General features: G+C 45.8%; 2 protein-coding genes across 4 annotated transcripts in view; both read left to right on the top strand.

Annotated features, from left to right (window-relative positions):
* The first annotated feature begins 10,435 nt into the window (after window positions 1–10,435).
* On the top strand, window positions 10,436–52,163 carry CPNE7 (copine 7). Of its 3 annotated transcripts, XM_042438461.1 has the most exons (17): window positions 10,445–10,494; window positions 11,549–11,605; window positions 14,466–15,432; window positions 31,463–31,645; window positions 33,939–34,013; window positions 34,149–34,223; window positions 34,698–34,781; window positions 35,875–35,964; window positions 36,158–36,256; window positions 36,466–36,552; window positions 37,697–37,756; window positions 40,779–40,912; window positions 42,131–42,185; window positions 44,724–44,775; window positions 45,309–45,442; window positions 47,921–48,157; window positions 50,458–52,163. In XM_042438461.1, exons 3-17 carry the CDS (start codon window positions 15,259–15,261, stop codon window positions 50,596–50,598), a joined length of 1,680 nt encoding a protein of 559 aa, XP_042294395.1. In that variant the 5' UTR covers window positions 10,445–10,494; window positions 11,549–11,605; window positions 14,466–15,258; the 3' UTR covers window positions 50,599–52,163. The 3 variants fall into 3 exon arrangements, with proteins under 3 accessions (XP_042294397.1, XP_042294395.1, XP_042294398.1); XM_042438463.1 differs by lacking the exon at window positions 11,549–11,605 and having other exon boundaries at window positions 10,436–10,494; XM_042438464.1 differs by lacking the exons at window positions 10,445–10,494; window positions 11,549–11,605 and adding an exon at window positions 14,063–14,325.
* A 16,620-nt stretch (window positions 52,164–68,783) lies between these two features.
* The window catches only part of LOC121914401 (probable G-protein coupled receptor 21), a 2,573-nt gene continuing 1,136 nt past the window's right edge, over window positions 68,784–70,220 (top strand). The window contains exon 1 of the mRNA XM_042437791.1: window positions 68,784–69,783. Coding sequence (XP_042293725.1) covers window positions 68,784–69,783 — 1,000 coding nt within the window. The remainder of the gene's footprint in view (window positions 69,784–70,220) is intronic.

Below are 70,220 nucleotides of genomic sequence, written 5' to 3'. Positions count from 1 at the left end.
AGATAACAAAGTAGTCAGTGCTCCAGGGACATGTTATGCTCTTGCCATTTGCCGGGGGATGGCTCATTTTTAAATAAGAGTTAAAGTAGAGTAACTACATAGACCCATGGATAAGTCAACTCAGGGTTTTTGGGTCAAGTTTTAACTAAAACTTCTAGCTGTATACCTGAGTATCTACAGCAGGTGGGTGTCGTGCGGAGGTACTTTGGAGGACGCGGTTTTTGCCTCCACAATAACCTTGATATGCTGGGAAGAGCAAACATGGAATCACAGACAGACCCACTTCACATCACATTTCTTCTTTTATGAATATGCATTTAAGAGAAAAAGAAAAAGCTTAGTAGCCTGGATGGGCAATAAACACAAAAGTGGAGGAGAATGAGTGAAGCAAGGCAGCGGAGTGAGTCATCCGTGATTTGTGGCTGCTCCAGAGATAAATACTCGGGGATGAGCAGCTGACATTTGTGCGATCGGTCTGTCAATTCAAAAGCGGGTTCCAAAAATTAACAGAATTTGATGTTGCTGTTTTTGAAAATCCAATCTACCCACCGTTCACTCGGTGCCAAAGCCAGGGGCCTTTGAGAGTGTCGAGTTGGTTAGGATCAATAATTATTACGGCCACAGACTGTCATAAAAACAACAAAATACAGTATACTACACACACACACACACACACACACTATATATATATATATATATATACACACACACACACACACACACACCCCTCCCTACCTACTGCAAAGAAATACTGTTTGGAAATGACAAAAACTAGACTTAGCTCAAACTTAGCCTAACAAGGCTGCTTTCACTATTTCCAAATCTAATAATGTTAGTATTATATATATAGTGATGTTATAATTAAGATAGCAGTTAATAGAAGTGGATATAATATTAAAAAAATCAATCACAAAAGCAAATGTGACCCTTGGGTAAAGTCACACTCTCTCAGTCGCAGAGGGAAGCAAAGGCGGACCCTCTCTGGACAAACCTTGCCAAGAAAACCCCATGATTTATCATCTGCCGTATGGTTGCCATCAGTTGCAAATGACCTGAAGGCACACAACAGCAACTACAACAGTGTGGTGCTGCGTAAACCAAACCAGCCTTCTCCAAAGTGCTGAAAATATAAGAAGCCAAGGGGAAGGTGATCCATCCTCCATTGATTTGTCCTTTGGCTAATGGCTGCCATTTGTTCCCATTAACCGGCCAGAGATGGCTCTCTGGGGAGCAAGGGATGCAGCTCTGCCTTGGGCCTGGCTAGAGGAAAGTGGCTTCTCAGCACTATGCCTTGTTGTTGTGCGTATGTGCAAATTGTGTAACCCCTCTACGCATACCCACAAAGTATGTAGAGAGCTCTTGGGGCACCTTTGGAACTCACTGAAAGAAGGAAGTTGGCAGCATGGGTTTTCATAAAGTAAAGTGTGCTTTACACTATGATTGATAAATGGATGGATGGCTAGATAGAACAGTATGTAGAGAGATCTTGTAGCACCTTTGGGACTAACTGAAAAGAAAGAAATAGGCAGCATGAGCTTTTCTAGACTTCAGTCCACTTCCTCAGATGCATTTAGATGCAATAATAATAATAATAAGTAGAGAGATCTTGCAGCACCTTTGGGACTCACTGGAAGAAAGACATTGGCAGCTGGAGCATTCCTAAACTTCAGTCTACTTCCTCAGATGCATCTGAAGAAGTAGATTCTAAATCTAGGACCATTCCTGCTGCCAATGTTGGTGTTAATGATGGCTGTAGTGCTCAGTGGGAAGAGCTCCTGCTTTCCAGGAGGAATTCCAAAATGTCCTCCATTTGGAGCATGACTCAGAAGCATGAAGATATATTTCTGTGAGTGTGTTTTGCTTGGCCATGTCCTCCATTTTTCTTCTCCATTTTGCAGCCTCTTGTATACAATTTGTAGGTATACAATTTGTGGTTAGGACATCTGGTCCCCCTGTCTTGGCTAGATGTTAAGAGGGTTGACTGCATCTCCCAAAACCCCGCTAGCCAATAGGGCTGTGGCTTCTGGGAGTTGTAGTAGGTTGCTAGAAAGGAATCAGAAGCAGCTCTGGATGCATCAACCTAGAAATTATCATCTAATAATAATAATAATAAATGTTATTTATATCCCACCCTTCCATGGATATGATCAGGGCGGCGTACAAAAATTTAAAATACATTACAATACAAAGATAAAATCCAATAATCAGTTAAAAACATTACTACAAAACAGGAACAGGAAAACAATAAAATAGAAAAATCACATGGCAGGGGCAGAAAGAAATGAAAATAAACATCAATCCAGGGTCAAAAGAGAAAAGAGGGGAAAGGGGGCAGGAAAATAAATGAACAAATTAAGGTGGGAAGGCCAGCCGGAATAGGTATGTTTTCAACTGTTTTTTAAAAACAGCTCATGAGGCGTCGGAGCGAAGCTCTACAGGGAGCTTATTCCAGAGGGGAGGGGCAGCAGTAGTAAAAGCCCTCTGTGAGGTCCGCACATGATTGGACCTAGGGACCTCCAACAGTAAGTTCTGAGTGTGCGAGGCGATTATATGGGGAGAGGCGGTCCTCCAAGTGTACCCTGGGCCCAAGCCATGTTAGGGCTTATAGGTCAAAACCAAACACCTTGTATTGAGCTCGGAAGCGAATAGGCAGCCAGTGAAATCTTTTAGAATAGGTGTTACATGGTCCGACCTGGAGCTACCAGCGACCAATCTGGCTGCCATATTCTGCACCAATTGCAGCTTCCGGGTTTGGTACAAGGGTTGCCCCATGTAGAGCGCGTTGCAGAAATCCAGCCGAGAGGTTACCAAAGCATGTACAACAGTTTCTAGGTCCTTTCGGTCCAGGTAGGGACGCAGCTGGCGTATCAGCCGAAGCTGATAACAAGCACTCCTGACCGTCGCATCCACCTGAAAAGTCAGCTGGAGCGACGAGTCAAGGAGCACTCCCAAGCTGCGCACCGAGTCCTTCAGGGGGAGCGTGACCCCGTTCAGGACCGGGCGACAGATCTCACCACCAGAAACCGGGGAACCTATCACCAGTACTTCCGTTTTCCCTGGATTCACACTGAGTTTGTTCTCCCTCATCCAGCCCATTACCGACGCCAAGCAGGCATCTAGAGGAGAGATGCCATCCTTAGTTACTGCATCAGTCGGAGACATAGAGAAAATTATCTGGGTGTCATCAGCGTACTGATAACACCGCGCCCCATGTCTCCGGATGATCTCTCCCAGCGGCTTCATGTAAATATTGAATAGCATAGGGGACAAAATCGCTCCCTGAGGGACACCAGATGTCAGGGCCCTCCTATCGGAGCGACAGTCCCCCAGCTCCACCATCTGGGACCTGCCTGAGAGGTAGGAACGGAACCACTGCAAGGCAGTGCCCCCAATTCCCAACTCCCTCAGGCGTCCCAGAAGGATACCGTGGTCAATGGTATCGAAGGCCGCTGAGATGTCCAAAAGCACTAACAGGGACACGCTCCCCCTGTCCATGCCCAGATGGAGATCATCAACTAAGGCCAACAATACATTTCCCAAGCTTTGGCCTTGAACTCCGACTGAGGCCACTGCTGCTAATGCTAGAGACTTCAAGAACTGTTGTTTGGTGTGGGTTTTTTCCCCTGGGAAGCAGCCTTGAATTTTGAAAGGGAAGAAAAAGCCTTGAGATGCTGTTTTATAACACAAAATAAACACATCTTTCCAAGGACCGCAACACTTCAACATGGTAAAGAGCAAGACAAGCACAGATGCGGCAGAAAACACTGAAGACCTAGAGCAACTTACTGAGCAAGGTCAACGGAGAAAATGTCTTACTGTTGAGCTTAAAGAAAACAGAAACAATGGCCTCGGAGGATCTTCGCAAGACGATGAGGACATAGAAGTAGTAAAAGAGTCCTTGGATCAAACATTGATCGGAGCTGGGGCTGCAGTCAAGAAATCAGAAGAAGACTAAGAATGGGGAAAGCAGCTATGAAAGAACTAGAAACGCTCCTAAAGAGCAAAGATATGCAACTAAGCACCAAAATCAGAATCATACAAGCCATTATGTTTCCCACCACAATCTATGGATGCAAGAACTGGACGGCTAAGAAAAATGGACGATAAGAGAATGAATTCATTAGAGATGTGGTGCTGGAGAAGAGTGCTGAGGATCCCATGGATGACCAACAAGACCCACAAATGGGTCCTAGAGCAGACCAAGTCTGAAATTTTCCTGGAGGCTCAGGCGATGAAATTGTGGTTGTTGTCGTACTTTGGCCACATCATGAGAATGAACATTTTGTTGGAAAAGACAATAATTCTTGGAAAGGGGAAGTAGAAAGAGAGGAGGACCACAATCCAGATGGATGATGGAATCTTATGAAGGATGCCGCAGGTATGTACCTGCAAGGACTTAGAAAAACAGTGGAGAATAAGGTAAGCCTTGGAGATGTCTCAACCACAGGGTCGCCATGAGCCAAGATAGACTTCAGGGTGGTTAACAACAACAACAACAACAACAACAACAAAGCATTTCTAAAAGGCCGGCAGTCCTGTTTTGGGTGGATAGATGGCTTGCTTTCTGATCATCAGCCTTGGCCCTTCCATTGAGTCTGGTCTAGAAGAGGGTCAGCTAACCTCCGTCCTTCAACAGCTCAGTTTCATAGTGTCCTTGGATGCAGCTACAACATGTGAGATGGGGATGCTTTGATTTGGATTTCCTGCATGGCAGGGGTTTGGACTGGATGGCCCGTGCGGTCTCTTCCAACTCTATGATTCTATGTTGGCAGGAACTGCAGTAGCAAATGCGCAGGGATGGGCGCATTACATTACAAGCTCTTGCAAGGGCTCTGCAAGTGCATGCCCATTCCCATGCATACTCTAGTTGTGCATGCACAACGAATGGGAGCAAAGAAGCAGCACGGAGAATCAGATCCGAAGCACAAAAGTTTGCACTCAATGGGAAGAACAGAGGAGGAGGAGGAGGAGGAGGAGGAAGCAGAATCTTGCCCTTCCCAGTAGACTCAAGCAAAAGCAAACAGCTGCAGAGTCTCCCAGTTTGTGTGCTGTTTCTCATTAGTAACTTTTTCCATCTTGGCCCCACTTTGATGTTGCTTGGCCACCTGGGTCTTGTCTTCCATCTGTGAGTATGAATTCAGGGTGGGATCGTAGCAAAACCGAGCGCCCAAAGCCGCAATTACTGTATATTATATTAACTCTGGCTGTAAACAAACGGTAGTTTTTTTGAGCATCAAGACCAGGAGCTAGTGACCCTTGATGCCCTTTGGAGAGGCAATAAGATTTATTCTGCTTAAGGCAGATGGTGTTGCGATGAAACTTGATCAGAAGAATGGCGATGGAGGGGGGGAGATGCTTCTTCTTCCATGCCATCCGCTTGGACCTTGTTGTGCGAACGTCAACACAGATGCACAAGACAGAGATGAGCCAAGGCAGTGCTGACTAATCCCGAGCCTTGCGCATGAATGCAGTTTGGAAGGGAGAAAAGGTTTTTGCAGAGATACAAATACACACATGCAAAAGCATAAAGAGGTTTTTCAAGATGGGGAGAGTTCTGGAATAATGTGGCTCCATCTGAGATTGAAGGAGCTGTTGCTTGGATTGAGGGGAAGGGAGTTAGGCTCAGACAGAAAGCACTTTGCAGGAGGAGAATCCCAGGTTTAAATAACAATAACAACAACAATAATTTATTTCTATTCTGCCTTTTCCCCACGGAATCAAAGCAGATTACAAGAACATTAGGTACAAAAAAAATCATACAGAAAACATAAACCAGAATACAGAACATAAATCTAATGTCTAAAGCAAGGGGAATATATATAGAAAAATACAAAGAACAAAATCCACAGTATCAACATAATAAATTAAAATATACCCTAACATAGTTAATCTAACTAACAAATATCAGCTTTCTCCTAGCAGTAAAAAATACAGTTCAATACAAATACTAAGACAATAATAATACAATAGCAGCAGGAGACCAAAGTCCCATATACTCCCAAAACATTACCTAATAATACCTCTTTCCCCTAGCAGCAAAAAAGACTGTTCAATACAAATAGCAAAATAAGAGTCAAAATAAACTCTTCCTCCTGTTTTAAGACCCTGGTGCAGATCTTACAAGTGTTAAACACATTTTGCAATGGAAGGCTTTGCAAAATCAACTCTTCTTAGTTGCTAATAAAGCAAAACATAATGAAGAAGATGCAGAGAGCCAGCATGGCACAGAGGTTTGGATGCTGGACTATGACTCTGGAGACCAGGGTTGAAATCCTGGCTCTGCCATGACTTTGAACAAGCCACATTCTCTCAGCCTCAGAGGATGGCAATGGCAAACCTCCTTGGAAGGAAACCCAGGCCTTAGCGTCACCATAAGTCAGAAATGACTTGAAGGTGCACAGGGAGAGCTCTTGCGCTTCACCAAACTACTAATCCCAGGATTCTGTAGGAAAGAGTCGTGGCAGTTAAAGTGGGGTCAAACTGCTTTAATTGAATGCTGTGTATACAGCCATGGTTTGAATGGGAAGGGAGCTGTCCAAGGTCTTACATCCCATTTTGGAGTAAGGAGGGATATAAATTTCTGTTCTCCTTCAGAGGTTTTGAATGGAGTTGGGATGGCCACCTCTCAGGAATGTTTTTACTGCATGTCAAGGGGTTGGAATAGATGACCCTTGGAGTCCCTTCCAAAGCTAGGATGCTATGAGAGGCTCAGCTTCATGGAGGCTGAGAGGAGGCATCCATCCAAGATCCTTCCTCACCCGTCCAGCTTTGCCTGGCCAAGGATGGATTGAGGCAATAAGAGAGGAAGAAGGCTAATGAAAAGCATCCATCTGCTGGCAGCTGCCCCTGGGGCTGAGTGCGGAGGGGGCACTGCCGGCCACTGGCCAGAGTGGCCTGGCGTCTGGCCTCAACATCCCCAAAGTGTTTATCTTGATGCCGCTTGTGCCGCTGCCTCTTCTCAGCTCCAACAAGACTCAACACAACCCAGAAAGTGAAGGGGATGGTGAAGTGCCATGGTTCTCAAACTTTGCTCCTTTAGATGTTGCGCTTGTTAACTGCCATCAGGTCAACTTTGACTTAAGGTGACTCCAGGAAGGAGAGACCTCCAGGTCATGCTGCCATCAACAGCCCTGTTCAGGTCTTGCAGGCTAAGGATAGTAGAGTCTCACCATTGCAATGCCAGATGTTTGGGGACTAAAGGAAAAGCTCATGTGGAGGGACAGAATGGTTTTTGGTGGGCAATGCTCTCATTTATCCCCCACTGAACACTACACTTTGGTAGGCAGGTGGCTTGCGCGCTTGCTCTTGGATAGAGGAGACCGGCTGCCCATGGATGCACTTAGGTGGCAGATTGCGCACACAAGGGGCCATGAGTTGGTGCCAGGGTCTCTCTGGGAAGATGTTCCTTCTCCCCTGCTCTCTCTCTTTCCCCCTTTCCCCTCACTGCCCACTGTGGCATATGCTGTGTGCATCCTTCTGGAAATGCATAACAAGATGTCTATGTCGCCTCCGCTCTCTAGCAATCTCTCTCTCTCTTCCCCGCTCTCCCTTCTTAGGTTTTGCATTCAGATGTTGACTCAGAGGATGAATGAACCAAGAGGGAAGGGTTCCTTCTCTCCAAAGCAGGATTATCAATGGTGCAAGTGGGGGGGGGAATGCTCCAGTGCCCTCAGGGGCTAGGGCCCCCTGGCCACAAGTGGTGCTGCACACATGCTCCTTGGTATTATTGGGCTGCCAAAACAGAAAAGGGAGGCAGCAGGTGTCCCTCTCTTTGCCTTTTCCACAGGTTGGAAGCATTTTCCACCAACCTTGGACATATTTCCCAGCTGCGGTGCAGATGAACAGACAGGGGTCATGTAATTTGGGACACAGTCCATGGGGGATTACAGTCGGATCAGTTACACTAGAACCCCATTTGTCCCAATTTCAACCTCTATTGCATTGCTTACTGCAAATATGCCACCGCAACCCAACACCAAACATCAGTGTTTCTCCAATCTTCCTTCACCATCCCCCTAAAGCCAATTTCTGCTAGACAGAGAATGAGAAGGACATAAAGAATTTGCAAAAGGGGGTTTCTGTGTCAGAGGCATTATTAACTGCAGATGTTTGTATTGCAATATTTAGGACCCACAAAATGCTGTCAAAATAATCCACGCAGTGAAAGAAGCCATTCTTTTAAAGGAGTAAAGAAAGTAACTTGGGACATCCATAACAGGCTGGCAAAGAGCTGCCCTCCAAATGTGGGTGAACTACAACTCGTAGTTTTCTTCACCGTTGGCTAAACTTTGACACCTAAATTCTACTATGGAAGCTGATGGATATTTTTGTCCAATGCTGAACATCTAGAATAGTTCAAAGTAGCCAGAGAGGAGCTGCACATGTGTCACCATTATGGATGGATGCACCTGTGCATTGCATACAGTTTCACATGGGTGCAATTAACATTGTGCATTGATGTGCACCTGCATTTGGTTGCATGATGTCACGGTTCACCGAGGAGACAGAGGCACATAGTCACTGTTTAACTCAGTGGCCCAGATTCTGCATCACTTCAACTTTGTGTAAATATCCATCAGTGGAGTTACACTGCACAAGCCCTTTGCCAGCATAGTGCAATGCTTGCGGAGCAGTGGTTAATGTGCCAGGCTGACAACCATGGTAATTGCAGTGCACAAAGTCATGGTGTATTACTGCATGTGTCACAGTACCACATGCGCAACTCCACTTAGGCAACCACCAGCTGACTATGGCCATGGCACATTGTCCAAAAAATTCATTCTGGAACCCATTGTATAATTTATGCCTTGCGTATGTCATTAATAGGATGCTGATCAGTGAGTGTAAAGTTATGCTCCCTTTCTCTTATGTGGGATCTCAAAACCCTGTCTTGTTTTCTGACAAAAGCGCATCATCCTGAGTCCCCTTTCCAGTGCATTTATCCAAAGCCTTTTGGAAAATGCGAAGCCAATGGAAGAGCACACACTTCCTTTCTTGGCCTTGTTCCCACTTTTTACCTGCTCCATTAAGTAACCTATTTATTATATATATATATATTGTTTACTTTTTTTATATGCCACTTTTCTCTTTCGCCCCACACTTCCAGTTTTGTGCAAAGAGAGCAATGAACCCCATGGTGGAAATGCCCCTCTCTGCAAAAACCATGCCACCCTTTATGGGCCAAATGCGATGAAGAAGAAGAAGACACCGCTGTCCTATTTCTGCCAGCGAGGAGGGGATTAGCTCCCACCGTGCCCTACATTAAACATGCTCATCCGGCACATTTGCATTGCAAATACCTTGGAAATATTGGCTAATTCTGTCCTTTCGCAGATCCAACAAATCAGGAGTTTGTGCCCTTCCCGATGGTGGCACATGTCAGAATGCATGTGTTTGTGTGTTTCTGAAAGTGAATGCAGGATTGGCATGCCCATTTCGATGCAGCAGGTTGCCACAGTGCGCTAGTTTGTGTTGTTGTTGTTGTTGTTGTGTGCTTTAAAGTAATTTCCGACTTATGGTGACCCGAAGGTGAACCTATCCTGGGGTTTTCTTGGCAAGATTGGTTCAGAGGATGTTTGCCATTGCCTTCCCCTGAAGCTGAGAGAGTGTGACTTGCTGGGCTCACCTAGAAATTGCTGCCAACTTCTTTCTTCCAGTGAGTCTCAAAGGGGCTGCAAGATCTGTTTACATATTATTATTGTTATTATTGCACTTAAATGCATCTGAGGAAGTAGAGTTTAGAGAAGCCCCTGTTGCCAACTTCTTTCTTTCAGTCTCAAAGGTGCTACAAGATCTATCTGCATATTATTATTATTATTATTATTATCATCATTAATTAAGTCTAGGAAAGCTCATCTGCCAACTTTCTTTCAGTTAGTCTCAAAGGTGCTACAAGATCTCTCTACACATTATTATTATTATTATTACTATTATTATTATTATTGCATCTAAATGCATGAGGAAGTAGACTTAAATCTAGGAAACCTCCTGCTGCGGATTTCTTTCTTTCAGTGGGTCTCAAAGGAGCTGCAGGATCCCTCTACATATTATTATTATTGCATCTAAATGCACCTGAAGAAGTAGCCTGAAGTCTAGGAAAGCAGCTGCTGCTGCTGCCAACTTCTTTCTTCCAGTGAGCCTCAAAGGGTCTGCATGACCTCTCTCTCTCTGTACTGATTCCTCAGCCTCCCAGGGCTCTCTCTCTCTCTCTCTCTCTCTCTTTGAGGGCCACCTGTTTCTGTTTGCCAAGGGCTTGCAGGTGTGAAAGCAAAGGTGGGGGAAGCCCTGGGGGTCTCCAGGAGGGCTTTTGCAAGGCACCCTCCCTTCCCTCTCCCCCAGTTGCCCCTGGAGCAGCCTGGCACCGAAGCAGTTAAGCCTTCCTCCTCCTCCTCCATCTCCATCTGTTGGGAGGCTGCTGCTCCTCTTGCCTTTCTCTCCAGTCTTTGCAGAGCGGAGGCAGCAGCAGCAGCAGAAAGAGAAGGACCTGCAGAGCAGGTAAGACCCGGGGCAACCGCTGGGGGGCGCCCTCCTGCTGCCCTCCATCTCCAAGGAATGGGCTGCAAGGGTCTCTATAGAAGGATGCTAAAGGGGTCTCTTCAGCCTAAGGAAGGGGCTCAGGATCTGCCCCAGGAGACACGTGTCAGGGTTCCAGGGACCCTTTGCACGCGGGAATGGGCTCCCTGGGCCCTGGGAGGGAAAAGGGCAGTCGGGCAGAGCAGGCAGAGCAAGCCCCTCTTGCACCCCACTTTAAGAATGAATGGGGCTGGACTCTTAGGAAAGTCTTCTTTGGGTCCCTAGGGCTTGTGGTCTAATGACTATCTTAGAGGTATCAGAATCTGGTCTGGGTTTGCAAGCTAAGCAGGGTCCACCCTGGTTAGGACTTGGAGGGGAGACCGCCAAGGGATAGAGAGAGGGGATATGGCAGAGGAAGTTGCAAAAGCACCTCTGAGGGCCCTTTGTCCAGAAAAATTCAAGGTCCCTTGCCCAAGTGACAAAGAAACCCATGGGGTCTACATAAGTTGATAGGCAGCTTGAAGGCGCATCCTCACAGACCTGGTTTGATCTTGGCTGCTAAGCAGGGTCTGCCCTGGTTAGGACTTGGAGGAGAGTGAGAGAGAGAGAGGTGCTGTGAGGCAATATTGCAAAGGAAGGTGCTGGCAAAAGCATATTTGAGGGTACCTTGCCTCAGGAAAAGAAAACTCTCAGAAATGTAGAGGGTCACCGTAAGTTGACAGGCAGCTTAAAGGCACATGCGAATGCATACAAATGCATGGCTTGGTGTTGGAAGGTAAGCAGGGTTAGCTCTGGTTAGGACTTGGAGGCGAGACCGCCAAGGGATCCCTAGGTGCCGGAGGTGACATTTCAAAGGAAGGAGTTGGCAAAAGCATCGCTGCAGGTTCCTTGCCTAAGCAAACCCTAAGAAACGAAAGAAGTTGCCTTAAACTGATAGGAGACTGGAAGACACAGACATTCACAGTTAGATTGCATTTTAAATGTGGTTCTTTTAAACATGGCTGTATCTTATCTGTGTCTTTAAATCAATATACAGGACCATCTCTGTGCATTTGCACCGACAGATTAGACTCGAGCAAACATCAAGCCACAGGTGACTGTTTTTCTTTCTCAGTGAGTGAGTAAACCCTCATCTAGAAGATGCTTTAGGTGTGAGTTCTACTTAAAAAGTGGCACCAAGGAAGGTCCAACCTGTGTGTGAACAAATGGCAGTGCACTAGAAAGCATGAGCCACGATCCTTGTATTGAGCACAAGAAAATAAGCTGTGGATTGCGCTGTTCATCACCAAAGATGTGGGAAACAATTTGTGGAGAATGGTGTGATATAAACCCGATGGGTGACCTAAGGCAAGTCACAGTCTCTCAGCCTCAGGGGAAGGTAATGGCAAACCTCCTCTGGACAAATCTTGCCAAGAAAACCCCATAGGGTCACCATAAGTCAGAAACGACTTGAAGGTGTACAACACACACAACCATGTGCTTACATACAGCTGTTGGCTCATCATTTTGGATGGATCTGAGAGAGAGAGAGGGAGAGAGAATGGGGGAAGGTATTTGGAAAAGAGATGTGTAACTGTAAGCATATGGTTGTGTGTGTTGTGCATTGGGTATAAACCCATTTATATCACATCATTCCCTACAAATTGTTTCCCACATCTTTGGTGATGAACAGCGCAATCCATGACCTGTTTGATGCCTATTTGACTTCGCAAGTTGCTTTGCTTTTAATACCCATAATCTCATAAATGTATTCTTTTTCCCTCTCTTTCTTACCATCTCAGATGCACCGCTAACAAGCAGAATAACCAAGGAAATGTGGGGAGATTGACCCCGCTGTGCATGCATGTTCTAGGGGCTTTGCACAGGTGCTACATGGGGGGGGGGGCTGTACCAATGGGTCTGGATGTTGTGTACAAGCGTGTATCTTTGTGTCCTGCCAGATGTGTCTCTTGCGCATCAGAGAGAGAGATGTGGAAACCCAAAGCGCTCCTGTCAATCAAAACCAGGCAGCAGCTGTGGCCAATTAATGGCTTGGGGAGGAAGATGCCCGCCTTCGCCCACATGGGCACTGCCACTCCAAATGGGGGACCCCTCTTGCTCCCCAACAGTTGCCATTCAAGGATCCAAAACTACTGGTAGCCCCTAAACTGCCAGTTCTGTCCAAGTAAGTTCTGAATGGTTCTGTGTAACAGAAACCAAAGGAACCCAGAGCCTTAAGAGCCTTAAGTTCATGTGGATCCAGCAGGAGCCTTTCTTGGGATTTTAACCCTCCTTCAAAGTGAATTTTTGGGGAGTCATGAGGCCATTCCCCACCATCTTTCTTCCCCTTAATTTTGTGATGAAGTACTTGAAACTATCTTCCTTCCCTGTTTCCTTCTTTCCTGCCTTTGTCCTTCTTTTCCCTCTTCCTTTTTTCTCCTTTCTCCTTTCTTCCTTCCTCCCTTTTTTCTTTCTCCTTCCCTTTGCTCCCTTTCCTTCCTTCCCTCCCTCCCTTTTTTTCTTTCCTCTTGCTTATTTTTCTTCTTTTTCCTTCCCTCCCTTTCCTTCCCTTTCTGCCTTTGCTCCTTCCTCTCTTCCTTCCTCTGTCCTTCTCTTCCCTTCTTTTTCTCTTTTACCCTCCCTCCCTCCTTTCCTCCTCCACTCCCTTTCTACCTTCCCCTCCCTCCCTCCCTCCTTCCTTCCTTCCTTCCCCTGTCCTTCTTTTACCTCCCTCCCTCCCTCCCTTCTTTCTTTCCTTCCTTCCCCCCCTTTTTCCTCTTCTCCTTTTCCCCTCTTCTTCCTTTCTTCCTTCCTCTGGGAAGGAACTATTTCCTTTTCAGGGCCAGTCACCCCCTGATAAAGTCCTCTTTTTCCTCCAAGAGTTTGTTTGGGAATTGCCCTTTGGAGCCCACCTTAACCTTATGTTCCTCAAGTGGCAGTGAGTTCTGTGGGCCAGTTGTTCGTTGTGTGAAGAACAAAGCCTGGAAACAGGATTCGTGAGACGTAGCCATGTTAGTCTGGAAAACCAGTCTGCAAAGGGATTTGTAGCACCTTTGAGCGAAAGAAGTTGCAGTGGCATAAGCTTATAAAGACTTGCTCTCCTTCCTCAGATGCATGGAGTGAACACTTGTTGGAAATATTAAAATTAATCTCCCTATTTTTTTAAATCAGAGATGGGTTTTTAATTTATTGCTTTAATGGTCAAACACCAACGGCATTATTTCAGCGTTTCTTCTCACTTCGACTCCTCACCCTTCATTTCTAGCAAGCTTTAGTTTTTTTTTTAATTTCACAGTTAACCTCTTAGCAGCGGCACCAACATTTCCAAGCTCTAGAAAAGCTCACTTTTGTTATGTTTAACTGGTTTCCCATTAGTGGCTGCTGCCAACTAAGCCAGTTGGATGAGCCAAAACTGGCCCATCACAGCCACCAACATAGGTACAGAGTTCAAGATCCTGCTGTTTTGACGTTCTTAGCCAAAGAGCCAGAGCCCCGTGTGATGTCCCACTGCACTTTTTGAAAGGGTTGCAGGAGAGCACTTGGGCTGCAGCGACTCACAACATTCCCAACACACTCCCATGCAATGACTGCACCATCTTTGACGCAGCCTTGGCTCTTAGACATAAAATCGGAGCTTAGAAAAGTTCCCTTTTTGGAATACAACTCTCCAAATGTCCACCTGCTAAGGTCTGGAAAGGGGTGTAGCCCCCAAAAAACTGACCTTCCCATTACAGTCTGCAGGGTTTTCTGGTGGAGTCTATTCTTTGTTTCTAAGTAGAAGACAGGTAGCCATCTCTTGGGAGTGAATTAGCTGTGGATCTTCCATGGCATTAGGTGAGCCCAGTAGGCACAATCCATGGTTCTAGATTGGGTAACCCCTCCTCATCTTAACCTTGTAGGATATTTTTGCCATTTTCTGAACAGTGAAGATGCAAAGCTGTCTGCTCACCTTTGTTTCTTTTTCTGACCCACAGGATGCCGCCTGAGTGACCTGGCTACCTCTCCATGGCAAGGTAGCCCTCTCAGTCCTACTCCATGCCCCTTGCACCAAGAGACCAGTTGGTGCCTTGTGGCTGTGCATTGGCCTTTCTCCTTCCATCTTAGCAGAGAAGCGGAGAACCAAGGCTTCCCGAGGTAGAGATGGCACCGTCTGAAATCTGAAATCAGCTCTTTCTACCCAGAATCCAAGAATCTAGGAGACGGCTGTGAGATTTCATTTCCAAAAAAGACTCAGCTCTCTTCCCTGACAACGCTCCCCCTCCAAAAAAAGCAGTTTCCTCCTGAATTGCCAAAGGGATTGGGAGAAGCCAGGAGACGGAGAGCCCCCTCTCTGCCTTTCCTCTCCGGTTCCTCCAGCGAGAGCCAGGAGACATCTGCACCCGGGTTCAGTCTGTGCCAAATGCCAAGGGAGACAGTGCAGGATCTGGCATCCAGGAGGAGGAGGACATCCACAGACTGCCGCCTCTTTTTAATTTGCAAGCAGGAAAAAAAATAGGAAAACCTCCTCTTAATTCGCTTCCCTTGGCAACTCACGAAACAAGTGGCGGCACTTCCAACAAGGCTGGCACAAGGGGCAATTAAATGGAGGATTGTGACCAAGAGCTGGCTGAAGCCTAACCAGACTCTCCAAGTCCACCAAACGGTCCCCCGCACCTGCCTTTGTTGCCAGCCAATGCCCGCCAGTCCCTGCGTCTATCACCAGTGAGTGCTTCCCTGCCTCTGCCACCTGCTCAGGCCTTTGAGTTTGGACCTTCTTCGCCAGTGAGGATGAATGACCTCTTGGACCCAGGCTCCCAGGCCAACCTCGGGGTGGTCTCAGCCACCTGCGTCTCCAAGGTGGAGCTCCGGGTCAGCTGCAAGCACCTCCTCGACCGCGACACCCTCAACAAGTCGGACCCTTGCGTGGTGCTCCTCATGCAGTCCCAAGGGCAATGGGTGGAGGTAGGTAAAAGGCACCGGGCAGGAAAGTGGGCATCACTTTTGACAGTGGGGGCTGGGGAGGAAGATTGGAGGATACATTGCCCAGGTGCCACCTACTCCCCTGCCATTGTGGTCAGCAGGCGCAAGAAATGGTCTTGAGGAGGGGAAATGGTCTACCAGGACCACCTGGTGCTGGGTCTCCCATGTTGTTACTCCTGGAGCAGCAGATAACAAGCTTGCTCCATCCTCAGTGTGACATCCCTTCAAGCAGAATCCAAAGATCTAACCATGTTAGTCTGGACAATCAGTGCGCAAAGCGGTCTTGTAGCACCTTGGAGACTTTAGAGATATAGCCGTGTTAGTATGTAGCCCATTTGAGAGTAACTGAAAGAAAGACATTGGCAGCATGAGCTTTCCTAGACTTAAGTCTGCATCCTCAGATGCATTTGGAAACTGGTAAAACTTGGTAGCATGAGCTTTTATTAGACATGAGCCCATGTTTTCAGATGCATGGGGTGGAGTGGAGACTCCAGGCTGTGTGTGACAATGTCCATTGAAATGCAAAACATTGTGGGTTTGGAGATGAAGTGACCAGTTCAGTTTTAATGATGGTCACTGGAGACAAAGGCAGGAGGAAGGATGTTGCCTAAAACCAAGCTGAGTCCCTTCCTTCCTTCCTCTGGGCTTCTTTCAAGGTGTTGATCCTGACATTTGCAAAATTTTCTTCTCTTTTAAGTATGGCAGTGACCAGTGGCTCCATGTCAGTTCCAGGTGGCGAACCTGCTCTGGATTTTAGATTTTCAAGGGTTCAGAAGATAGGGTTCAGTTTACCTTGGCTGGCTGGTTTAAAGTTCAAGCTAAAACCAGGAGCAGATTTGGTACCCCACTGACATGGAACCACTATCTGTTTTAGCATAGCGATGACGGCTGACGGAGGCGGCCCAGCTCTAACCATTAGGCAGAGCGAGTGAGGAGGCAGTTCCCTTAGGGAACAGATTGTGAGTGTCAAGAAAAGCCAGCAAACTGTGAGGTAATTATGTGGTTGCCGTTGCATTTTTACTGCCAGGGATGGAAGAGAAGGGTGTGAGAAAATTTCCTACCTTCAGAGCCAGAGTAAGGTCTCAGTAGTTGTTGTTGAATGCCTTCCAGTTGACATATGGCCACCCCAGAGTAGTGTATTGGTTTGCGTATTGGACGACATCTCTGGAGAGCAGGGTTCAAGTCCTTGCTCTACCATGGAAACCCACTGGGTGACATTGGGCAAGTCACACTCTCTCAGCCTCAGAGGATGGCCATGGCAACGCTTCCCTGAAGAAACTTGCCAAGAAGACCATGTGATAGGTTTGCCTTAGGGTTGCCATAAGTCGGAAATGACTTGAAGGCATCCAACACACACACACACACACAAGGGGAAACTATCGTGGGGCTTTCTTTGCAAGATCTGTTCAGAGGAGGCTTGCCATTGCTATCCCAGTGGATTTGATGGCTGAACTGGGAATCAAACCCTGAACTCCAGAGTCAAAGTCCAATGCTCAAGCCACTACACCACTTTGGCTAACATTTTGGGTCATATTCCACCCTTTGGGTACTAGGCTTTGGGTAATAGTCCACCCTTTTGGTACTAGACTTCGGGTAATGTTCCACCCTTTTGGTACTAGACTTTGGGTAATGTTCCACCCTTTGGGTACTAGGCTTTGGGTAATAGTCTGCTCTTTGGGTCCTAGACTTTGGGTCATATTCCACCCTTTGGGCCTAGACTTTGGGTAATAGTCTGCCCTTTGGGTCCTAGACTTTGGGTCATACCCCACCCTTTGGGTACTAGACTTTGGGGAATAGCCCACCCTTTGGGTACTAGATTTTGGGTAATAGTCTGCCCTTTGGGTCCTAGACTTTGAGTAATGTTCCACCCTTTGGGTTCTAGACTTTGGGTCATATTCCACCCTTTTTGGGTCATATTCCACCCTTTGGGTACTAGACTTGGGTCATATCCCGCCCTTTGGGTCCTAGAGTTTGGGTCATATTTCACCCTTTGGGTACTAGACTTTGCGTCATATCCTGCCCTTGACTTTTTGGCTGTCATTTGCTCCTGTGCCTCAGGCAGCAAAAGGCCTGGGTCTGCTCCTGGATGAAGGATACGCTCTTGGCTTTTGCATCTCCGTGCCACTTGTCTCATCACACACACCTTTTGGTGATGCAGGAGATGCTCTCTGCGGCCGCTCTTCCTTTTACTCATTTCTCTAGGAAGCTCATCTTCTTCCCTTTTGGGGCCGACTTGTGGGGAGCGAGGCAAAGCCAGCCAAAAAAGGGAGAGCTTTGGAACATGTGTGGTTTTCTTAACTGTTCAAATGGATCTCTTTGAGCGTTGCAGAAGAGGGAGAGGCATGCATGAGTCAATAAATGATCGAGTGAATGGAGCGTCATTTATTCAATCCCATATTGTGGCAATACCTTTATTAGGCCAGCGGAAGAGGCACAAAAGGATGGATTGCATGCTTTGGAAATCTTCATTTTGTTGTTGTTGTTTCGCCAAGGAAGATGTTTCTAAAAGCAATGGTAATGGAGGGGAAGGAAGTGGGGAAACTTGGCCTTAAAATCATGCTGCATATTTTATTTTAATTTATTTTATTGCTTGTGTGTTGCCTCTTGAGTTGCAACGGAGAGGAACGACGGAGGCTGGTGTTTGAAAGGCCAGCAGCATTATGAATCTACTCCTGGTTTTAGTATGAATTCTATAAAGGTGCAATTTGAAGGGTTGAACTATTTGGGGGGGCTAGTGTCCAGCATCAGGAACAATGCCTTTAAAATTTGAGGTGAATCCCTGAGTTGATTCATTGCCCCATTCCAGCCTCCCCTGGTCCTTTCCAACTTATGGCAATCCTAAGGCGAACCTATCCCGGGATTTTCTTGCCACGATGAGGAGGTTTGCCATGGCCTTCCCTTGAGACTGAGAGAGTGTGACTTGGCCAAGGTGACCCAGTGGGTTTTATAGCTAAGCCAGGATTCGAACCCTGGTCTCCAGAGTTACAGTCCCACATTCAAACCAAAGTGTCCATCATATTTATTCCTTGGGTTTCCATTATGCTTCTCTTGGTTTTCTTGGCAAGATTTGTTCAGAGGAGGTTTGCCATTGCCTTCCCCTGCGGCTGAGAGAGTGGGACTTGCCCAAGGTGACACAGTGGGTTTTATAGCTAAGCCAGGATTCGAACCCTGGTCTCCAGAGTCATCGTCCAGTGCTCAAACCACTATGCCACACTGGTTGTGCCAATTCCCAAATGTGTTGTGACGGTCTTAGGTTTCTCCCAGGAATCACCTTTTTAGGCTTGCTGAAAATGGGAGGAAAGTAGCGAATTTGGGTCTCTGGTTCTGGAAATATAAAGCCTTACGAGAGTTTGGAAATCCAAAGCAAGCAGGGACCCTGGGGTTTTTATTTTGAGGAGTAGAGGCCACCTTTTTCTTTTTCTTTTTGCTTGGGTGCTTGTGTAAAAACATACCTACAGCAGGGCCACTTATAATAACCTGGTTGCCAATGGTTAACACACCTTATTGAGGCATCTAAGGAAGTAGACTCAAGTCTAGGAAAGCTTCAGCTGCCAATGTCTTTCTTTCTTTAGTCTCAAAGGTGTTACAAGGTCTCTCAACATATTATTATTATTATTATTATTATTATTATTATTATTGAATCTTTCACCTGTCTTGTGTCCCTTTGTGTCAGCAGTCGACAACCAGCATCCCCACCAGGACCGTGGTTTTTTTGGAATAAAGGTTTATGGGTAGATTTGGCTGAGCTTGGAGGCTCATTGGGGACTCCTTTTTCTCCCATCCTTCCCCCCCCCCCAAAGTCAAATTGCTGAGTAGCTGTCACCCAATTAAAGAAATCTCTGCCAATTAATCATATGCTTTAGTTAATTAATCAATTAGCCTAGCAATTGAAAACTGCATACGCTTGCCTTTGGGGTTTTTTTTTTTGGGGGGGGGGTTTAAACCGTATCTTTGAGGCAAGTGTGCTGGCACTGTTTTTAAAGGAGGTGCAACATGTTTAGCAGACATTGGAAAAGTTACCTTTTTTCTTTTTAACCTGCAACTTGCCTAACCTCCAGCCTCCAACCGCGCCAACAGCAGGATCTGGAAGTTGTAATCACAAAAGTCATTTTGCCAAGCTGTGTTTCTGGCAGGCACCATCTTAGGAAAGAGTGAAAGGGCTGAGAAGGGAAGCATTTGTATTTAAAGTATACTTTCCAAAGCACTGATGAGCTCAGTGCACCTTTTGCATCAGTTTTTCCCGAAGGCGAAAGGGATGGGACCACATATTTTTAGCTAGGAGCAAGTAACTGTGCCTCTCAAAAGGCAATTCAGCCTTTTGGAAGAGCAGGGAAATAGTGGTTTGGGTGTTGGACTATGACTTTGGAGACCAGGGTTCGATTCCCAGCTTGGCCATGAAACCCACTGGTCACCTTGGACAGAGAGAAGGACACCATTTTTCAGATAGTTTGGACCCTGGCTATATAAGACTGTAGAAGGTCATGGCCATCATGTTGATTTGTGCAGAAAATGATCTGAATCCTTTTTAAAAAAACCTCTTTAGAGAAAGATCTTTTCCCTTGGGATCAAAGGGATCCTGTGTGATCTTGTCCTGTGTTTGGTTTGGCCTAGAAAGCCCTGCTGTTGCTCTTGACTGCCAGGATGGCGTCTTCTTTAGAGGGAGAGCAAATGGCCACCTCCCAGGTCCTCAAGTCTGCAAGGAATTTCGCTTTGTCTTTATGGGGCTTCCTTCCTTCCTTCCTTCCTTCCTTCCTTCCTTCCTTCCTTCCTTCCTCCTATTTTGACTTCCTCCTTTCTTCCTTCCCTTACCCTTCCTCTTACCTTCCTGTTAATCTTATATATCCTTCCTTCCTTCCCTCCCTTTCCCCTCTCCCTTTCTCCCTCCCTTCTTTCTTTTTCCTTCCTTCCTTCTCTTGGCTGCCTGGAATTCCTTCTCATTCAGTCTCTTTTCTGCCACCAAAGGGAGCTGAGAGTGGAAGACAGTGGCACATCCTCATTGCTACCCTCTCTCTTTATCTCTTTCTGTCTCTCTCTCATTCTTTTTTCCTCTGTCTGAGTTTCTTCTCGCTTTCCTTTCCACACATGGCTCTTTTGCAAACGCTTCAGGGTTAATTGCCTGTAGCTTCAGTTGCTTGTTAGATGTTGGCACTGAAGATTTTCCTCCTCTGTACCAGTCTCTGAGCCAGCGATGGATGGCAGCGAGGAGGACAGTCATAAAGCCCAGGCAGGTGGGCTGGGAAAGAGGCGAACAATGGGCCCTTTGAACCTGCCCTGGGCCTTTTCTCCATCAAGGGCTTTTTTGCTTTTTGGCTTCCCCATTGTGGGGCGGCAAGGTGTGTGCTTTTGGACTGAGACATTGGAGTCAAAAGCCAGCAGGTTCCTATGGCCCAACATGCCCAGGTTGTGCCCCTATCTGTTCAGGGTCCCATGGCAAAGGAGCAGATGCCATGTGCCACACCATTTGAAGATGCCGTTGGACCACGGCTCTGGAGACCAGGGTTCAAATGCCCACTCAGCCATGCAAAAACCCACTGGATGATCTTAGCCAAGCGACACACTCTTGGCTTGGGAAAAACCCATGAAAGCTTCATCTTAGGCTTGCCATAAGTCAGAAATCCCTTGAAGGCACACCACAACAGCACCATTTGCAAGGATTTGCTCAACGGTGGGGATAAAATTGGGGATTCCTGGCACACCAGGATTGTAGCTGAACCCATGTTGCATTCCCAAGCTTGGATGAAGGCTTCCTTCTGGTTTCAAAGTCACCCTTGCTTTCCACTTCTTGGGAAAGGGTTCTTCAGTCTTTGTTTTCAATTCCTCTTCTCATTGATCCAATGGTCAGATACCATAGGAAGAAGAGGAAAGAAACTTTAGGGTTCCCTTTGAGCAAAACCTAACACTGAGTCATTGTTTTCATACCCAGAGCTTGGGATATGTTCCTATTTTGAACTACAATTCCCAAAACTCCCCAATATTTTTGTTTTTTTTTTAATGTCTTCAAAGCTCCCTTTCCATTCAACTTGATGAACAGAAAACCATTCACTTTGGTCAATACCCAAAAGTTTGTGTTGGGGAAAGTTTTCTGCCTGTCAGTTCTGGGCTAAGCTAAATTGTAGGAAATGTGTCTGCATTTGCAAGGAGCAAAGCCGGTAGTATTTCAAACCGAGGTCTTTTCCATCCTGTACCTAAAGATGTCAGAATTTGAAGCCAGAACCTTGTGTCTGTAAAGCCTGAGCTGCTTCACCTTCACCTTCACTTTTCCAGGGCTTGGTTGCAAAATGCATATCCTCCAAATGTCACAATTTTGTCGGGAACAGTCCCAGTTAATGCTCTCTCTTCCCACTTTTGAAATGTCCCATTTCTCTTTCCTCTTCCCCTTTGGCCCTCAGCTTACTCCAACTGCTGCAAACTAATGTCAAAGCATAAAAATAGTTTGCACTCAACTAACCTGGCAGAAAGAAGGGGACAGAGTCTTGCCCTTCCCAGGAAGTTCAGCCAAAAGCAAACAGCAGCATCGTCTTCTAATTTGGGCGTTCTTTGTATTTTTGCCATCTTGACCACACTCTGAGGTTGCTTGGTCCTGGGTTACACCTATGAAATGTCGGTTTGAAAACGGAGGCCTGTCTTCTCTGCAAGCGCTCCTGACGAAGTGGTTTAATGCAAGAAATCCAACCGTATCCAAGGATTGGGGAGGAGGGAAGGGAGGCCAGGCGAGAGAAGGATATCTAGGTGAATTGTCCTGGTGGGACCGTGATGATCGCTGGTGGGAAGCAGAGATAGCAAGAGGATGAGTAAAGGCAGCGCATGAATTGGCCTGGGGACAAAGGGAGCCCGCATGCAGCCGTGGGGACAAGCAGGCTGAGCCTTGGCGTGTTGCAGGGCGATAGCATTATCCCCCGTAATGCCTTCTCCCCTTGCAATTTGCATGATGAATTAGGGTCGCTAGAGCTTTCTGGATACACACACACACACACACACACACACACAACTCTGCCTCCCATTTTCATACACAGGATCAAGCTTTATCCAGCCAGAGCTCAGCAACATCTTTGGTTTTGCAAGTTCCAAATCCCAGAATCCCCCAGCCATATCCCGGGGGGGACTCTGGGAAAAGCAAAGTGTGTCTGTACACAATGAAGGGCCAAATTTCCCTTGTTAGTCCAAGGGCAGACCCCATGATTTTTTAGGGACTGGGAAGCCGTTGCTTATATACCTCTAATTGATTCAGAGGGTCTTATTCTAATTGGGACATTGTAGGATTTAGGCCAATATATGCAAAGCCTGACGGCATAATTTCTCCAGGTGATTCCTTTTTAATTTTACACAAAACATCCTGTAACTCTGAATTTTAAGTCTTTGTTACTACCCACCTTTTGTAAGTTTTGGTTCAAGCATCGCTTCATGTTGGCAAAGTTGCTGCACAAAGTAGCTCCCAGAAACTGATATCTGAACTGTTTAGCACCTTAGGTTTAGCAGAGTTTTTGCCTAATGTGCTCTGTTCTTGCATGGGCAATTTGGGCTCTTTTAAATGGGTTTAAAATCATAATAAGACACAAGACCACTTGGCCTCTGGCCCAGAACCATCAGAACAGCCTGTTCGTTTCCATCCGACGCGCGACTGCGAACAGAGACGAAGAGCACGTGCCGAAACAGAAAAATTAAAAAGCAACCCCCCAAAGTGCTTGCATGCTCCATGAGCCTGGATTATGCCATGCCTTTGTTAGTATTTCCAAAATGTCACAAAGGCGGTGAGCTTGTGAGTTGCCTTGATCGCTTTGTCAGGCTGGGCTGGTGCAGATTTAAGGGGATGATGTCAAAAGCAGACATTCATAGACAGATATTTATAGGACTGGAATGTATGGGGCACATAGACAGATTGAAACTGAGCTGAGCCAAAAGCTATAGGGCTGCCCCAAAAGGTAAGAGTTCTAATGAAGGGGAGAAATCCTCAGTTGTTGTTGTTGTTGTTGTTGTTGTTGTTGTTGTTGTGTGCCTTCAAGTTGTTTCAGACTTATGGCGACTCTTATCACGGCGTTTTCCTGGCAAGGTTTGTTCAGGAGTTTGCCTTCCTCTGAATAATGAGAATCGAGGTGGCTTACAATAATATTAAAACGCATTAAAATACAATGCCCCATAATCCCACCGACCCACCCACCATAACCATACAATAAAATACAATAAAATGTATGACTTGCTCAAGGCCACCAATGGGTTTCTGAGGGCAAATGAGAATTCGAACCCCGGTCCCCAGAGTTGTCGTCCAGCATTCAGACCGCTGTGTCATGCCAGCCCTCTAAAAATCCCCTCCTGGTCCCAAATACAGCGCTTTGTCAGCCTCTGAGCAAAAGCGAAGCCCACCCACTTGGTTGTTCCCTGATAAATTTAATTGGCAGCAAAATCTCTCTATGTCCCTTTGCTTTGATCCCGCAAGCTCAGCTCCAGAAAGCTGCCTCTCTAATTGCTGACCATGTTGTTATGAAGCCAAAGCAGAACTGAAGTGGCCCAGAACAAAGGCTCAGTCGGCGGAGCAGGTTTCGGGGCAAAAGCAAAAGAGCCAGGCCCTTAGAATGGGTTGCCTCTCTTGAAGTGCGCAAGGATGCATGGGCCAAATGAGCCATAATTAGCATCCAAAACCCAATTGCCCTTACCCTGGATAGGGACCTATTATTATTATTATGTTTATGTGTATTTATATCCTGCCTTCCTCCCAGTACAGAGACCCAAGGTGGCTTAAAAATCTAAAGCAATCCAAGTTAAAACACTATAAAACATGCAAAATACAATTAAGCAATTCAAACAATTTAAAACATTACATTATCAAAATTTAAAGTTAAAACTCTAAAACATAGGCCCTGATTCTGGAGTCACCATAGAAAATGCAGAGAGGAACAAAAATTTGGAAATGTAAACCTTGGACTACAATTCCTGGAATTCAAGGGGTCCTTAGGCAAATACATTGGCTTCAGAGAGCATGGGATGCATCTATTTTTGGGGGTGGGGGTCTGAATCCAAGCAGAAAGTGTTCCTTTCCATCAGGAGATTATATCCAACTTTATTCCAAAGCATAATCCAGAAGGCAAACACACAGCCAAGATTGTGCATCAAGAAAACGGAGTGTAACTATGCTTGCGGAGTTACGTGGCAGTTGCTCAGTGCCGCCTTATTAATGAATGATGACACTAGTGTGACTGATAGAGCAGTGTCACGGGCCTGTGCATATGTATGCGCAATGCATAATGCGAAAGCATGCACATGCACAAGCCATGTGCAATATGCATGCATACCCTTGCACAACAAAGCCACGTGCAGGAATGCACTTCCATAACCTTGAATTGAACATGACTGTTCTGCACCAGGGAAAGGTGTCCAGCCACTACCATAAGGGAATTTACTGATATGCAAAATAATAATAATAATAATAATAATAATAATAATAATAATAATAATGGTCGCCATTATCATCATCATCATCCATCATCATGCTTTGATTGAGATTTCCTGCATGGCAGAGGGTTGGACTGGATGGTCCTTGTGGTCTCTTCCAACTCAACGGTTCTATGATTCTATGATCATCATCATCTTCATCATCTTTATTTCTTACCGGCCTCTCCTTATGGATTGAGGTGGGGAACAACATCAAATAACATGACACATAACATCAGTTGAGAGAGCATATAAAAGATAAAACATATTAAAACCCATCAATAAAAACTTTAAAAACATAATTTAAAAATAATCTGGAAAGGCCTGCTGGAAGAGACTGGTCTTTACTACTGGTTTAAACTTGGACAGTATCTCAGGATGGTAAATCTTTTCCAGCAGATTATTCCACAATCTGAAGATGGTTGAATAAAATATGACATCCTAGTTTTGGCAGACTGAAGTAGATGCTTCCCCAGAGGACCTGAATGTATGGGGCACATTAGACAGGAGAAGGCAATCCCATAGGTAACCAAACCCAAACCATGTAGGACTTAAAAGGTAATAACCAACACTTTGTACTTTGCCTGGAAACTAATTGGCTGCAATGGAGTGATTTCAATACTGGTGGGACATGGTCACTTTTGGACGCACCAGTAACTAGTCTGTGGCTGCCATCTTGGACTCTGTGTAATCTTACTGGTATAAAACTGTTGTATAACGATAAGTTATTTTTAAGTGATATCATTATTGCTGACATAATGTATTATTACTGTATTTTATTGATTGTATCTGTTTGTTTTTATTCCCCGCTTTGATCCGCAGGGAGAGGCGGGGAAATCTAAATCAAATTTTTATTATTTATTATTTATTGTTTTTATTTTTATTATTTATTATTAACCATCTGAAGTTTTTCAGACTTGGTACAGAGGTAGCCCAATGCATGGAGCATTGCAAAAGGTTACCATTTACCATCCAAATCCATGCCACTTGTTTGAGCAGAAGACTAGTCCGTGTTGCTGGTGATCTCTTTTGTGTCTTGTTTTACATTTTTCAGTGATGCTAGGCTGCCCTTGCTGGAAGGAAACAGAGCACTGGTTTAAGTGAATCGCTTTGCCCAGCTGAGCAATGGGTGTCCATGAGGTTATGCTGCCCAAGGGAACCTGCAGAAGGGACAGGTCCAGGTCATCCTTTGCAAAGAGCACATCTTCCTTCTAGGACAAGCCTCTTAAATGATGGCTAAAAACAGCACAGACTCACTTCTTGTGCTCAAATGGTGTGGCAGAAATCAATAGTGAAATGGGGCTCTTGTATTTTCGAGAGAGACCAGTTGTCTTGGCCTCTGTTAAATTGCCATGGAAAATCGCTTTGCCCCATCTCCCCAAGGGATGCTTTGCCCTGACATTGAAAACATTACAGTTCTGGCCTTCACCTATGTAAGCATAGGTATCATATCTCCAAGATAAGCCAAGATGACCAAACAGAGGCTGTCAGAGGCATGAATCATTGGAAAAGAATAATGCTAGCAAAGAGGGAAGGATGTAGAAAGAGAGGAAGACCTGACACTAGATGGATGGACTGTGGCAAGGAGGTCACAGGTATGAATTTATAGGACCTGAGCAGAGCCCTAGAGGAGAGCGAATCTTGGAAGTGTCTCATCCATAGGGTTGCCATGAGTCAGTGTCGACTCAAAAGTGGTTAGCAACAACAGAATCATGTCTCCCCTTCTTTTTTGTAAGCTGAACATACCCAGATCCCTAAGCATCTTCTCACAGGACTTGATGGTTTCCAGACCTTTCGCCATTTTGGTCCTCCTCCTCTGGACAGTTCTGGGCACCACAATTCAATAAAGGATGTTGAGAAATTGGAGTGTGTCACCAAAATGGTGAAGGGTCTGGAAACCATGCCTTATGAGGAGAGACTAAGGGAGCTGGGGATGTTTAGCTTGAAAAACAGACAGTTAAGAGGTGATATGATAGCTCTGTTTAAATACTTGAAGGGATCTCCTATTGAGGAGGGAGCTACCTTGTTTTCTGCTGCTCCAGAGACTAAAAAACAGAGCAATGGATGCAAGCTCCAGGAAAAGAGATTCCACCTCAACATTAGGAAGAACTTCCTGCAGTAAGAGCTGTTTAACAGTGGAAGACATTGCTCCTTTGGAGAGCGGTGGAGTCTCCTTCTTTGGAGGTTTTTAAACAGAGGCTGGATGGCCATCAGTCAGGGATGCTTTAATGGTGAGTTCCTGCATGGCAGAATGGGTTGGACTGGATGGCCCTGGGGTCTCTTCCAACTACAAAATCATGTCTCCCCTTCTTTTTTTTGCAAGCTGACCATACCCAGATCCCTAAGTGTCTTCTCATAGGACTTGGTGGTTTCCAGACCTTTCACCATTATTATTATTATTATTATTATTATTATTATTATTATCATTATCATTATCATTATTATTATTTATACAGAACTGTCCAATTTGTCCACATCCTTTTTGAATATGGGAAGTTGTCCCCCCACAAAACCCAAGCAGAGGAGGCTTTTGGAGGGTGGCTCTCGGCTGAGCTGCTGAAGAGCCTATTTCGAGGAGGAGATTAGAACTGACAGTTATTGCATCTAATTAATAAATCCCTGCTCATTAAGAGGGAGGGAGGGGGCTGCAGAGGGGAGAGATGTTTGGTGACATTCCTTGAGATAAAGGCGCTCCAGGGGAATCGGTTGGGTTGACATGTGTGTGTATGTGTTGATGGGGAGTGCGTCCCTCCAGCTGGGCTCATAGATAGGCAAATAATGGCATCAGGAGGAGGGAAAGCAAGGCAGGCACCACTGTGGCTATGGAAAGCAAAGTGGTAGTCCCAGTGGGACCACTTCCCTGCCAATGGGAGAGAAACTTGAACCTGTGCAACTGCAACTGGTAGTTTGCATCTCGGTGGAAGATCCACTTTGAGGATTGGTCTGATGTAGGTGGATAAGAGGACTCTTGGTCCCAGGACACATCAATGTCCTGCTCCAACTTTTGTTGCAAAAGCAACAGAATTTGGAATCAACGTCTCGGTTATGCAACTAAGGATTGCTGTTTTGTCTTGTTTTTAATTTCTCTTTTCTTCTCGTGTTGATTTTTGGAGAGATATCATAGCGACGTTTTCTCATAACCGTGACAGATTTGATATGTGTGCAATTCCGCACAGATCTCTCTCAACTTGGGTACGCCTTTGTGTTAGAAGTTAATTAGTTTTTGCACGCACCACAATCCTAAAAATATTAATCAAATTATATGACAAGGTGTTTTGTTTTGTTTTTAAAAAGAGAATTATAAAAAACACCAGGAGCATCTACAGAAATGAGCGGTTACAGCTGGAGATACTGTTTCGGACTCCAACTCCCATGCTTTCTATGAGACATTCTGGGAGTTGGAGTCCAAAAAAGCAACTTGTCCAAGCTCCATTTGTAAGGTTTGTTCTTCTTTTCAAAGTGCTACAGCTTTTCTTGCTCTTGACTTTGCATGGAGTCTTTCGTCTTCTTTTTATATTTGTAAAGCATAACCATCATTTGTTTCCAGGTACTATATACATTTTAGAAAAGGAAAACGTAGCTCTTTCTCCCAGGGACTTGCAAACTAAGATGCATGATGCAAAAGCCGAGGAAGGCAGGGAGCGATGTAGAGAGAAGAGGAAAACAGGCAAATCCAGCCACTAATTCTTCACAGTTACATAAGAAGCATAAGAAGCTCTATTTTTCCCCATTAAAAAGGCAGTGCTGAGGCAGGAAGGTTCTGGGGAGTTCATATAAATTGCAAACGCTGCTGCTCCTAAAAGCGTCATGGTAAGAGTAACAAATCGTCCCAAGAAAACCCCACGATAGGTTTGCCTTACGGTCGCCATAAGTCAGAAATGACTTGAAGGTACACAACAACAACAACAATAGTAACTTTCAGTGGCAGTTGGGGGCTTCCCTGTCATAGAATCATAGAGTTGGAAGAGGCCGCAAGGGCCCTGATTCAGTCCAACCCCATTCTGCCATGCAGGAACTCTCAATCAAAGCATCCCTGACAGATATCCATCCAGCCTCTGCTTAAAAGACCTCCAAAGAAGGAGACTAAATCAGTCTCTGAGGGAGTTAGTTCCACAGTGAACAGCCCTTACTGTCAGGAGGTTCCTCCTAATGTTGAGCTGGAATCTCTTTTCCTGGAGCTTGCATCCATTGCTCCATTGGGTCCTGTTCTCTGGAGCAGCAGAAAACAAGCTTCCTCCCTCCTCAATATGACATCCCTTCAAATACTTAAACAGGGTTCTCATATCACCTCTTAACCTTCTCTTCTTGAGGCTAAACATACTAGGCTTCCCATATCCCGCCTGGGGGCGGGACTTTCCCGATTTGGGGTGGGTCCGCACGGTCCCGCCCCGGTTTGGCCCCGCCCCCGGGACTCCAGGCTTGGCTGGGGCTTGGAAGACGGCTGTCTCCCAAGCCCCAGCCAAGTCCTGAAGGCTCCTCCCATTCGGTCCCATTCCACTTTTGGAGACCATCCATCCCTATCTGTTCCACTGGGCATGCCTGCTTTGCAAAACCCCCACAAAATCTCTCTCTCCCCATAGAAACTGGGCTCAGTTCTCGGGGGAAACGGCTCATTAGCATCTCATCTGCATTCGGCATATTGATGATTGCATTCCCCAGAAATGTTTAGAGGAGAGTCTCTTTGGTTTCCATAAGGCCACCAAGCTGATAAGGACGGCAGCTAGCTCCCCGTCGCTGGAGGAGAGGAGAAAGGGGCAGATATGGGATTCCAGGTGTTTCTAAATAAATAAATAAACACAAATAACCAATAAAAATAAGTAACCCCATCACTGGAGATAAAGGAAGGGCCCTCTTTCTCCCCCTTCACTCCCCACCGCAAGGCATTAAATGCAAATCCTTTCTGCTGCGGAATCATTTTTATGGTTAATCCAGGAGTGTGTCAATATCTCTTAACGCCAAACTCAGAACAAACAAAATCTCTGCGGACCTGAAAATCTCACATTTTCCCCTCCTACATTTAACGTTGCTTACAAAGTAAAGTGCTCAGGTTTATTAACATCATCCGCGGGGGTGAAAAAAATCCCTTTATTCCAGAATAAGGAACTCTGGAGCGGACCTGGCAATGTTTCCGCAAACCTTTGCTTCTAAAGAACCTTGAATTTCTTTTTTTTAAAATCATTTTTCTTCTCTTCTGACTTATTTTCATTTTCAGTTGCCCTGGGAGATTCTTCTGTTCTTTTAAAGGTGACGGTTAGTGTATAAAGAAAAACCATTTTTAAAAATACATCTGTGCAGTTAAGTGTTAATGTTTGCAGAGAGCAACCCAAGCCATGGCCAAAGAGTAATGCAACAGAAGCAATGGATAAAGAAGGTACCTTAGCCTTACACACATGGAAACTAGAAGACATTTATACTCTCTTTCCGGATTGTTATGGTCCTCCTCACAACAATCCCTTGAGGTTTACTCCTCTTTTACAAAAAGGGATCAGGGTCTGAGTAACTTGTCCAAGGATCAAGTCTACATTAAGTTTAAGGCAAAGTGGATTCATATCTGAGCAGCTCGCACTTGCAATTGTCGTTGTTATGATCCTTCAAGTCAATTCTGAGTTACGGTGATCCTATCCTAGGACTTTCATGGCCAGAATATTTTTCTTTTTTAAATATTTAATATTTGATATCAAATTTTTATGTATGTTACTTTAAAAACATACTCACATTCAACAAAGGAACGCAAAAATATATCTATATCTCTAGGGATCTCACATAAAATGATCAATTCTACCCTCTCATTCCTTCAGTCGTATATTCAGCCTTACATTTGAACTCCCATTCATTCCTATCTTTCCCTCCCTCCCTCCCTCCCTCCCTCCTTACTTCCTTTCTTTCTCATTTGCCCTGTATACTTTCAATTCCTACCTCTCCTCCCTATTACTTTCTTCCTTTACCTTCTCCCCTTTCTCGCTTTCTTATATCCCCATTCCTCTGTCCTCTCCTACTCTTCACAACTCAACCTTCTTCATCCTTCTTCTCCTACTATTATGGCCAGAGTTCTTAAAAGGAGGTTTGCTATTGCTTTCCTTTGAGGCTGAGACAGTGGGACTTGCTCAAGATGACCCAATGGGCTTCCATGGCTGATTGGGGATTGAACCCAGGTCCTAGTACAACACCCAGCCTAGTAGGATACCTAGCCCAATACTCAAACCAGTACACCATACTGGCTCTCACTGGAGTTGCAATGCCCTTGTCCAAAAATTGAACTTTTCCAAGCTCCGAGTCCTTTTCTACCATTGTTGTTGTTGCTGTTGTTGTTGCGTTCTTCGGGTCTGCTCTGACCTATGGCCTTCACATCATAGGGTTTTCTTGGCAATATTATTTTCACGTCTTGCAATGAGGCTGAGAGAGCGAGACTTGCCCAGTTGTGTCTCCATTGGCAGAGTGGACATTCAGATAAAATGGTCCCCAGGAGTCCTAGTCCAACACTCAATGTTGACTAGCTATAGCCCTTTTGAAAGAAATAGCATTTTCCACCCCACAACGTGGTTCTCCATCTGCTTCTGGACCACCAGTGTTTCCTAACTCTCCATCCCAGGTGGACCGGTCGGAAGTCATCAGGAGCAACCTGAACCCGATCTTTGCCAAGGTCTTCATGGTTGACTATTACTTCGAGGAGGTGCAGAAGCTGCGCTTCGAGGTCTACGACATCCATGGCCACGGAGGCATCGGGACCCACGATGATGACTTCTTGGGAGGAATGGAGTGCACAGTCGGCCAGGTAAGGTGGAAGCACCCGCCAATAGTGGAAACGTCCTTTTGGACAACAACTCCCAGCATCCTGGCTAGCTGGCAGATCCTGGGAGTTGTAGGCTGCATCTACACTGTGTCAAAGTTGGGATTTGATTGTATTTTTAACATGTAAGCTGCCCTGGTTGTGTTGCACAGGGAGGCGGGGTATAAATAAGAAGTAGTAGTAGTAGTAAAATGATGCATTTGGATACCACTTTAACCTCCCTGGCTCCATCCTTCAGGATCCTGGGATTGGTAGTTTTGTGAGGCATGAACACTCTTTGGCAGAAAAGAAGGCTAAAGACCTTGTAAAAAACACAAATCCCAGGATTCTATAGGATGGAGCTGCAGCGCTTAAAAGTAGTGCCAAAGTGCATTATTTCTACAGTCTAGATGTACCTATAGTATCCAAAAGTCACTTTCTCAGCTTCCCAGTCTATTGGCCATGCAGGCTGAGAGATTTTGGGAGATATAGACTTCCCCAAGCTACTATGTATGTAGGCTGGGAGATTCTGGAAGTTGTAATCCCTTGCAAAAAAGAGTCATTTTTCTAAGCCGTACGCCTGATGTCCAGGGGCTGCATGCCAAAAAGCCGTGTTCCTACGTTCTAGGTCTATCCAGTATATTTATTGAGGGATTCTGGGAGCTGTAGTTTAAAAAGTCCTGCTTCCAAGCAGCATGCCTATTGGTCAGGCTGGCTGGGAAATTTTGGAAGCTGTAGTCCAGAAAGCAAATCCCTAATGACTGGGAATTTGCTTTTTGGACTACAGTTCCCAGTGTGGAGTTGCATTCATGTTTCTAAGCTATAGGTCTGTAGAATATGTTGACTGAGGGATTCTGGGGGTCCCCAAAGGTCATCTGTCCAAGCTTTAGATTTTTACAGGCTTACTTGGTTTGCAGCGTTCCAAAAAGGAACCTTTCTAAGCTCAACTGCTAGCAACCCAGAGTCCCTTTATTTTTCTTGGAGAGATAGAGGACCAAGAGGAGGAAAAAGAGAAAAGGGAGGGGAGGTGGAGGAGGACAGAGCAAGGAAGTTCTGCAAGGACCAATTTGGGAGCCATTACAAAGGCTGCTGTTCACCAAGCCGAAAGCAGCTCCTCCGCAGCAATTTCCCTCCAGAGCGAGGCGCCTGGCACGCCAGCCGAGGCACGCCGACGCTCATTGCTCTCTCACGGCGGGCAGGTAATTGCCCAATGATTGCCAACCACCTGTGGTTCTGCTGGGCGGCTTGCGTGCGCAAAACGTGGGGATGAGTGAGTCTCCCAAGGCGCTCCCCCAGCCCTGCTGGATGGTTCGCACCCATCACTGACGACAGTTTCTTCTCCTCCTCTTGCTTCTTGTTGCGTGGAAGTGTTTGGGGACCCTCTCACGACTTTCCTGCCCTGCGGATCCCCAGTTAGGCCCAGCCAATATCCTCCATCTCAGGCGGATGTCAAATCCATGCTGGCTTTTATTCAAGACTCAAAAGGGAACTGTCCAAAGTGATAGGCCTTGTTTGAGCACTTTGGAAAGCTCCTTTCAAACAGGAGTGTCCCATGCGCTGCTTGCAGAACACAAGGGCCATTTGTGTGCCTTTTAGTCCCTGCTTTTTCAAAATGTTTTCACTTTAAACACACCCACCCATGCCAGGAGTGAATTTTTCAATTTTGGGGTTGGGGAATCTGAAAGCAAGTAAACTCCTTTGAGATGCGGCGCTGGAGAAGAGTGCTGAGAATACCATGGACAGCCAGAAAGTCAAGCAAATGGGTGTTAGGGTCATCTTTGGTCATCTTGGCTTCCAGGCCTGAGCGTTCCTGGGAAGCCAAGAGGACCATGCTGAGGCTGTCCTCTTTTGACCACATCGTGAGAGCTCTTTGTGGAGTTCTTCTTCCGGATCACTGGAAAAGACAGTAATGCTAGGAAAGGTGGAGGGTAGCAGAAAGAGAGGAGGACCACATGCCAGATGGATAGATTCAATAGAGGAGGCCACAGCTGCCCGGCATCTGCAGAACCTGAGCAGAGCAATTGAGGGACCTGGAGTTGATGGGGTTGCCATGGGTTAAAGTTGACTTGAAGAAAGTTAACAGTAAGAGGGTTTGGACTGTTTCAGGTACAGACGACCTTTTAAAAGGTAAATTGTTCAACCTATGGTTTTTCCAAAAGCAGCAGTCGAACCTATGGGGGCTTCCTAAGGGATCTAAGGATCCATAAAAAACATTTTTGAGGGAGCCATATGTGGCCCAAGAGCATCACTTGGTCCGACCCTGACCTAAGACCACTTCTTCCCCTGCTTTGCCTCGTAGATTGTGGCCCAGAAGAGGGTGAGCAAACCTCTGTTTCTGAAGTATGGGAAGTACGCTGGCAAGTCCACCATCACTGTGAGTCTTCTGCCTCGTCTCCTTCCCTTCCCTTCTCTTCCCTTGCTTTGCTTTGCTGTGAGAGACCCTTGCAGCCTCCTCTGCAGAAATGGCTCCTGACCATCCTCTTCCTTGACTCTCCTTTGCTCCAAACAGGTGACTTCGGAAGAGATTTCTGGAGACAACGGCTTTGTAGAGCTCTTCTTCCGGGCAAAGAAGCTGGATGACAAGGTGAATATAGAGCCCAATCCACCCACCCATCCCCGGGTCAAACAGAGTGGGGCATGGGCCAAAGGCGGCTGGAGCCCACTAGGACCGGGAGGACTGGGTGGCCAATGGAAGGGAAGCCAAAGTCAACCCTACATGGGGCTAAACCATTTCTGCAATTTTGGCTCCTTCCTTCTTCCTCCTGTACCCCATTTATCCAAACCCATCAGCCTCCATGAACCTGGGCTGTGGCAGCCAATGGTCCCCCATGTTTGTGGGGTGCTGAATCTGCTTTGGGTTTTAGTCCAAGCTTTTAAGAAGCTTTACCCAAGGAACTTTCTGGAAGCTCTACTCAGATATGGAGATGTGGTTCAACTCCTTGGACAGAGCTCCTTTAAAGTTCAGGCTTGAACCCAGAGTAGATTCACTGCCCCGCTGGCATGAAAGGCACCAGGGCCACTATGGGATGAGGGGGTCTAAACCCTGTCTCCCCAACAGGATCTCTTCAGCAAGTCAGATCCCTTTCTAGAGATCTACCGGATCAACGACGATGGGAGTGAACAGCTGGTCCACCGCACTGAGGTAAGAGCCTCTCCAGATGGAGCCATTCTCCAACAGCAAGGCTCTTGGCCAATGCAAAATAACAGGAAAGAAGGAGAGTTACTGCAAATTAATGTTGGTTATTCCAAGTTCCTGGTCTTTGTGTTGGTTCTAGCTGCCATGCTCTCTTCAGATCTATGTACCAAAAATGCCACAGTAAGGGGCAAAATTGAAATGGAACAAGATTCAGGAGTTGGAATCTGAAGATCCCTTGGGAGGAAGGCAATTGAAGTTATCTCAAGAAATAGACACATCATTTCTCTTAGGAGAGGCTGGCTTTTATTTTTTAATGTGCAGAAATGTTTTGAGGCAGCTAGCAACAAGATGAACAACACAAAACATTCATACACAAATAGCAATACAATAAAAACAGCAACAGGTAGTACAGCAGAAGCAATAAAAGGGAAAATCAAGAAATCTTTCGTAATGGGAAATGCTCGGTCTCTGAAGAGAAAGAGCTCAGTTGTGATCTCACACACACAAACACATGCAAAAAGACAGGATTGTTTTATGTTCTCCCCCTCCGTTTGATTCCTGGTTCTTTGAATTTCCCCCACTGAGGTGAATTTTAAGGTTAAAACTGAGTCACTTCAAGAGTTTGCAGTGGCTTTGCCTCCATTTCAGACTATTCTATGGGAAGGGAGCCCATTCCTATGCAATGCAATAATTGCATGCGGAAAAATATTTGAGTGCATATGTTTATCTTGTGCATTTTTTCCCCAGGGAGGGCTCTGGAGCTTTTATCATGATGCATCTACACTACAGAATGAATACAGATTGGCACTGCTTCAACTGCTCTGGCTCAATGCTATGCATTTCTGAGATTTGTAGTTTTGTGGGATATTTAGCCTTCTCTGGCTGCCTCTGCACTGTAGGATTAAAGCAGTAGGACACTGCTTTAATTGCCATGGCTCAATGCTATGGAAGCCTGGGGTTTGTAATTCTGTGATAGCATAGGATGGAGCCATGGCAGTTAAAGTGGTGTCAGACTGCATTAATTTGGCAGTGTGGCACATGCACAAACAGGGTTGAGAACCGCTGGTCTCTTTTCTCCATTTCTGCTTGCGCTCCACAGTTTGTCAAGAACAACCTGAGCCCCGTTTGGGAGCCATTCAAAGTCTCTCTGAACTCTCTCTGCAGCTGCGAAGAGAAGCGGAAGCTGAGAGTAAGTATTGAGGGGTACAGCAGGAAAATTGGGGAGCCCTTTGTGGAAATGCAAGGGGACAAATGCACCAAACAGGGGTGGGCAGACATGTAAATGGAGGGATTCTAGGAGTTATAGTCTACCTATTTCCCCCCCCCCCCCCCCAAAAGTACCTCTGCCACTTGGCAAGCAATTTTTCTCTCTTGCAATGCAGTGCGTTGTCTTTGACTACGATTCCCGTGGCAAACATGACTTCATTGGAGAGTTTTACACAACCTTCGAGGAGATGCAGAAAGCTATGGGGGGAAACAAGGTTGGTCTATGGGGAGAAGTAGGGAATGAAAGAGAGGGGAGACACTCTCCCAGTCATGTCTTTTCTCTGCATATATAAGCATCTGTTTTCCCATTTTGGGGAAATTGGGTGCTGGACTAAAGAGGCTTCACTCTGATCCAACCTCAAGGCTTAATTCTTAGATCTGGCTCACACCATCTTTCTCATCTCTTCCTTTTCCCAATCGCCAGATCCAATGGGACTGTATGAATCCAAAGTACAAGCTGAAGAAGCGAAACTATAAGAACTCAGGCGTGGTCATTCTCCTGGACCTCAAGGTGAGCTGGGAGGACCAAAAAGGAGGCTTCACAAAGCCAGAGAGGAGGGCAATGATGGAGAAATAGCAAAATATTTTGGTAAATATATGGGTACTAGTAGCTGCTCTCATTTGCAGCAAGGCTGGGCATTAGGCTCTTCCACCAAATCATGCCCCGGCCATGTCTCTCCAGGATTGCTGATCTGTTTGCAGGATCAGCCCCTAAAGGCATCCCACTAATACTTATTTTATTTATCAGAATACTTATATCCTGCCTTTCATCATGGGCTATCAGGGCAGAAAACGAATCGGACAGCATAAAGAACAACAGAGTAAAACCTACACATATGGTGGGCCCTTGGTATCCACTAGGGTTTGGTTCCAGGATCCCCCGTAGATACAAATACCCATGGATGCTCAAGTCTCATTATATACAATGGAGCTTCTTCTTATTATTATTATTATTATTACCACTACTACAGTGAGCCCTTGGTATCTGCTGGGATTTGGTTCCAGGACTCTCCATGGATACCAAAATCCATGGATGCTCAAGTCCCATTAAATACAGTGCCCTAGTAAAATGACATCCCTGATATAAAATGGCAAAAATCAAGGGTTGCTTTTTAGATTATTTTACACGCACGCACGCGCACGCGCACACACACACACACACACTCTCAAGCTGTGGATGCTTGCAAAAAAATCTGCAGATACAGAAGGCCAACTGTAATTTAGACTCTAATATTAAACATGGCAACCTATTAAAGCAGCTATAGATGCCTTCAACATTTTAAAACCATTTACACAGACATTTAAAAGTAAATTAGGCCCAAAGGCTTTAATGAAAAGCCACGTTTGGACTTGCTGCCAGGGAGAGACCAACGTTGGCATCTATATGATCTCCAAAGAAAGGGTGCACCACAGTTGGGGTGCCACAGCTGAGTCCATGTCTTCTTACTATGTGTTGCTTCCACCAGTGGGACTCCAAAGAAGGTTCTTTCTTGCAGGTCTTAGTTCTAGCACCACCATACACACAAATACACAAACAGACACACACCTGGCCCCATAGCTTTGGCTGTGGCTTTGGCTGGTCACCTCTGCAAGATGGCAAGAAGGGAGGCCATATATCTGCCCTCCAAGCCACTGACTGACTCTTTATCTGGAAGATCCACAGGGTCTACTCATTCCTGGATTACATCATGGGCGGTTGCCAGATCCACTTCACGGTGAGTAGATGAACACACAAAATGGGTCCATAATGTTAGTAGCCAGCTGGGAAAAGAGGAGAGTCAAAGCTCACCAACTTTGGGGTTTAAAGAAATATTGGCAAAGGGGGGACGGGAGATATTCCAATATGTGCAAGACCTTTGTGCCAGTCTGATGTCCATCTGTGGGCAGTGGCAGATGATGCCTGCTGGGGCTAATGGGATGGACAGTGGGGTCACCCAAAAACAAAGCCCAGGAGGTTCAACAGAGATGGGTAGGTTTGCCATATCTCTAAGACTAAGCCTGGCCCAGGATCTCCAGTCTTCATGGGTTATCTCCAAGTGGGAGACCAAGGTGCAAATTCTCCCATTTTGGGCAGCTCAGCTCCAAGCGAGAGGAAAAGACATTGTGCAGATTGTCAGCTCAGCTAGCAGAGTAACAGCTTGCTACAGTTTGCAAGTACTAATTCATTTATCAGAGCCAGTGTGACATAGTGGTTTGAGCATTGGACTAGGACTCTGAGGACCAGGGTTCGATTCCTGGCTTGGCCATAAAACCCACTTGGACAAGTCACACACTCTCCAGGGACGTTTGCAAAGGCCAGCTTCCAGTTTGCCTGGGCAGAGCTTTCTGTGTTGGACTAACCATTCCCAGAATCCCTTCCAGCCACTGTGGATGCTGGGATCTGTAGTCCCGAGAAACAGAACTTTCCTAAGCCTTGTGAGCCAGGCGGGGATGCGTACAGAGTGGCTCTGTTCCTTCCTCCCTGTCGCCAGGCCTTTGCTGCAGTTCTGCACAGATTTTAAAAATTTCTGTCTTTGAAAACAACCAGAGCCCAGTTTGCATTTTGAAAGAGCATCTCTCCTTCCTGGAGTGAGTCAGATCCCAGAACATTTCAAGGAACAGATTGCTGGCTCCTAGCCTTCCTGCTAGCTGGGATCCGAGCTGGGAACAGCCCCAGGAATTATTTGAGACCTGCCATGTTTGAAGGAAGGGAGCAGGGAGAGAAAGGCCTGTCGCTGAGCTAAGAAAGGGATGGAGAGGGGCAAAAGGTTGGTACTGACCCCTTGGACGCAAGAGGATGCAAAGGCAACTGTGTCCACCATACGATTCCAAAATCTCTGGCCATGCTGGCTGTGACATTATGAGGACCATAGTAGACCAACGCAATTTATTCAAGCTATGCCCAGAATATATTAACATTAGGATTCCCAGATCTCAGGGCTTGGTCCTCAAGGGAGGAATCTTAGGGCAAGAGCACTGCCTTGAAGTGTGGTTTTTTGTGTGTGTTGTCTCCTTTGTCAGACCTTTTAAATAAATAATAATAATAAATGATTTATTTATATCCCGCCCAATCACAAGGAATCTGGGTCGGTAACAACAGTAGAAAATACAAAGTACAATGACAAATGTGAATAATATACCCCAAGCAACTATGGTTGGTGAAGTCAAAGTCTTTCATGGCTGGCATCCATAGTTTTTTGTGGGTTTTTTGGGCTCTGTGGCCATGTTCCAGAAGAGTTGATTCCTGACGTTTTGCCAGTATCTCTGGTTGGCATATTCAGAGAAAGCTCTTCTTGGCCACAGATGCTGGTGAAAGGTCAGGAATAAACTCTTCTAGAACATGGCCACAGAGCCCGAAAAACCCACAAAAAATTGTGGATGGTGCTTAATGTCTGACATTAATAGACTCACCAGGCCCTGTGCCATCACCCTCTCAGACGTTACCAAAATCTGCCACCTACGACTTCACCAGGGACTGTCCCTTGGTTTCAAGGCTGAGCCCTGGGATGGTACTAACATGGCAACCCTAATTAGGGGTATATCCACACTGCAGAATTAAAGCAGTTCGACACCACTTTAATCGCCATGACTCCATCCCACAGAATCATAGGAATTGTAGTTTGGTGCGGCGTTCAGCCGGCTCTGTCAGAGTTCTCACCAAAAGGAAAGCGCAAGTCAAACCCCCTCTGAACAAATCTTGCCAAGAAAACCCCATGATGGGGTTGCCATAATTTGGAAATGATTTGCAGGCACACAATAACAACAAATATATGTGAACACACCTACCTCGGGAGGGTCATTGTGATTATGGACTACAAGATTTGGAGACATGGGGAAGATTTGCAGCTCCACTCAGATTTGCAACCACAACAAGACTATGGGAGTGTGTGTATTATGGGAACAGGTGCCTTTGTACCTGTCTCTTTGGTGTTTGAGCCCCCCCCCCTCCTTTTTTGTTTTTGTTTCATCTTTTGATGGGTTCATTCCTCCAGCATTACAAGCCTGGGGAAGCAAACAGTTATTTCAGTCTAAGGGACACAAGTTGTGAGAGGTGTGAAAGTGAGGAACAAACCAAAGAAGGGAAGGAGCTCCGTTGCTCAGAGGAAGGCAGAACTGGGTTTCTTGTCGGATTTCTGCAATTTAGAGCAGGAGTTGCCCAGAAATAATGCTGGACCAGAGCCTTGAGCCTTAAAAAAAGATTGTCAGTAGTTTGGTAATGCATTTCCACAGGGATTCATTGTTCAATTATGTGCATTTTCTGAATGGCTGGGTAGTGTAGTGGTTTTAGCACTGGACTATGGAGATCCAGTTTTGAATTCCCACTCCGCCATAGAAACTCAAAGAGTGATCTTGGGCAAGTCACACTCTCTCAGCCTCAGAGGAAGACAAAGGCAAAGCTCTGCTGGACAAATAGTTTGCCTTCAAGTCATTTCTGACTTAGGGCGATCCGAAGGCGAATCTATCATGGGGTTTTCTTGGTCATTTTCTTCAGAGGGGTTTTTCCGTTGCCATCATATGAGGCTGAGAGAGTGTGACTTGCCCACGGTCACCCAGTGAGTTTCCATAGCTGAGCAAGATTGGAACTCAGGTCTCCCAGAGTCCTGATCCAACATCCACTCACTGCACTACACCAGCTCTCCCCTGAGCAAAGCTGCCCCAAAAGCATGAGCCTTTCCTCCGAGAAGATCATTGGGCTCCTCAAGCAGAATTAGCCTCCTGGTTCCTAACCTCCCACCGTCCTCCATTTTGTCTCCTCAGGTGGCGATTGACTTCACCGCCTCCAATGGAGACCCCCGAAACAGCTGCTCCCTCCACTACATCAACCCTTACCAGCCCAATGAGTACCTGAAGGCCCTGGTCGCTGTTGGGGAGATTTGCCAGGACTACGACAGGTGAGGATGCTCTGCAAATCTTGGCCCTCTCGCATTGACTCCTTGGGGTCTTACTTCCCGAGAAGACCCCTCTGGGTCTCTGTTTCTGCCTATGGACCACCTGGGCTTGGGAAAGGAGTCAAGGAGGAGAGGAATTTGGGGAGTGGGCTTGGGAGCAGGTGAAACTCCTTCTTCTCTTAGCCAAGCTTGGGGCCACTCTCTTGGGTAAAAGAAGTCATAGATCAGTGGTTCTCAACCTTCCTAATGCCATGACCCTTTAATATAGTTCCTCATGTTGTGGTGACCTCCAACCGATGGTCATGGTTCCTCAGGACATTAGAAATATGTGTTTTCCGGTGGTCTTAGGCTACCCTGTGAAAGGGTTGGGTCATGACCCACAGGTTGAGAACCACTGTCATAGATGAAGAGAGAGGGGCTTTGCATGGTTGTATAGATGGCTGTATAGATAGAGAAACTCAATCAAGGAGGATACAGCCCTAAGTTTGCAGGAACTGAGCAGGTTTTGGAGGCTTGGAGATGTTTCATTCACAGGGTCTGGGGAGGTCAACGTTGCCTTCAGGACAAATGACAACAACAACAACAAAGGAGAATGGACCACATCTGGGAGCTTTCAGGAGCAACGGTCCTTCTTTTGTTCATAGAAAATGTTTGTTTCCATGTTGGAGGTCTCCTGGGGTCACCAAAATGGACAGGGGCCACTTTTGGTCCACCCTCGCAGCAATGAAGGGTGGGCCATCAAAGAGAGTGCAGGGCTATTCCTTCCCACAATTTCCCTGCAAGTCATGAAGCCACTCCTGGTGTAATGGGAATTGACGCCCCATCATTCCCAGTTCCAAGAATCTGCCAAAATATGGCCATTTCCCACATTTTGGGAGGGTTAAGGAAGGTGGAGCAGGAGAAAGGGTCCCCATCTGCCATGTTGTTGTTCTAACTGATGTTGTGGTTGTTGCTTGCACACGTATGTGTTTGCCAAATGCTTTGTCAGACAAAGAAATTAAATGAGGAGAGGATGGAATCTGAGGGTTCAAGGGCCACAAAATGGGATGTTATAACTAAAATGGGATGTTTGGCCAGGGCTGGGGTAGACAATATGGTTTTACAGTCTTTTGCTGGCACTCCCATTTCATGCACAAATGTGTCGGACAACCAAGCAGGCAGATGTACACACAACACACCTTGTGGCACATCTTGAGATCTTGATTCCTGCTTTTCCCACAGCGATAAGAAGTTCTCTGCCTTAGGCTTTGGAGCCAGGATCCCACCCAACTACGAGGTAAGTCAAGGATCAAGTGCATGGAATTGTACCAGGCGGAGCATCCTTGGGAGGTGGGAAGGGTTTACCTGGACAGGTGGATGCTCAGAGAAGGGGAGGCAGGGGTCCATGTTGGAAGGGACGAAGACAGCCTCAGGCTGCATGGCATGGAGTCTGGGGAAGGGGAGGCTGCATCTTGGGTCTATGCACCTGATAAAAGCAATAGAAACTGGGAACATCCTAGCAAGCCTGACATAAAGGAGAGACAGATGATGTTTTCACAACAGGCCATTGTAGTATAGTGGGCTCTTAGAATCTACTGGGGTTTAGTTCCAGAAACCCTATGGATACCAAACTCTGTGGACATTCAAGACCTATTAAATATAGTGGTGGAGTAAAATGGTCTCCCCTTATATAAAATGGTAAAATCAAGGTTTGTTTTTTGGAATATATATATATATATATTCAAGCCGTGGATGATGGAATGCATGGATGCACAATCTGTGGATGTGGAGGGTCCACTTTGCTTTGATAATTGCTGTGGTTCCATGCTGTGGAATCTTGGAATTTGTAGTTTGGGGAGGTATTTAATTATGGTTCTCTGCTAGAAAGTTATAGCTCTGTGGCTCAGGTGAATGCATCAAAGAATGTTCAGTCCCTTACTCCATTAAAAATCCTGGAATCTCTTTTCCTGGAGCTTGCATCCATTGCTCCTGTTCCTCTTCTCTGGAGCAACAGAAAACAAGCTTGCTCCCTCCTCAATGTGACATCCCTTCAAATATTTAAATAGGGCTATCTTATCTTAAAACAGGGCTATCCTATCCTATCTTAACCGTCTCTTCTCCAGGCTAAACATCCCCAGCTCCCTAAGTCTCTCCTCATGGGACATGGTTTCCAGACCCTTCCCCATTTTGATCGCTCTCCTTCGGACATGCTCCAGTTTCTCCACATCCTTTTTGAATTGTTTTGCTCAGAACTGGACTTAATATTCCAGGTGGGACCTGACCAAAGCAGAATAGAGTAGGACTATTACTTCCCTTGATCTAGACACTATACTTCTATTGATGCAGCCTAAAATCACATTGGCCTTGTTAGCTGCCGCACTGCACTGTTGTGAGTCAGGGTCAGCTTGAAGGTAGTTAACAACAAAACACCAACAGGTCAGTTAAAGTGCTGTCATAGTGGTGTAAGTGAGCAGTGTGAAAGAGATTTTTTAAAGTGTCGCTGGAGTTTCTCACCGTGATTTTCCACCATCAACTCATCCTCATTGCAGCGCTTTGGAGCCCTTTGTTCGGGTCTCTCCACCTTCTTGCCTTCCCACATCTCCCCACTCTGTCCCTCCATCCTGCGCCAGACAGAGGCATAGCACACATGCTCTCCCTGACAGCTTGACAGCTATGAAGTTTCCAGAACAGCAGAGGCAGCTGCCATCCTGTCCATCCGGTTGATGTTTTTCCAGCAGGGGAGCCTTCCCTTTCGTGCCATTCCTCCCAGGCGAGGCGGGACGCAAGAAGGGCCCCCCCGCCGGTTAATGAAATTGGCTCATGTTACTATAGATAGCTGGGCAGGAGGCTCGATTCTGGGAATCCGGGCAATGACAACATGAGGAGCGCATGAGAGATCATTCAGATCCAAGTTTAGGCTTAAAGGTGATGGTTAGCCCTGCCTAAAGCGGATCCATTGAAGCCATGGCACTTATGGAAGCATTGACATCACACATTCCCATTGAGGTAGGATTCAGAGATATGGTTGTTTTAGTCTGCAAAGGGATCTTGTAGCACCGTTGAGGCTGAGCAAAAGAAGTTGTAGCATAAGCTGATGTATACTCAATCTACGAAAGCTTGCGCTACGTCTTTTGCAAAGTTCACATTTCCAAAACATGGGCAAGCTTTCATGGCTCTTCAGTTTCAAACCATGCCTAATGCTATTATTATTATTATTATTATTATTATTATTATTATATTTATTTATTTGTATCCTGCTCTTTCCCCAGAACTGGGACTTGGAACGGCTTTACAACATTAAAAATAGTACAATTAGAAACATAGAAAAAAAGTACATTAATGCTATTATTGATGGCAGATATTCTCACACTCCTTTGGCCCTCCATCTGTGCATTGTTGGGGGCCCAGAAACTGAGGATTTGCCTCTTTATTTGTCCTTTTGTTCATTATATTCTGAATCTAGAATGCAATTTCTGGAACTTATACTGTCTTGTCTCATGTCCGATGCTGACTCTTTGGTAATTTGCAAGGCTTCTCTTTTTGCCCCAGAAGCAATGAACATTCAGGCAAGATTTATTGCTGATATTGCTGTTGATTCCTCTGGGGATGTTCTTCTCTAATCTCAGTGTCGTTGTTTATATTCTGTGTGTTGTAATTGTATTGAATTTTAATTTTTAAATATGCAAGATTTATATGCTATTTATTTTATCTAGTACTTTTATATTGCTGTCCTTGGATGTCATACTTATTCATTTTGTATGTGAATGGCCTGTGGTCTAAGCATTAATAAATTAGTAGTACTACACTCTGGTGATGTTTTCTTTTTCTCGCTCAGGTTTCCCATGATTTTGCCATTAATTTCAATCCGGAGGATGATGAGTGTGAAGGTAAGATGTCAACTAGAAAATGTTTTGCCCATCACCATCCAATACTAGATTTGAGGCAAAATTTGGTATATTGGCTGGAGGCCTGTTAGTTCTTAGCCTTGTGCAAGCTCCTCTAGAAATTGGACACTTCTGTCTGATGCAGAATGTCTGCATTCAGTTCCAGGTTGCACATGAAATGCACATGGGCATGAGATGCGCATTTGGTTGCACACCAATACCATTTGACACAAGAATTGTGTAATTCTGCATGTAGAGAATTCTAGGAATCCTAATATGTAATCACAGCCATTCCATTATAATGCAATATGATGGATGGATGATGTGGGAGGGATATATAATTTTAAAAATGATAGATAGATAGATAGATAGATAGATAGATAGATAGATAGATAGATAGATAGATAGTAGATATGAATCTGGTACTGAAAATTCTTCCACCGTACTCCTTTGGCTTCTCAAGGTTCAATGCCCCACCACAAACAATGGCTTATGGTCATTCTCTCTAACCCATTCCCTCTCCTTCTCCGTTTTAGGTATCCAAGGCGTAGTGGAGTCCTATCAGAACTGCTTGCCCAAGATCCAGCTCTATGGGCCCACCAACGTAGCCCCCATCATCTCCAAAGTAGCCAAAGTTGCCGCTGAAGAGGAGAAAACCAAGGAAGCTTCAGTAAGTGAGCCTGGCTGCGATCTTCCAAGCTGGTAATACTGTGCTCATCTCCAAGCCTCTGGTGGCCAGTGGAGATGCTGAACTTGCTCCCTGGTTTAAGCTGATCTTTAAAAGAGCTACCTGAGGGGCTCCTTTGAGGCTCAGGTGGATCTACTTGCCCAACATGGGATCCACCCAAGGTCAGGACTTCCAGGTTCTGCCTCTCTCTGTGTCAAAATCTTTGTTGTTGTTCTGTGCCTTCAAGTCATTTATGACTTATGTCAACCCATATTTCAATATCTTCATCATTCACTTTAAAGTTGTTGTGGTGCAGTGGTTTAAGGGTTGATGGACTCTGGAAGATCATGGGCCATGCAAACCCATGGGTGACCTTTGGCTAGTCACACTCTCTCAGCATCAGAGGATGGCAATGGCACCCCCCCCCCCGAAGAATCTTGCCAAGAAAATATCATGATTGGGTTGCCTTAGGGTTGTAACAACATCAAGACACACAACAACAACAAAGTCCCACCACCAGCCCCTAATTATATTTTTCCATTTCTGCAAGGAACATTTCCCCCCCTGAATTTCCAACTATAAGGAAATGTGTGTGTGTTGTGTCAAGGTTGCTTGGGACACACCTCGATGAATGCCTAAAAGCACTGGACCAGCGAAGGGGACTTTAAACTAGATGCTCCTTCATTATTTACTCCTGCCAAGTACTCAGGGACGCAAGGGACGTTCCCGTTTTCTCCTTCTCTTGGGATCTTGTCAGCGCTTTGCTTGCTAAATGTCTGAAAGGTTTGCTGCTGAGCCTATCAATTAATGACAACGGTTAATGCATCTTTACATGCCCAAGCTGGGTCTGGGGGGCAAGGTTGTGGGGCGGGAGGAAAGACTCTGGAAATGGCATCCTCCCCATCAAATACCGTTGGGCACACACAAAATGCCAGACCATTGTAGGCTCAGGGAGCATGATGCCCAGAGACCCTGCTGTGTCCACTCTGCCCAGGGTTTTATTGGAAAGCCACGATGTGCATTTCCCTGTGGCCCTTCTGCCGCTCCATCTTGCCAAGTCAATTGCCAGCAATCTCTCCAGTGTTTCTTGAAAGCTTTGGATAGCTGCCTCTCTCGTTGCCAGGATGCTTGTATCATTAAAAACAGTCCCATCTATGGCCAGTGTTTCATATTACAGTTGTCACTTTGCCATATTCATTTTCTAGCCTTGTCACATTCTCGGCCATGTAGATGCTGCGTATCGGTGCCCATGGCACTTTCTGATGCTCAGGAAGCTTAATGCTCCACAGGCACACTTACGCAGGGCTTCTCTCCTGCCTGCCATCCCAGCAAGGCAGCTTCACAGCATCTGTTTATGGCCACATGGGACATGTAGTAGCATCTGGCTATGTTTCCAAAGCTGGGATTGAAGAGTAGATTTTACTATTATGGGTGTCCCATGAAAAGTGGACATGGACACTGCCCAGACATTGGAAGACTCCAGCCACTATTGGGTCACCACCATTTGTGGTTAGGCAGAGACTCAAACCTGGATCTCCGAGGCCAGTGGCTCTCACAATTTAACATCCTGCTTACCTAAACCCTACCAAAAAGCAAACAGTTATGCAATATAGACAGCTATAAAAAGTATCAAGTTACATGAGCAATTAGCAAGGTTGTATATTACAGAACATATATTAGAGAGCATAAATAACCAATATATATATATTTTTAAACCAAACCGTGAACAATTATAAAGTCCAACTTGCAAGAAGTCCGTGGGAGGTACCCAGCAGCAATGTCTAAATGTGAAGCTGCCCAGGGGAGTCTGTGAATTCTTAAAAAGGCATTAGTTTCCCCTTGTTGTATACAGTACTGTATATACTCATGTATAAGTCTAGAAGTGTTAGTCAAAAAATTGACCCCAAAAACCTGAGCTGACTTATCCATGAATCAAACTAAGTACTCTTATTTAAAGAGTAACCATGCTCTGATGAAAACCAAAGAGTTGTGCCTGCTGAAATTTTGTAAGTCGTTTGGCATTGCTTTCCTTGCTTCATCCTCACGGGCCCCAAAGTTTTGCCCTCGCCTTATCCATGGGTTGTATCAAAATCCATAATTTTGGCCCCCAAACCTGCCCTCGATCTATACGTGAGGTCGACTTATATACGGTAGCTCCAAATTCCTGCTTGCTGGATTTACAGCAAAGAAGATAAACAGTGTGCATAATATAGAGCTTTGCAATTGCTCATGTAACTTCTCACCATTTAACCCCATTCAGGTGTTTTGGACTCTCATTTGGCTCCGCAATCCTCCTGGCCAATGTTCAGGGATTCTGGGATCTGAACTCTGAAACATCCAGAGGACCAAAGATGAGAACTGCTGTCTTAGGCTGCTTATCCCATACTCTAATCACTAGACCACACTGTTTCTCTTTCTTCCCTTCCCTCGCCCTTCATTTATCATCCTCTCCTCTCTCTCTCTGTCTCTCAATCCTTGCAGCAATATTTCATCCTGCTGATCCTGACGGACGGCGTGGTGACCGACATGGCCGACACGCGAGAGGCCATTGTGCGGGCCTCATACTTGCCAATGTCCATCATCATTGTAGGCGTGGGCAATGCCGACTTCACCGATATGCAGATCTTAGACGGCGACGATGGCGTCCTGCGTTCTCCCAAGGGGGAGCCCGTCCTGCGCGACATCGTACAGTTTGTCCCATTCCGCGAGTTCAAAAACGTAAGTCTCTCTCATGTCCATCTCACCATACCCCCATGTTCTGCATTTACATTGTTATCCATATTGTCTGATTATAAAAGACATTCCTGGTCATTAGTTCACTCCATGGATCTGAGGAAAGAGACCTAAGCCTACAAAAGCTTGTGCTACAACTTCTTTCACTCAGTGACTCCCAAAGGTGCTGCAAGATCCTTTTGCATACTTTTATTCTGATGGCTATGTTTCAAATTTGTTGTCGCTGTGTGCCTTCAAGTCATTTCTGACTTATGGAGACTCTAAAGCCATCATGGGTTTTTCTTGGCAAGATTTGTTCAGAGGGGGCCTGCCTTTGCCTCCCTCTGAGACTTGCTGGGTTTTCAGGGGGTCGTTTTTTCAAATGTGTGTTTTCCCTTTTTGGGAGACAGGCGAGATATAAATCCCATGCAAGGGGAAAAGGAGAAGGACGGCTGGGTATGGAGCAAAAGACCAACCTGATGGGGATCCAGTGTCTCACATGCCAATATGTCTGTGCATCATTCATGCGCACACACACACACATACACACCCAGGAGAGGAAAATCCATAGCTGGGTATTTCTGGCAGCCGAAGTGTGCGGCTGGGCCATTGAGAAGGCTTAATTGGCTTTGATTGTCAGTAATTTGGGCCTCGGGAGACAAGCTGTCTGTTGCTTGAGAGCTGTGAAAGAGGGTTAACCCCTTCGGCCCTGGCGCCACAAGAAGATGCGCCGGAGACGGAGAGGAATGACTGAAGGAGACCGCAAAATAGATCGTCCCCAGGTGGAACTTTGCAGGGAGGGAGAGAAGGAAGAGGACATCATGCCATTCAATCCTTGCCCTGGTCACCTTCTTGAGGAATTCTCCAGGAAAAATAAGGGGAAGCCTAAAAGTGCTATTTTATCATCCATGGAGGAGTCTAGCAGGACTTTGCTCAGCTAAGGGGCCTTTGCATTATGCAACTCTCAAGCAAGGAAAGTCCAGCCATCAGCCTCAAATGCATGTTTGTGGCCTTCCTTGCCATCCGACAAAGCCACTGGGGTTTTACTTTTTCAGGTTAAAATGTGCCCCAAATCACTTTTAAAATGCATTCTACACTGTAGAAATAATGCAGTTTGACACAGCTTAAACTGCCATGGTTTCATCCTACAGAAACCTGGGATTTTGTAGTTTGGTGAGGCATAAGCACTCTGGCAGGGAAGGCTAAAAACCGTATAAAACTACAAATCCTAGGATTCCATAAGATGGAACAACAACATTTAAACTGTATTGTTTCTACAGTAAAGATGCACCCATTGAGTGGCATTAATTTAGGGGACAAATGACAGCTTCCAGAATCTCCCAACCAACTTGGGGGAAATTCTATGCTGTTAGGAAGGATCAAATTAGGGGAATTTCTGAATTTAGCTCAATTGCTGAGAGGTAGGGTCCTAACAACACCCTTTCTGAGATCGGGTCCCAAGATGTCTAGGAGAGGTCCACAAGAATCCCTTGAGAGACGATGCTGAGACAGACTGCTCCAATTAAGTCCAAATATTTATTAAAAAGGGAAAAACAAACACACAGCAAAAGGGGACACACACACACTCACACACACACTGTTCTTAATGAAAGTAAAGGAGGGAAATCAGGAGAGTGTTGAGAGAGGCAAATCTAGGGAGATACTCACTTCCAAAGGCTTCTCCAGGAACCAGATGTGGATACAGATGATGAGATGACACGAGGGAGCTAAAATCAGAGTTCAGTCTGACATGAAGCCAGGCTGTATTCTGAATGTAGTACACTGGTGTATGCTTAGACTGAGGCTTATATAGACCATTTGTAACCTTTGGCTATGAACTTGATGGCTTAACTTCAGCCAAGACAAAGGGTATGAAGACCTGGGCTTTTGTTAAACCAAGCTGAAGAATAGACTGAGCCAATGCACTTGGATCTGAACACAATCAAGGAAGGCAAACAAACAGATGTATAGATGGTCAGGGACTTAATCACTGTGTGAGGTCCATAATAAAGACTTTCCTTTTGGAGGTGATGGTTTTCCCATTAGCAACTCCCAAACCTTTCTGTGGGGAATTTCGAAAGTGCTGTTTTTCAGGGGTCTTGTGAGGCTGACTCATCTGCCTACCTGCTCCACTGCTTTTGGGATTATGGCTGCCAGCCTGGCAGGTCAGTTTGGGGTCATGAAGGCACACCACACACACTCCAAAATTTATTAAAATCCATATGTGGTAACCTCTCCAGGCTCAGCATGACTCTCTGGACACAAGATCCTGGCTAACCCCTTCCCCTTGGTTGTCTTCCTTCCAGGCTTCTCCCACTGCCCTGGCCAAGTGTGTGCTGGCAGAGGTGCCCAAGCAGGTGGTTGAATACTACAGCTACAAGGCCTTACCTCCCCGCAGCCAGAAGGGCGGCAGCACCCCTGATGCCACCCTGAACTCACCTCAGTGACGAGGGTCTTCCCCTGGTTGGGACCCCTGACTACGTTGTCTGTCTTCCCATCATCTGCCAACTCATCCCGCCCCCCCAGTGGAGCCATGGAAGGGAAAGAGAGAGCACTAAGCACTGCCAGACACACAAGATGGGGATCGTGGTTTCTCCCATGAGCATTGACTGCTAAAACCGCCAGAGGAGACCAAGAGTTCTGGGTTGGCCATCCTTGATGGCCTGCGCCACAAGGCCTACAACGCCATCCTCATGCGCCCCTCTGCAGCACAGTGGCTGACCAGCGTTGGCCCTGCAAGAAGCCAATGAAGTAGGTGTCCGTCTTTCCGGAGGGGAGCAAGTGTCAGACACACATACACCCCACACACAGGAGGATACACTTTGTGAATGGCATGTTACTGATGTCAAGCTGGGAGATGTATTTGAAGCCTAAATGGAGGAAACCCACTCCTGTCTCAGAGAAAGGAGCAAAGGGGTAGGCAGATGGCATTCCTTGTATTGATCTGGAGGACAGTGACTGCAAGGAGGGTCGGCTGAGGGAGAATATTGAGCTGTGTGCCACACACACACATGGCATGCACCCTCTGGCCACCAGAGAGGGTGCCTTTTTCTGTAGTTCCCCCATCCCCTTCTTCAATGGCATTGTGGATTCCTGCCCCAGCAAGGGATTGGACTAAGTGGCCCTTGGGGGTCCCATCCATCCATGTATCCATCTGTCTTTCATGCTATTTATACCCCACTTGACCCCAAACTGAAACCCAAGGCTGCTTACAAAGTAGACAGCTACAACTCGTATGTTTCTCCAGGCTCAGCCAAGAGATCCTACTCCCAAGAGGAGGAAGCCATGGAAGTAGTGGGTTGAAGAGGGCAGAAGGGAGGCTGGTGGGGAGGAATGAACAACACAAATATACACTATACTCACACTGCTGCTGCACACACAAACCTTGCTCCTTGCATTGTGCCACAATTCCTCAACCGCTGGTGAAGTTGGTTGTGCCTCGCCAAGAAACTGGAGTGTCCTGTCCTTGGATTTTTACTGGTGAGGCTTATTGCTGAGACCCCACTGAAGACTCCTAGTCTTGTTGAAGAGGAGAAGATCTAAAGAAGCCCTTAGGACTGTGCAAACTCCCCAGAAGTCCAGACTTCTCCATTGCTCCTTTGCCCTTTCCAGTGGGGAGAAACACTTAGCTTTCCTCGCTTCTCCTGAGTAACTAGTTAGAGCCACTTTCCTTTTTATCCCCTTGCAGAAATTACCTAGGAGGGATGTGGCATTGCAGGGGCATGAGGATGGGGTGCCATTGCTTCTTGCTATGGCACAAGGAGCATGGCCATAGCCAAAAGGAGGATCCCAGCTGCATTGCTGTTGCACTTGTGTCCCTTTTCCCTCCCCATCCTGCGCACGAATTCCTTGGGCAGTGTTTCCAACGTCCAGCTCTGGCTCTTTTTTCCATGTGGTCCGTGGTCATCTTTCACTGTGGTGTTGTCGTTCGCCTAAGGTTTGCATGACTGACCTCCTGTTCTTGATGTACTAAGGGAAGCAGCCAAATAAAAGGAGATGCTGTGTTTCCTTGGGCTCTGGACCTTTTTGGTGGGGGAAAGGTAACTGTACTGGTGCAGAACGTGGTGTGAGCACAGCAGCGTCAGTCATTGGAAAGGTTGCTCAGAGCCAGGAGCACATTGTGTCCTGATGCCCCCGTGCTTTTAATTATGCATTTGGTTGCACATCTGGTCCCTTGGTTCAGTTGCACAGTCTTGCTATTCAACACATGGGTTGTAGCCCAGTGCTCAAACCAGTGTGCCAGGTTGGCTCTCCTGCCCATGATGGTTCCCTTCAAATCCTGCTCCCGGACTTTCTGTCAGTCGTGGGCACAATATAGGAAGTGATAGGATTGCCCATTTAACTGCAATAGCTGTCTGGTTCAGCCCAGTGGTGCCAATTAAAGATGAAAAGCAGAAACCTCATAATAGAGGCTGAGGCTAGAGTCTATTCCAGGAAATAATGTGCTAAAGAAAACCCACAGGCAGCCATTGATGCCTCCTTCAGATCTCCCGCCTTGCCTTTCTTTCAGATGGCCAAACCAGGAACAGATGGGGAACTGTTTGCACAGGACGGGATGCATAAAAGAGCTTGAAAGCTCCACTCAGAAGATGTTCCTGCCTTCAAAAATATTTAAAATGGCAGGAAGCATTCGTGTATATTTTCTATTTTAAAAAAATTGTAGCAGCTTTAGGGCTGAGGCCACACTGCCCACACTCCCTTCCGCATGGCTGCATCTTGTCAAGTTACCAGAACATGCCTAAGTAAGACCAGCACATTTCAGAGCCCATGGCGTCCTATCCCCATCCATGTAAGAATAATTGTGACACATAGAAAAAGAGCAAGAGATTAGCTGCATCTGATTCCAAGGATGTCCTTATCCTTGGACCAAAGGGCAACAAGGAGGAGAAGTTTGATGGGAGTTAATGTGTCGCAGTGGAGAGAGTGTTGGGCTACGGCCACGGAGTCACAGCTTCCAATCTCCACTCTATCAAGAGGCTCACTTGGTATAGAGTCATAGAGCTGGAAGAGACTCCAAAGGCCATCCAATCCAACCCACTGCCATGCAGGAATTCACAATCCAAGCTCTCCCTGGCATAGATGGCCATCCAGACTATTTAAAAACCTCCAAAGGAGACTCCACCACTCTCTGAGGCAGCATCTTCCACTGTCAAACATCTCTTACCATTGAGAAGTTCTTCTTAATGTTTAGATGAAATCTCTTTCCCTGTAGCTTGTATCCATTGTTCCAGGTCCTAGTCTCTGGAGCAGCAAAAGACAAGCTTGCTCCATCCTCAATATGACGACCCTTCAAATATTTAAGCATAGCTGTCATGTCCTTCCTTAACCTTCTCTTCTCCAAGTTAAACATACGCAGCATCTCCCTAAGTCTCTCTTCACAGGGCTTCATGGTTTCCAGACCCTTCACCATTTTGGTGGACTCTGTTGTCATCTCATTTGAATCCTTTGCTCTGTGTCTTTTTCTCTGGAGCATCAGAAAACAAACTTACTCCATCCTCAAGATGACACTCTTCAAATGTTTAAACAGGACCATCATATCTCCTCTTAACCATCTCTTCTCCTGGCTAAACATCCCCAGCTCCCTAAGTCTCTCTTCACAGGGCTTCATGGTTTCCAGACCCTTCACCATTTTGGTGGCCCGCCTTTGGACATTGCTCCAGCTTCCCAACATCCTTCTTGAATTGTGTTGCCCAGAACTGGACTCAGTATTATTCCAGGTGAGGTCTGACTAAAGCAGAATCGAGTGGGACTATTAGTTTCCTCACTCTGAACACTATATTTCTATTGATGCAGCTTAGAATTGCATGTTGGACTAGTTGGACTCTCTCAGCATACTTGTTCATAGCTGCTGATGTTGGGTTTATGAAATGGGCAAACCATGGCAGATCTCCTACATCAGTTTCCACATGGGAAATCACACTTAAATTTTGCCATTGTATTTAGTAGTAACATAGTGCAACTGAACCAAGGCAGCCAAATGCACAAATGAATGTGGAATCAAATGTTCTTGCACACCTTTGTGCAACTATGTGCACACACGCAGATTGCATACCTGCATATAAATTGGTACCACATATGTGACTCTGTTTCTGCAAACTTGAACTGAATGCAGATGTTCTGCTATTTAAAAAAAAGGCTAATGGCTTGGGCTGGGGAATATATATATATGCATAAGACAACAACAGGATTCCATGTATGCAGCTCCTTGGAGGAAAAGCGAATTATGCATATAATAAAGTAATTAAAGTAGTGAGTAGATCTCCTCAGCTCCACTGTCATGGGTCCTTAGCTGGTTTATAGATAACCTGCAAAGGGAAGATTGACATTCCCATGGAGCTTTGGAAGCCCATTGCCTTTTAATGACAAAGCATTTTGCTCAGCATATGCGTTTGCTGATGGAGCCCACACAGAGGCTGCCTTTGCACCAGCTGCAATAATGTGGCTCTTCATCTGCTGGAGACCTATCTCTGAGCCTCGGCGCATCAAAGAATGCCTTTTTGATTTGCCTTGATTGCCTCTCCCCTTCTTTTTGTGCCTTACATCGCCTTTGATCAACATCTCCTGCTCTGGTCCAACCTGTGGATTTTGCACCGATTATGTTCTACACGGTTCCTTTTGATTACAGCCAGTGCTCCAGCGCACAAGGAAAAGGGAGCTCTAATTCAATCACTAATTCTGTGCGAGGGAAAAGGCTGTTTCATCGCACTTGCAGTAAACGCTCGGCTAAATCATGGGAGCATTAGCACTCGAGGAGAACTTTGAATGCCGTTTGAATATAGGCATCATCAAGGCCCTCTGTGTCTCATCATCATCATTTTGGGAAAGAAACAAGGGAGTATGTGTATGTCTGGCAGAGAGAGGGTGGAGGAGAAAGGTTTTTTTGTGCAATACATTCCTACAGCTAAAATGTGTGGTCGCCTTAGTTCTTTCAGGATCCTGGGCAGCACATTTCCATCCGCACACTGTGTTTCAGGACCATGGGCAAAGCAAGAAGTACAGCACCGTACCTTTTATTATGGATATGATCTCCAACACAATGCCTCTCGCAAGATTTTTAATTTTTAAAACGGTGCATATAAAAACAGGATCCAGCATGATGTAGTGGTTTGAGCATTGGACTATGACTCTGGAGACTCAGCCAGGACAAACCCACTGGGTGATCTTAGGCCAGTTGCACTCTCTCAGCCTCAGAGGAACAAATCTTGCCAAGAAAACGCCGTGATACATTTGCCGTAGAGTAGAGTTTCCATAAGTCAAAAATGAATTAATGGCTCACAGCAACAACAACAACCATAAATATGAAACCCCAGGAGTTACAAGGTCATAAGTCAAGCTTGTGTGTGCATGTTGTGTGCCTTCGATTCATTTTTCCAACTTATGGTGACCCTAAGGGGGTTTCTTGGCAAGATTTGCTCAGAGTGGGGCTACCATGGCCTTCCCTGAAGCTGAGAGAGTGTAACTTGCCCAAAATCACCCAATGGGCTTCATAGACAAACCGGAAATCAAACCCTGGTCTCCAGAGTTGTTGTCCTATGCTCAAACCACTATGACATGCTTACAGTCTTACAATCCCATAACCAGAATGCCAGTCAATCATCTTTTATAACAAATCATGCTGTTTTGTGATGCGTCCAAAACATAATACGCTTCAGCTGAGTCATTCGGTTTCTAGTGAGAATTCAGACTTGGCTTTCTCATTGATTCCCCTTTTGCTTTATCTTTTTGGCCGTCAATAGTATCTGCAGCACCACATTTCAAAAGACTCGATTCTCAGTCCTTCAGCTTTCTTCACTGTCCAACATTGGCAACCGCATAGAGAAACTAGACATACGATGGCCTGGAATTACAATATTGTGTTGTTGCAGAAAAGACCGTTTGCTTCCAAGAAGTCAAGCTCAGGTAGGTTCAAGATTCCTGCAAAAACAGTCTCTGAGCTGAATGTTCAGCATTAGCAACAAAGGAGGGGGAAAGCACATCTCTCTCCCCACGCGCCCCGAATCCTCCCCCAGCAAAGAAGATGGGCTTCTTTCGCTACAAAGCATCTCTATTCAACAGGGACAGCGTGATTATTTCTGACTGTCGGGGATAATTGCTCAAATTGTTCTCACAATAAGTGGGCCTTGAAGCGAGAGGCTTTCATGCTGACAGGGATGGAGCGTGATGGGAAGGCACCTGCCACAGCAGAGAAGAGGCCTGCGCATGCATGCATGCACACATGGACCCCATGTGGCTCCGGCAAAAAGGATGGACTGAGAGATTTCCACACTCATTGAGCCAACTCTGCCTGGGTTACCGAGTGTCTTCTGGTAGCTGGCCTGGATCCATAAGAGATGTTGTGGGCACATGGGTGCATGCATGGCCCATTTTGCAGAAATTGTGCAGCTTTCCACACTCATTGGCACACAGGCGCTGAGCCAATGGCACTCTCGATAGACAAGCAGAGAAAGTGAGTGAAAGAAGTTGAGAAATTGGGGAGGAAAGAGCTCACCCCATGTAACAATTGCCCCCCAAAATCATACATTCTCCTAGATATGACCAATCGAAATGCAGAATATAATTGCTGCAAGCTTCCAAAGCTCCACTGCTTGCAATAAGTACATTATGCATTTCAGTTGGCCAATAAAAGGTATCACTGTTTGGGGTTTTTTGTCTGCTACCCTCCCTGAATGTCTCTTAAATAGGGTTGAATTGCAACTCCCAGCAGCCCTAGCTAACACAGCCAATGAGAAGGAAAAGCAGGGAATTGCAGGCCTAAAACCTGAAAGGATGCAACTTCCAACCTGGACCTTTGAAGGCCACATTCAACTCCAGGGGTTTTCTTGGCGGGAGAAGCCAAAGATGCCAGCATATTTTAAAGCTAAAAGCAATTGCTGCCAGTAGCTATGTCTTAGGAATGGCATTTCAGTGCCTTGAAATGGTGCAAACTCTCCCGCCAACATGGTGTAGTGGTTGGGAGACTAGCAAGGTTCAAATCCCCACTTAATCATGGAAAGGAAGTCACTTTCTCACAGCCTCAGAGGAAGGCGAAGGCAAACCCACTCCAAACAAACCTTGCCAAGAAAACCTCATGATAGCCTTAGAGTTGCCATTAAGTTGGAAAATGAGTTGAAGGCACACAACAACAACACTAACAAGCTGGGCTTTTTTGTGGGTGGCATTTTCTCTGGAGATGCCAGCCACAGATGCTGGTGAAATCTTAGGAATAAACTCTTGTAGGACATGGCCACAGAGCCCAGAAAACCCACAAAAAACTATGGATGCTGGTCATGAAAGCTGGGGATTTTTTTTAGCAAGAGGATCCCCTGAAGCTATTTGGTGTTGCCTGTAATAGATACAACTCCTGGCAGCTGTGGGCTTGAGAAGATGACCCTTGGGGGTCCCTTCTAACTCTCTAACCCTATTGGTCCTGCAGAGTCCAACCTGCTCTACACAAACACAAACACACAGAGACGCACACATTCACATCTGCTGCTTTGTGCAAACCTATCCATCGGTCTGTGTCCATCAAGTGCCTCCTGCTAAAGTTAGGAAGGAACAGAGAGAGGAACAGTCTGTTGCTGAAAGATGCACATCATCATCATCATCATCATCATTCCTTTTGCTTCCACCCATACAAACACACACACAGCAGCCTCCCCAGATCAATCTGGTGCGGAGTCCTATATTTATAGCTCCTGATTCATCTCTGTATAAAAGAGGGATAATAGACGTCACCATAGTAACTCCTGCGCCTGATGAATTTCACGCCGGAGCCGGTCCTTCCGATGGAAGCAGATGTTTCTTGCAGCATCAGAGGGTGAACCAGAGACTCCCTCTGGGGCCACCGACACTGCCAAGTGGGCCACCTCGAACCCAGCTCTCTTTCCCCGGGAAGCGGCCTCCAATGCCATCCGTGGCACGACTCACCTTTTTGAACCAGCCAAGGACTCTGCCTCTTCCCCAGCGTAAAGCCAGGGCTGCTAAAGTGGTACCAGACTGACACAACTGTCTTGTGTAGACGCATCTGCTGTCTTACTCAACTTGTTGTGTGCTCTCAAGTTGTTTCTGTCTTATGGCAACCCTTTGAGAGCCAGTGTGGTGAAATGGTTTGAGTGTTGGACTATGACTCTGCAGACCAGAGTTTGAGTCCCAGTTATTATCATCATCAAATTCTTGTTGTTATTGTTGTTATATTTATCTATACAGCCAGCGTGGCATAGTGGTTTGAGCGATGACTCTGGAGACCAGGGTTTAAATCTCAGCTCAGCCATAAAACCGACTGCATAACCTTGGGCAAGTCACACTCTCTCAGCCTCAGTAGCAAACCTTTTCTGAAGAAATCTGGCCAAGAAAACCCCATAATGGGGTGAATATAAGTTGGAAATGACTTGAAGGCACACAACAACAACAACAACAACAACAACGACTCTGGGGTTTTCTTGCAAAACACCTTTTAAAGATAACTTTTAAAAAAGGAACTACTGCACTACTAAAAAAAAGGAACTAGATGTTACGGAAGCTACAGCTTTAGACTGTTCCTCCCAGAATCCCCGGGCAGCTCTGCTTCTTGCACCGATAAATGTTCACACTTGCTATGCTACTTTTGGGATGCAACTTGGGCCGCATCTGCACTGCAGAATTAATGCAGTTTGACACCGCTTTGACTGCCATTTTTGGCATTAAAGAGAGATTAAAGCGCATTTAAAACATCCTGCAAATAAAGCCAAAATGGCGAGTAATTATCACACGCAATTGCGTGAACAAAGCGATATCGGAAATCCATTGTCATTGAAATCCTGGAAGTAAAAGGATGCGCGCTAATGTTTCTTTGTGACTGCTCAAATTGTGGTTTTGTGCGATGTCACGTGAAACCATTTTCATGTAACTGCATGATTTTTCTGGGATATTCACGGGATAAACTCCATCGTAATATCGACGCATAACCTGCCAATGGCGTAAAAACTAAAAAGTCATAAGAGAAAAATAGTATACCATGATCAGACTAATCATCTCATTAAAATCCAACAATAACCCTGTCAAAAGTATGAGACAGATACTACATTAACAATCTGGGGCTGCATCCACAATGGAGACATAACCCAGTTTGGCAGTGCTCTGGACCCCACAACATACTCCAATTCCCAGAATCCCATAGCCTTGAGCCAAGACACTTAAAGCACTGTCAAACTGGGTTATATCTCCAGTGTGGATGCAGTCTAGATTAACAAACAATATCAAATTGCAGTTCGAAATGCTTCCGAGAAGAAGAAAGTCTTTAGTTCTTCAATCTGGAGAGTGTCAGAGTGAAGAGGTTGTTGGCTCTTGGGGAGGGTCTCTGGGAGAGGGGCCCATGCGCTCCGCAATCATTTCCGCTCCCTGGCTGCTTAATCGCTCCCTGCAATTAGCAATGTTTTGTGTCTCTCTGAGCACAGCTGGCATCATGTGCTGTGTGGCTGGACTCACAATGCGGTGCCAGCCATCTCCCTGCATGGCTCAGGGTTGGGGAGAAGGCCTGGAATCGGGGAGGCAAGCTGTGATTTATGGAAAAGAGAGGAAGGTTAGGTTGCTAAACCAGGACTAGCCCAGGCCCTGAGATTTCGGGTCCGAAACCTGAACCCAAGGGATGATCCCTTCTGATGTCAAGAGAGGTGCAGGTGTCTCATGGTTGACGTCTTGGGGCCAGCCTTAATGACGTCTTTAAGGAAGATGACGATGATAGTCATCATCATCATCATTATTTATATTCCATCCTTTCTCCAAGACTGAGACTCAAGCCTACTTAGGACTTTATCACACGGGGAAAATTGGAAGGTTAGCCAAAGGTTAATCTGGGGTTATTCAAGGCACTTCACATAATCTCGCAAAAGATTTTCAAATGACGTCACACGCAAACAGAACACAATCCCAACACAATCGTGAGACATCCCAGGAATAGCTGAATTCGGAAAAATATCAAATTTATAAATCTTTTCCCACTGCGAATTCGCAGTCAATTCGCAGTTACATTAGTATGAAACACACCTCCAGTTCAGCCATGGGATTACTGTCGGCCATGGGATCCTGTCTTGCCTGCGCATGCGCAAACGTGCTAATTGGAAATCAAGAAGCCGAAGGGTACATACTCATGCGATGAATTCATTCACATGCGCGCTGCTTTCTCTTTGGGATGGACGCTGCGTCCGTCTGTGCGTGTGATAAGATACTACCTAATTTCTTGCATTTTGGATTGCCTCTCCCTTTCTTCTTCTTTTGGGACGATGAGGAAAATGCAAGAAATTACGTAACAGCTTTCCATGTGAAAAAGTCCATACAGACTAAAAAGATTACAATCAAGAACATAGAAAACTCAGTGAAACTCTCAACCATGTCTCCCTCCATTGCACAATGGGACAATCAGGAAACATGTTGGTGGATGCGCTTAACTGTGCATAGAAGTTTAGATGGCTCGAACCATCACAATCAGCAAACATATTCACATCAGAAGAGTAAAAGAGATAAGGCTTTTGAGGAAAGGAAAGTTTTTGGACCACCCCACGGCTTGTAGGACTTTGTCTCCTTTTACTCTTCAGTCTATTACACTACTCTGGCTCTCCGCCAAACAGACCAAATGTAATTAAACGGCCAACAGAATGGAAAGAAATTCCAGAAACATATCCCCTGAAAAGCAAGAAATATGGACAATGCAATGTGTTATTTATTTATTTATTCACTTTTATAATATGCCGCCTTTCTCTCAGGGCAGGACCCAAGGTGGCTTCCAGAGCAATAAATTTAAGACATTGGCAAAACGTTGCAATGCGTTACTTTGGGCCCTTGGTTCTTGCTGGGGTTTGGTTCCAGGACTTCAAGATTTTGGTATCCATGGATGCTCAAGTCCCATTAAATATAATGGTGCAGTAAAATGGTGTCCCTGATACAAAATGGCAATGTAATGTAAATATTTTCAAGCTGTAGATGGTTGAATCTGTAGATATGGAGGACTGACTATTGTAGGTCCAAGTCAGCCCTTGGTATTGAGCCCACACTTCTCTGTTCCAGCTAAGTGCTAGTCAGTGGAGGCATATTAAATATGCATGTATTTAAATAAATTAATGTAAGCTGCTGTGGAAATGGCAATTCTTCCCCAAACCTTGAGGTTGAGCTGGCATGTTTTGGAGAGGAGCAGCGAGTGCTAGAAGGGGGTCTAAGGAAGGCAGAGGACTGAGAAAGGTATACCTAAAGAACTTAAGTGGGTTGGGATTAATATAAAAGAAGAGATGCAATCTATGGTAACCAGTGTGGTGTAGTGATCTGAGCATTGGACTAGGAGTCTGGAGACCAGGGTTCGAATCCCAGCTCGGCCATGGAAACCCGCTGGGTGACCTTGGGCAATAAGTCACACTCTCTCAGCCTTAGAGGATGGCAATGGCAAACCCCCTCTGAAGAAACTTGGCAAGAAAACTCCACAATAGGTTCACTGCCTTGGGGTCACCATAAGTCAGAAACAATTTGAAGGTACGCAACAAGAACAATGAAGAACTTAAGCACCAAGCTACTTTATCTGGGCCTCTAGAAAAGGGACTGTGAGCCATATGCACATAACCCACATGTGCAAAGCAGCCATGGGTGCAGCCCAGGCTTTCCTGAGCTGCCCTCTGCCCCTTCTTCTCCTTCTCCTTCTTCTTCTCCTTCTCCTCCTTCTCCTCCATGATATCCTTTGCAAGCCCAACTCAGAGCTCCTTAGCTGTCAGTCCAGAGAGATGCTGAGATGCTGCCTGCAAAACCGGAGGGTCTCCCCAGGGAGGCGATAAGCACTTTGCTCCTGTAAATAAATGGAGGGATGTTTAATTCAATCCTGGGGAAATTAATCTTTAAACGCCAGCTGCACTTTGTCGCCATTACTTTTTCATGATGTCCTTCCCGGCCAAAGGGACGAGCGATGGGGAATCCCAGGAGACGGGGGGCAAAGAGGGGCACGTTCACGTCTCTCTGCGTGCATACCTGATGGAAAGAGCTGTTTGACAGTTTAAGACAATGCCTCAGAAAGTGATGGAGTCTCCTTTCTTGGAGGTTTTTCAACAGAGGCTGGGTGGCCATTTGTCCCAGGGAGGGCTTGGGCTGGGTCTTCCTGCATGGCTTAAGACGGTTGAAGTGGATGACCCTTGGAAGCATGCAAAAGTCCTAAACATCCATGTCAAGCCCCAAGGCAAAGACTGCACCACCCATGGTTCAGAGTTGTCAGCCCACTACACAACCCATATGTATAAATACATATCCAAGTATTGTGTCACAACCCAAGCTTGGAAAGGTTTCTATCTTGGAGTACAACTCCCAGCTTCCCCTAACCAGCATAATCCAAATAATAAGGCCATACCAAATATTTAAATCAGTGCAAATACCTTCCCCTTTACCTGTTCCATTCCTGAAAGATTCTCCATTTAATACAAGAATGTGGGGATCATGACACTCCCCAGGTATTTCTGCAATGCATCCCCCTTATCCAGTACAGTATAGCCAATGGCGAAGGATGCTGGGAGTTGCAATCCAAGCTGCAACAGGTGGGACCCTGCTTCCCTGTTTCCAAGATAAGTGCAAAGATCCTCCTATGGATATGACATCTGTCTCCGGTGGGCTACATCCATGAACAGGGAATAACAACTCTTTTTGACGTGCGCTTATTTAGTCAAGAAATAAAATCCATCTCCACAAATCCGACAGGCTGTCATGCGCCTTCCAAGGTGAGAAGACGGTTTTGTGTTATGGCAGGGCCTAATCCGGAGAAGAAGGATCAAAGCAACGGCCCAAACGCCTGCATTTTAGGAGGTCTCCAGAGTTTCCATCTCCCTCCTGCTCCTCTCCATCCTCTGCCTTCAAGTCTACACTTTCTGATGCTCAAAACAAACAGGCAAGGAAAGGTAAAAAAAATACCTTGCACGAATTCCTTTTTTCCAACCAGTTCTTTTCTTCTCCAGTTTTCCAACACCTACGCTTCCGTATCCAGATGAAAAACTTGTCTGTGATTCACCCAACAATGTCCCCTTTGTAAAAATATCTCCCAAACACCTCTCTCTGCAGCTCCAACTTCACCTTCCCCAAACGATGCCTAGCTTTGGAGTCCTCTGTTCTTTGGGGGCTTATCCCTTTTGTTCAGCTTCACAATCCCTCATTTGTGTCACTCGCACACTCTTATAATCTCACCGCAACACCTGCTCCTTTCCCATTCACAGAAGCACAAAGCTGGAAAGGGCCACAGAGGACATCTATTCCTTCCGCCGTGCAGGAATCCACAATTCATTAGCAATATTCATACAGTATTCCTCATCATGGTGTTGGTTTGAGCATTGGATGGATTAGGGCCTCATTCCCATTTACTGTACAAATAAATCGGTTTGCGATCCAAATCAATGGATCGGTTCAACAGTGGAGCATGGTTCCCACTACATTTGCCCCAATCGCATTTCCCCTCCATAAAATAACCTACTTGTGGTTCACATTCACGAATGAATCGATTCAAAATGGACCCATTCCAGCCGGCCGAAGGACAAATTTAAATCGATTCCGATCCACAGTTGGTTCACACTTGCGTGGAATCGATTTATCCAAAAAGACGTGGAAAAAAATCAGCGTCAAAAAGATATGGGTTGAATAGGTCTAGCGCATGAATCCCTCTCTCCGAATTGCTTCAGAGATTCAGTTCAAGTGGGAACCAGGGTTATTTGAACTGTTCAAACTGATTTGCAATCCAGTTTAAAAGGTATGGGAACCAGGCCTAGGACTCTGGAGACCAGGGGGTCACACTCTCTCAGCCTCAATGGAAGGCAATGGCAAACCTCCCCTGACCAAACCTTGCCAAGAAAACCCCAATATAAGGTTTGCCTTTGGGTTGCAATAAGTCAGAAGCAACTTGAAGATACACAACAACAACAACAACAACTTCAGCTTTCCACTAGTGAGTTTAAGGCAGGATACATGGTCCTCTTGTTCTCTCCTTTTACTCTTGCAACAACCACCCTGCAAGGTAGGTCAGTCCAAGAGAATGGGGGAGAAATAAATTAGCCCACCCTCAACTGGTGAAACTGGAGGACTTGAAATGGGATCTCCAGATTCCCAGTCCAGAACTCTAGCCACTACAGTATACCAAACTGGTTTATAAATGACCCCCCAGAGCCAGAATCACTATTCTGAAAAACCTTTCTCCCTCACTTTTCTCATGCATTTTTTTCTTGCAAAGCACACGTTTGTACAAATTTTGGAATGCTTAGTAAATATAATCCAAGTCATAACATAAAATATTAGTATCCCTGCTTGTTAAAACAACAACTCTACAGGTAGAAAATGCAAAATGGTGATTGCAACACGGACGTTTTCGCTTTTTTACAAAACTCCGTTTGTGAAAACTAAAATGCCAACTACTTTTTGGCCAAAGATACATACAGCAGGTACAGCTCTCTTTCTAATTTTAAGGGATAAGAGTAAAAATAGCCACTTCGCAAGTAACATATGGGAGCGCATCTGCCGCTAGATAGTTGATATATTCCCTTTTAGACCCTGAGAATCTGACAATCCTCTGGCTCAGAAATCTTCCTCTTGTGTTACTACAAATAGGACAAAAAGTAAGAAAGGGGCTGACACCTTGTACGGGGCATATATGTGCATAAGTGATGCTGCACATGCAATGTGGATTATTTGCCATAGTGAAATAGACATCATCATCAATTTATATAATGCCATCCATGTACATGGCGCATTACAGATACAGAATACATAACTTTCTGACAGTTCCTAAGCATCCCTGAGTGCATGCACCAAGAGCATTGTGAATTGCAGTTGCACACTGTGTGTTGCAGTGGTGCATTGCAGCTGTGCAATGGCACCCATATGTGTTGTGTAACATTGCTCTTCTTTGCAGGGGTTGCATAGCGCTGGTGTAGTGTATCTCTGCACACAAATATTAATGAGGGGATGTTGGGTTACAGCCATAATATTTAATATTTTCCACTTGACCACAAAAGGTACTGTTCCACAGGGACCTTAGGAAATCTGCCCTCAAGGCATGCGCAGAGAGCATGCTTTGGAAAGAGAAACTCATAAATGCCTTGCCTAAGTCATTTTTCACCCCCATCCTTCCTCCCATGCATTTTACTGTATTCATCAATAACCCTATAGATACTGTATATATACTATATTTATTAATAGCCCTATAGATACTGTATTTATCCTGTATTTAGCAATAGCCCTATGGCTATAGATAAATACAGTATAAATACAGTATCTCTAGGGCTATTGATAAATACATTATAAATACAATATCTATAGGTGTATTGAGAAATACAATTCAAATTTAGATACTGTATTTATACTGTATTTATCTATAGTGCTATAGATACTGTATTTATACGGCATTTATCTATAGCTCTATAGATACTGTATTTATCACTAGCCCTATAGATACTTTATTTATACTGTATTTATCTATAGCTCTATAGATGTCATATTTATACATATTTATCAATAGCCCTGGAGGCAGCATAGTGTCATGGTTTGAGTGTTGGGCTATGACTCTGGAGATCAAAGTTCGAATCCTGACTTGGCCATGGAAACCCACTGGGTGCCCTTGGCCAAGTCACACTCTCTCAGCCTCAGAGGATGGCAATGGCAAACCCACTCTGAAGACACTTGCCAAGAAAACTCCATAAGTCAGGGTCACCATAGGTTAGATATGACTTGAAGGCAAACACCAATAACAACAAGAACATCTTTAGCCTTGATTATTTTAAAGTTTTATTTTCTTTTGGTGCCAACTTCTTTTAGATGGATGGCTCCAGTTCTAAAACTCTAATCTAAAATTCATTTTGATCCTTTTCCTGCAAAGACGTAATTGCTTTCCAGGACACAGTCCAAGGCCTCTGACTTCTTTGGTGATGGAGTGCCAGGTTTTACTGAAAGATCCAGCAAATGTATGGCATAACTGTGCGCATGTAAGGATGCCTACTTTACATGGTAAGGGAACTGGTGCGGTTTCATGTTGTGTGTTGGGCTAGGACTCCAAAGCACCAGACTTTAACCCTGGAAACCCTATGGAGTACCTTTGGGCAGGTCACACTCTCTCGGCCTCAGAGGAAGGCAAAGGCAAACCTTCCCGCACTGGGAAAACCCTAAGGAGAGGGCCTTCGTAGATCGGACTTGGCTTGAAGCACAAAACAGTGCCAAGGATGCCAACAGCCAAGTAATGACAGGAACGGGAACCATGCAACCCTCCAGGTGTGGTTGGGTTGCAACTCCCAGCATCCCTCCAGCCAAAACAGAAGAAATGCTGGGAGTTGCAATCTTAACCACATCTGGACAGCCACACGATTCCTGCCCTTGCACTACTATCTATAGGTTATTCTGCATATGCTTAGACTGGTCTTGTTATCCTTCCATATGTTCCTTGTTCATTTATTTGTTATATTTATTTACATCCTGACTATTTCCCAGAGTGGGACTCAAAACAGCTTTATTATTATTATTATTATTATTATTATTATTTAGATTTGTTAGCCGCCTTGAGTCCCTGTACTGGGAGGAAGGCAGGTTATAAATAAATAAATAAATATTATTATTTCTTACCCTCGTGGGGAACAACAACAATTAACAGATGCATCAGAGCAGTTAAAGCACATCAATTAAAATACACATCAGTTTAAAAGGGGTTGCATACAATTTGAAAGGACAAGAAATGCACATATTAAAACAACCCACATTTAAAATTCATTCTTTAAATTCACAATTTAAAAATCATCTGGGATATATATATATATATATATATATATATATATATATATATATAATTATTACATCAGTACTTTGAATTGTGTCCAGAAGCAACTCATCAGCCCAGAGAGATGGCCATTTGACTCCAGGCCCAAGCTCTGCATCCCTGCTTCTGAGATGAACTCCTTGATCTTCCCTAAACACTTCTCCAAAAATCCCCCCACCCAAATTAGTGTTTCCCTTCTCCTGATCTCCCCCCATTCCTTGCAATGGGACTTTGCTGCCCCCTCACGGCCCTCAGCAGCAGAACTGCAAGATGGCTGCAATGTTATCCTCTTGCATGGTTTCTTGCTTCCTTGTCAATGCCATATTTTAACTTACCTTAAAAGACTTGATTGTAAGTCAACCTCATGCATAAGTCGAGGGCAGGTTTTGGGGCCACAGTTATGGATTTTGATGTGACCCGTGGATAAGTCGGGGGTAAAAGTTAGGGGCATGTAATGAAGGATGCAAAGGACGAAGCAAAGGAAAACAATGCCAACAAACTTACAAAATTACAGCAGGTACTGTATAACTCTTTCTGCTCATACCCCAGGAGCCCCCCCTTGAACCCCCCTGGACACTAGGCCTGGAGGCTGACCAAGCCCAAAGGCAAAAGTGTGAGTGACCCTCAGGGTCTCCAAGGCTCAGCTGGGATCTCTGGGTGTCCAGCTGCATACTTGAAAGCCAGGCTTGCTTCCAGGAGATCAGAGGATCCACTTGTCAAAGTGCAGAGCCCCAGGGGGGACCTCTGGCCGCATGTGGGCCAAGCATGTTCCTTTTCATCATCAAGGAGCTGGCAGAAACATGTGTTCTGGAGACGCTTGAAAGGGACGCTGGTGCGCTGGCTTCCCGGAAGCCAAGAGGGACATTTAAGGTCGCCTCGCTTCCCACACTGAGCGGTTTTGGAGCCTGTCTTCCTTGAAGATGGAGCAACGGTTTAATATTTGCACATTTTCTCCACCCTTCTTTAAGTTGACGTTAAAAAAACCCCACAACAATCTATGGGAAAGCAATCACTCTTCCAAATGAATGAGAGCAGTGGAAGTTCAGGCTAGCATAGTGAGATATAGGACCAACCAAAATGCACAGAATGCATGTTGCAGGCTTTCACAGCTCCACTGTCATATTTAATTTTTTTTGTTCTCCCGCTATATGATTTTTAACACTTTTCCCTGATGAAGAAGCCAGTGGAGCTTCTAAAGCTTGCATGGAGTATTTTGCACATTTTGGTTGGTCCCATAAAGGTATCACTCTTTTGTGGAATTTGGATGTCATTGCACTTTGCTATATGGGCACCGCAGCCACTCCTTGGATATGTGAACTCAAAGGCTGTCATGGCCGGCATCCATAGATTTTGGTGGGTTTTTCAGGCTATGTGGCCATGTTCCAGAACATGGCCACATAGCCCAAAAAACCCACAAAAATCCACTCCTGGATACGTTTTCAAGAGAAGGAGAAGATGGTAAAACCTTGGCGAGAACAAAACAGGGGCCCATTTTTTAGCCATGTGCATTTCCCTGCTTCCATCTCTATCCTGGAAAAAGAAGCTTCCATCCTATGGTTACTCCCAAGTAGAGAAGACCTATTGAATCAGTGAGATTTACCTTTGTGTTGACTCACTATTGAATTATGGCTTCATTAAGTGGAGGCCAGGATTGTTCTGTTACTCCATCTCAGTTCAGTCTGAGAAAACCTCCTCGCAAGGAGGCTATATAAGGTTCCTCTCCATGAAAGCTGAATCCCAGATGCCTCCCAGGTGTGCTCCACAGCAGCCATGCCCTCCTTCTGCCTCCTTGGCTGTTTCTTGCTTCTCCTCCACCCAACAAGTCCTTTTGCCCTCCAGAAAGGGAGGCAGAACAAGACCGGGGTACCTGAAAGCATGGAGCTTTTATTGCCCAGGGAGGAGGGCATGGCAGGTGTGGAAAGAGAGAAGGGTTTTATGGGGAGAAGTGGGCATGCCTGGGTACCTCACCTGAGTTGGGAGTATGTGACCCAAACTGGCAGAACAATGTGGAGACCAGAGAAGGAGCCCCAGGTTGATGCCAAGCATCCCTGGATGTGGGCACCGTGCCCCAGGAGCACTGCCCTCCACTATCAATGTGGGAGCTGGATGGTGAAGGTGAGCTTGGTCTGTGCCCTGGGGCTCCTGGTCATAGTGGGCAACGGGACCGTCATTGCTGTGGTGGCCTCTTCCGTGTCCGGATGGAGCCACAGCAGCCGCCTGGTCCTGCTCTCTTTGGCTGCAGCTGATGCCGCCTTGGCCCTGTTTGTGGTGCCCCTCAACCTGTACCGCAGCCTGGCACTGGGAACGGTGGCCGACGAATGGGCCATGGAAGAGGAAGAAAAGGAAGCCACCTCCTATTGCCGCGTGGTGGCCTTCGTCAACTCCAGCATCTTCAGCACCTCCCTTTATTCCTTGGCCGGGGTCTCCCTTGAGCGCTACATAGCCGTCTTCTTCCCGTTGCACTACAGCCACCTTTTGAGTCACAGGAGGGTGGCCCTGTTCATTGCCACTGCCTGGCTTCTGCCAGTCCTCCTCTTGGCACCCATGGCTGTGCCAGGACCCTCAGCCGTTTTCCGGGTCCGATTCTCGGCTGCAGCTTTACTATGCGAGCCAGACTATGCCTCCAACAAGGCCTACTCCCTCTTGATTGCTGGCACCATTTTCTGCCCGGCTGCTGGTCTCATCACCTTTGCCAATCTGCGGCTCTGGATGGCGGCACGCTCCCAGCGTCGGCGCAGGAAGGACACTGCCAACTTCGCAGGACCCAAGAAGCTCTGCTCATTCCAACTGGATGCCGCAGCTCGTATTCTCTTGCCGGTCGTCATTGCTTTCTATCTCTGCTGGGCACCCTGCATATTCACCATCTTGTACAATTGTGAGTCAGTTGGATGAAGGGTGGGATGCTCTGGCAGGGAGCGGGATGAAACGAAGCAACTATGGCCCCATTCCCACTTACAGATAAATCGGTACGCGATCCGAATTGATGGATCGATTCGTCAGCGGAGCGTGGTTCCCACTACATTTGCCCCGATTGCATTTTTTCTCTCTAAAATAATCCACATGTGGTTCTCATTCATGAATGAATTGGTTCAAAATGGACCCGGTCCAGCCGGCTGAAAGGCAAATTTAAATTGATTCCAATCTGCATCTGGTTCATACTTGTGCAAAATCGATGTATCGAGAAAGACATGGGAAAAAATCAGTGTCAAAAAGATGCATGCCGAATTGCTTTAAGAATTCGATTTAAGTGGGAACCAGGATCATTTGAACTGGTTCAAACAGAATTGCGATCTGGTTTAAAAGGTAGTGGGA

The sequence above is a fragment of the Sceloporus undulatus genome, chromosome 8 (assembly GCF_019175285.1).
Source record: "Sceloporus undulatus isolate JIND9_A2432 ecotype Alabama chromosome 8, SceUnd_v1.1, whole genome shotgun sequence".
NCBI classification, from domain to species: domain Eukaryota; kingdom Metazoa; phylum Chordata; class Lepidosauria; order Squamata; family Phrynosomatidae; genus Sceloporus; species Sceloporus undulatus.
Note: the sequence above shows the minus strand (reverse complement) of the source record. Positions and strands in the feature narration are given on the sequence as shown.

Excerpts from the sequence above, each read along its gene's own strand:
- CPNE7 (XM_042438463.1), top strand. The coding sequence starts at position 15,259 with ATGAATGACCTCTTGGACCCAGGCTCCCAGGCCAACCTCGGGGTGGTC. Across the intron at positions 35,965-36,157 it reads AAGAGAAGCGGAAGCTGAGA|TGCGTTGTCTTTGACTACGA; the intron begins GTAAGTATTGAG and ends CTTGCAATGCAG. Across the intron at positions 44,776-45,308 it reads GGAGGATGATGAGTGTGAAG|GTATCCAAGGCGTAGTGGAG; the intron begins GTAAGATGTCAA and ends TCTCCGTTTTAG.